Source organism: Lygodium microphyllum, chromosome 14 (genome assembly GCF_053477565.2).
Source record: "Lygodium microphyllum isolate KBCC chromosome 14, Lygodium_microphyllum_v1.1.10, whole genome shotgun sequence".
Lineage (NCBI taxonomy): Eukaryota > Viridiplantae > Streptophyta > Polypodiopsida > Schizaeales > Lygodiaceae > Lygodium > Lygodium microphyllum.
Genome location: NC_141148.1, coordinates 76,623,836 through 76,695,924, shown reverse-complemented (window position 1 = coordinate 76,695,924; position 72,089 = coordinate 76,623,836).

The following is a 72,089-nucleotide window of genomic DNA, read 5'->3' as shown; positions in this document are numbered from 1 at the left end:
GTACTAGATTATGAGCAAGCAATATGCCTTAGTCAAGCAAATAAAAAGACTGTATATGAAGTTGAGACAGCTTCTAAGGTATGACCATGAGGATAAACACCTTTTTCAAGAGAGGCTTTGATTTTTACTTAAAGTGGAAAGTTAGCTTAGAGAGTTACAAATTCCAATGAATAAGACTCAATGCACTATGGGGGATCTTCTAGTCCACTTGTGGAACAAAAGGTTGAAGGAGTGAAAAAAGGAAGAAAAAAGTATTGACAATGACAAAAGAAGAAATCTCAAGATCTCCCTAAATTCTTTACTAAATTCAAAAAGGAAGATTAGATAATGGTGCTTCTTAGGGCTAAATAAAATGGGCTAACCAATGACCCTATCGAAGGTCTAGCCAAACAAAAAGAAATTGATTTAGCACCATATTGAGTGCAATAAGCCTAGACCTATTTTAATTTGCTAATGACCTTGCTAAGGAAAAGAAGACTAATAATGTGAGTCTATTATGAGTGTTTAAGTATGTGTTTTCCTAGTTACCTCAAAAACTTAAGAGAATAGATCCCGACATCATCATCCATAATATCCACCTTGTGCTAGATGTGGTGCCACTTAAACAAGGTCCTTATTTAATGATTCATAAACACACTAACAAAGTCAAGGAGGAGATAGACAAGATCCTATATGTTGGACTTATCTATGAAATTCTGCAGATTGATTAGGTTTCTTCCATCGCTATTGTGTTGTAGAAAAATGGAAAGATTATAGTATGCATAAATTATAGAATGTTTTTTTTTTCAGTAGAATGTGGCTAATTATATTACTCAAAAACACTGATTACAACAGAGTGCTCATGCTCAATAGAATAAACTGGAGCTGATGCAAAGTCACCACTACATCATGTATACAAGCCTCTCAAGGTGGTCTAGGGGGGATGGGGGCAAGAAGCCATGGGGGAGGGGTATATTGCCAAACGGAACTGCCTGCCTGCATTATGAAGAATAGGCTCTAGCCATCCCAGGTACGCATGAAGTGACCACGGAGCTCCTGAGGAGCCCTGGACTCGCCCTCCACCTGACCCCATTGGCGGCGGAGGGAGTGAATGATGGAGGTCCATAGCTCTACTAAGGTCGCAAGTGCTGAGAGTCTCTCACCACCGAAGGCCACCTGGCAACGCGCCTTCCAGATGTGCCATCCAGTAAGACTCCCTATGATCTCCCATATCTCTGAGCGGTCTACTGTGGGCTCCGTTGGATAGGTAAGGCTTCCAGACCAACCACTGCGCATGACCCTTCCTCGATCATGAAGATTGTGTCCTGCATCCTGGCCTCATACAAAAGGTGACGGCCTTGGCTGACTGCCTACCAATAGAAAGCTCCCCATGAAATATACCCGAGGCTGGGGGCTATACGTCGAAGGATATAGCATGCACCTCGCCACACCAACTGTGCCTCCTCAAAGACCAAAGGCAATGTTTTGGGGTTTCTAGAAGCTGCTGTGTGCAACGCTTACAACCTCCCTCCTTCTGCATCTGGGCAAGCCAGCTTCCCACCGCCAATCCTCCATGTGGCACCAACCATAAAAAATATGACACCCTCCTCGGCCTCCAGCTATCCCATAGGCGACGCCAGAAGGTCCATGGGAAGGGCTCCGTGATGCTGTGCTCCGCCTAGTTCCTGCTCCGTCACGACACCTAGTCCATATCCTCCTACATCAGTACATGTCTGCCAATCCTGGTAGTGTATTCTAGGAACCTAGGTGGTTTTTTTGCAATAGCAGAGGCTGGCCATAGCCACTCTCCTAGATCCCACTCCAGCTCATCAAGTGGTCTACCCTCCCAGATCCAAAGGCGCCACTCCTTGGCTCCATCGAGAAAACATAGGGGTCTAGTCGCCAAGTCTTCCCTTGAAGACCCACCACCCAAATCCTCCTCCATGAAAGGGTGGCAGTCCCCTCATCATGTTGCCCTCTGTCAAGGGTCAGACGTCCCCCCTCTTGAACGACAAAGAAGGTCCCTTAGGGGGTGCCACCCACTCTACCTGCCACCTAAAGAGGGATGCCTGGTGGAGAGAACCTAGGTGCCCATACCTCCCCGGCCTCTATCAGTTCTGGTATCGGGGGGCAAGCCACTCCGAAGGTATTGCTGCATCTATCTCTCTTCTCGTCAACTCCAATCCTCTTGTGCACCCTGATACTCCCTATAGCACCTCCTTGTCTGCCATCCTGTACACCTTCTGCCATGTCCTGATGGAACGCGTTGGGCCGGCCTCCCACCCACTCCACTGGATGTGGGGGCACTCACCTATCTGTGCCCCTTCCCTATCTTTGACTTGGAGGTTCTAGATCACCGGCTGACAGTCTATTTCCTCCTGGCAAACCGGGGGGCTTTGGATTAGGGCCTTACAGAGGCCCTGCCACACGCAGAGTAGGCTCCGTAGGAAAGGTGATTTGGGCTGGGTAATCTGGAATGAAGTGAAGATCCACCTCAACGACAGCCTCCACTCCTCGCCAAGCCTCGGTTTGCAGTCCTGAAGGCCCTCTTGCAATAAGACCTTCTAGTTCTGCCCGCCTGGTGTGAGACCGCAGACAACTAGCTTGCCCAAGAGGGCCATACTCTAATATTCTGGGTCTATGATCTGAAGCCCTCCCTCTGATTGATATTGTATGATGGTTGCCCACGCCACCTTGGCCCTGGAGTCTCTAGTGCCATCAGACACCGACCAAACGAAATTCCGCACCAGGTGACGAAGCTGCCCTACGCACAATGAGGAGAAACACCATTACAAGTCCATGTACCAAGCCGTCGCTAGGAGGAACTGGTTAACCACCAGAGCTCGATCGGCTAGTGAGAGGCGAGCCATGCTCCAAAAGGTCAGTTTCCTCCTAATAGAGTCTAGAATAGGAAGAAACTGCTGGGCAGGAGTGATATCAAGTCCCACCTGGAGCCCTAGGTATCGGACGGTCTGCCCTCTGCACATCCATCTAAAACCCAAGTGGACTCCCCACTCCGTGCTGGAGTCTAGGTGTGTGAGGAAACCAACCAAGTTTTTCCACTTGATTTTTGCACCCACTGCAACAAAGAACACCTCAAGAGCTAGCCTCATTCTTTCTAGCATCACCTCATCGTCCTCTATGTAGAGTCATGTGTTGTTTCCGTACTCTGAGTCTAACAACTCAGTCTCCTCTCTCACTGGAAGTCCGAGGCCGCGTTGTCCACTCACACGTGACCTGAGGAAGTGCGACATCGCCTCTGCAAAGAGTAGGAACAGGTATGGGGCCACGGGGTAGCCTTGTCGGACCGATCTCTCCAGCCGGACCTCCTCCCTTCGCCTTCCGCCTATGAGAATCTTGTGGGTGGTTGATCTGTACAGGCCAGAGACCCCACGAATCCAAGCGTGGGGAGATCCTAACTTCACCATGGTACCCTCTAGGAAATCCCAGTCCACCCTGTCATATGCTTTCTCGAAGTCCAATAGTAGTACTGCCAGTCTTTGCCCACTCTACTGAGCCCACTCTGTCGCCTCAAAGAATGTAAATACATTGTCTAGGATGCTCCTATCCTGGACAAAGCTTGTCTGTGTGTCATGAATGATGTCTGGAAGCACATGGCGTAATCGTCTACCAATAATCTTTGCCAGAGCCTTATAGGCCATTGACAATAAGGTGATCGATCTCCATTGGGATAGCTCCAACTAGTCTCCCCCTTTGGGGAGAAGACTGATAACGCCTGCCGAGATCCTCCCTGGCATCTGTCCTAAGGTGAATATCTCCTGGAAATCCCTCAATAGGGGATCCTTCACCACCTCCTAGTAGGTAGTGAAGAAGGCCTTAGAGAGGCCATCCTCCCTCGGGCGTTTTTGCCCATCCTATGTATGGAAAGCCTCCTCTAGTTCCTTCACTATGAAGGGGACTAGGAGGACATGTTTTGTCTCCTCTGTGACGAGGGACGAGATGTGATCCCATACTTGCTATCTGCATCTCTATCCTCTAATTGATGCTGTCTCCTGTTGGAAGAGGCATGTGTAATAGTCGGTAGCAATCTCCATCATCTCATCAGGGCTAGAACGGGTCCTCCCATACTGTTCCTTAAGGCTACGTATCTGTTCTCCCGCGGTGCGGGGTTGGTGCACCTTCCGTGCCCAAAAGGCTTCTGAAGTGCGGAAAGAGAGCTCCGAGCGCCTGTCCTCTGGGCTAGCAATGGCTGCACGTGCACGCACCTCCTGTGCATGGAGGATGGGATCCCCTAGTGCCTCCTGCAACAATCTCTGTGTAGTTGCTAGGTCCCGCCGGAGTGCTCTCTCCTCCTCCCAACACTGCTTCCTGGCCTGTAGGGCTGCCTCTTGGCAAATTCTGCTTGACTCGACTAGGACCTCTGTAACCTCCTTTGCTAATGTGTCCCTCCTAATCCACTCTCTAGTCCAGATCTACTCTATCTGTCTGACACCTCCTCCCTCCTATAGATTGAGTCAGGGATCCGACAGGATCGTGTATCTAGGGCGGATGCTGGGGGATCAAGTGCTAGGAGAACTGGGTAGTGATCGGATAGTGTGGTGCCTACCAACTGCTCAATCTGGCCTCCGCGAGAACCTCCCCATTCTCCCACATAAAACATGTCCAACCGCTCCAACAAGGCTCCGCCTAGCCACTTGTAACCCCAAGAAAAGTCAAACGACCTCTCCCTCCTGTGGAAGGTAGGGTCTTTCCAGGCATCTCGTGCTCCGACTACAAGCAAAAAGACCTCCCATGCCTCCTGCTCCTCCTTAGCCATGTCCTAGTAATTTCTTCCTCTGCCTTGCTAGTCCTCCAAAGCCTCCAGATTGTTGAAATCTCCTCCAACAATCTAGGAATCCACCTCTCAGAGTCCATCTACAATCTCCACCCAGAACCTGCTACGTGTCCTAACCTCTCTAGGGGCATAGACATTGAGGATTCCAATACACGAGTCCCCAATATCCAGTATGATCCATAAAGCCCTTCCTGCCACTATCGTCTTGTCGTCTCGTACACAGGTAGTGAGACTCGGGCCAATAGAGGTGCATATGCCTCCGCTCCTGTCATGGGCACCTATGGCTTACTCCCAATAAGTATGCGAGCTTCCCGGCAGTACCTTCCCAACCTGCTAAGCCTAGGCGAGGGTGAGCTTGTGCTTCTACAGTAGAGCAAGATGTCTATCTATCTGGCGAGGGCAGGCAGTAGCTCCTGCCAGACAATCAGCATCCTCAAGCCATGTGCCCCACTGTAGTGGAGACTGTTCACATTCCAAGATGCAAGATGTAGGCTCATGGGAAAAACTATGACTGACCGAACAGGCATCTGTTCGGTGTGGAAGTTGCAGATGAGGAAGAAAGACTACGAAGCATGCACGTACATTTTGCAGCCGGTCTGGATGGTGAGCTCCAGTCCCCCACGGTGGCCCTCGACCGGACCATAGGGGTGATAGATGCTCCAGGTGGTACTATCAATGCATCTATCATCCACGCTGAAAACTGTGACTCTGTACACTGTTAGAAGCGGGCCGCCTATGTCGGGGGCTCGGGGGGTTCACTATATTATATATATTCTCTATATAACGTGCATTCATGGCCTATTTATAAATATCCTAATCTGTGAATTTTTCTTGAATAAAACACAACCCTTTTCTATTGAATCTGTAAGTAACCCATTTATATGACACCCTTCTGTATGTAATTTTTTTTATAAAATTGGTGTTTTAAAAACCCCTTATTTTGAACTCATGTTATATATACATATATTCATGAGTGACCCCCCCCCCCCTCGAGGAGGCCAGGGCCACTCGATCACGTCCCTCTGTGCTCCCCACTGTGGGGGGGCTCAAAAGATAATGCTCAAATGCGGGACGTCGACGCTAGCCCACTAGTTAATGTCCATCATGTAGCCTGGCCACTGTTGTGCAAATAGTGCTAGTCCTTCATCTCCCATCCATTGGGAGATGTGTTCTGCCACGTGACTCTTCAATTCCTGCTCAATCTGTATAGTCGTCCACTCTTCTGAGAAGGATGACTGAAAAAAGAAAGCGTAGTTTGGTCCATCCGGTGGTGCAAGTAAGTGGACCTTGCCCCTCCTTGACTTACCAACCATGAAGATCCCCACCTCTAGAGGTAGTGGGAACACTCCGCGCTCTATAACTCACAAGTAAGACCATGGGCCATTGCAAAAAAACTCTTGTGGCAGCAGTTGTGCCTGTCTGGGGAAGGTATGGCAGGTGGCAGGGGCAGATGAGCTGGTGGCTATGTGGATGGGGGGGACTGCTGGTGTGCAGAGGAGGTAGGTGTGTGTGGCTCATCACCTCCTATGGGAGGAGGGGGAATGGGTCGGGGGGGCTCACCTGACCTGGTTGCGGATCAGGGGGGGGTGCTCGGTAGGGGGGGTGATGGGGGTGGAGTGGATTGAGCTATGGTGGGATGGCTAGAGGTGCATGGTGGGTGTGGGGAGGGGGTGGTAGCCCTAGCAAGGGGGGGCTGTGGGCCAAGGTCAGTGGAGGGAGGGGGGATTTGATGTGGGGGGGGGGGTCAGTGAGGGGCCTGTGGGGGCTTCAGCAAGGCAGTCTGTGGCTCATGTGGAGAAAATGGGAGGATCGGTCTTGTCGGGTGGGGCAGACAGGGGGGGTTGTGGAGTGCTCTACCGAAAGGGGGGAGCTCATCCGCCATCACCTTGCTAACGAGGCTAGGCCTAAGGAGCTAGATGCGCCCCCCCTTGCCGTCTCCCTCTCTATCGCCTCTGGACCCTTGTGAAACCATCAGCATCTATCTTCGAACCTGTGGGTGGAGCCACCTTGGCTCCAAACCTTGTACAGACTGCTGCCTGATGCCCAAAGTCGTGGCAGTGTAAGCACTGCCCTGGTTGCCCAGTCACAATGACCTACTGCCTAAAGGAATGCCCGCCTGCCTCAATCTCTAGGAACTATGGGATATTCTTGACCTCCTTCACTGCTACCCGTACCTTTGGGACCCTTGTCGCTGTCACTACATCCGCGAAGGACGCAGGAAGGACAGTGCTGAAGAGCCTCCCAAAGTCTTCCACCAGCTAGCGGTACTCAATCGCTAGGTCGGGGAAGAGGAGGGTGATCAAATGTCGAAGAAACCTGTTGTGGAGTGCAAACGCCTCCACAGTTAAGCCATTGTACCAAGGGACCATGTATATGACCCCCTTCGTGGATGCATATGGTGAATTCGTGAGTAGCTCACGAGCTGCGTCTGCGGAATTGAGGCGGACCATGAAGATCCCTTGGCCCAATAGGACCGCCTCCATGATTCTGCACCATGTCGATGCTTAGAGTGGAGTGAAGCTAGTCCCGAAGCTAGGCCCTAGCTGGGGAATGTCCTACTACCTGGGCATAAATTGTTGTTTCCATTACCTCCAGCTCCTTAGCTCGGACAGCTAAGAGATCCTCCTTAGAGAGGGCTACGCGCAAGGTGTTCAACTAGGGGGCACTCGGTGAGTACGCCAGCGTCTAACCAAAGGTTTCCATTGCACGTCCCTTTTGGGAGAACCTACCTATTGCGCTGCTCTAATGCTCAAAGGGGAGTTGCTGCAGGGGGAGGGAGCAACTAAGGGGAGGGGGAAAAAGGGGGGGCACTTTGTTTTCAATGGCAGTGGTGTTGCAGTCTGATCGCGGGCCAGGCCTCCCGTCAAAGCGGCCCTCCGGGGGGGGGAGGGGGGTTTGGTGGGGGTTAGGGCGGATGCAGATGGCGTGCGCAAGTACTTGTCGACGGGCCCTGGCGGGGGGGGGGGGGGGGCGGGGGAGATGGGCACAGGTGGCTGACGATGGCAAAGGGTGGGGGGGGGGGGGGAGATAGCCAACCAGGGGGACAACCATGCAAGAGGGGAAACGGCAGACATGCGGCCGTTACACAACATTCGGGTGAGGGCGCGCGAACAGCATTGGGAGGCATGAAAGTGCTGGGATGGCCAACGGACGGACGGGCGAACAGTCGGATGGAAGCAATCGGACAGACGGGCAATTGGATAGATAGATGGATGGATGGACGGGCAGGGGGACAACAGCGATCGAACAAACGGGCGAGCAATTGGATAGGCGATCGGTCGGATGGCGCGTAATCGAGGCGGGGGACAGCAACGCGACATGACGGTTGAGTCTTATAGTATGTAAATTACAAAATGTTAATCTAATAACCAAAAAAGATAATTATCCATCGCCTTATATCAAGGACATGTTGGAAAGAGTTGCATAAAAGAAATCCTAAAACTTCCTTGTCAGAGTTTTAGATTACAACCAAGTGTAAGCTCATCGGAACCATAGGCATAAAATTACTTTTTCCACCAATGGAGCATATTTATATACATCATTATTCATTTTGGTCTAAGCAATGCTCTTGCTACTTTGCAATGGCTAACGTGCATAACTTTTTAGGTTACACTTTGCAAATGGTTGGAACTACTTGTGGATAACCTTTGCATACATACCAACTAGGAAGAACATATTGAGAAGGTCCGAGAGTAGTAGTCAAAGAAATATAGTCTCTATTTAAGCCCCTTAAAGTGCTAGTTTTGGATCAAACATGGTTGCATTCTAGGGTACATAGCATCACAAAATGGTATTGCAATATAGTTATTGAAAGCAAGGTTCATTGTTGAATTGCCACTATCGATGAACTATAAGGGAGCTCATTGTTTCCTCAATCACACTAGATATTATCAACAGATTATACTAAAATACATACTAATCAATTGATATTTATATGAGACTTTGATCATTTTCAAGTAGACTGAAGAATGCCAACATGTGAGACACTAAAAAGTTTCTAACCACCACACCAATTCTACATGCCATAGATTGGAACATAACCTTTCATGTGCATATTGATACCTGAATGTTTGCTATGGGAGCAGTGTTGTGCCAACTTGGTGAGCACAAATTGGACTATCTAGTGAGATTCGCTAGTGATGGCTCCTCAAAAAGACATTGAGATGAACTACTTTATCATTGAGAGGGAAATATTGGCAATGGCATTTGCAATAAAGAAGTCTCATCATTATTTACTAGCAACACCTTTTACTTTCTTTATAGACCAGCAGGATTTGTTTTATCTTGTTAATAAGTCATGTGCTACTAGTCACATCGCTTGATGGTTGCTATTTCTACTTGATTTCAACTTCTTGATAGTTATACGAAAAGGAAAGAAACATTACATCATGGATCATTTGTTTCAACTATACAATAGAGGGTCAATATAAAAGAAAATATCCTTACATTGGCACCTTTATTCAAAATATGTAATTAAAAATTTTTGCACCCTTATTTTAGAGGATTAGATTACTTTAGGTTGAAGTATAAAAGGCAAGAGGGTGCCAATGTAAGGATCTTTTTGCACATTTGTAAATTTCTTCATTTATTCAATCTTGAGGGTTTCGTACCTTCTCCACCAATATTGAGGGTGGATACTCAATTCCCACCATTGTAAGAGGTGGATTTCTTGTAGCAATATTTATCGTGATTCTCATTGTATTCCTGATTTAATACAACTATGGATACATTGTGCCATATGTTTATGCAAGGTTATGGCATGGCTATGGTTAATTGTCTCATATGTTGTTTCTTGATTTTCTTGGTATTCTAATTCAAGATAACTAAGTTCATTTTAATGGTAACAAAGCATGGTCTTTGTTCCATTGACAAGGTTGTTTTCAAGATTAGATCTAGTTACTTATAGCACCATATAGGGTAACTTGAGTACAAGAATTGGTTACAACACTTGGTATAATTTAAACTTTGACTAGTCAGGATTCTCAATAGTAAGTCTTGAGTATTTCCAGAGGTTCTTGGAGAAGATCTAGATAAGAAATGATAGTTTTTTGAAAATTTTAACAAGATGTAATAAACTTTTTCAAGCATTTTTAGTGATTCTTAGGACAAAAATAGCTTGAAGGCCTTGATAAAGACTAAAGGCCTGATTAGTTTTCAAATAGTAGCATTTCTTCTTTCCTCTTAGTCTTAATTTAAGCTTTGATGGTGGACTATGGTCTATCTTTTCTCTCCCATGGCTCTACACAGCTTAGGCATTTCTAGCCAATGATCATCTAGATCATAAGCAAGATATGGAGTAGCTATAAGCCTTAATTTGGCTTCATTTTATCATGAGGTATAAGAGGATGCTCTTAAGAGAATGTCATTGTGTTGTTAGTTCTAGTAGTACACTCCTACTTCCCACATAAGAAAATTGGCTTCTTTTACATTGCTTTCAAGGGAAAAATATTTGAATTCTCTATTTTCAATTGGATCTTCTTTTCCTTGTATTTTTCTGTACCAAAATGAATTTCACAAATTGGAATAGGTCAAGCTTCCTCCATGCTATGGACATGGCATCATCTCCAAAGAGCAAAACCAACATTCCTCTACAAATCTTACTGACTTGAGTAACCTCTTATAAATAGGTCATAGTAGTAGTGTGGTCAGATATCAAAATAGATCAATATGATGAGATGCTTATGAGTTAGACCAAAAAGTAGAGGAAAATTCCTTATGCATGGGTATTAGCTATGAGATTAGCCTTCTATATTGGCATACAAGAATGCAAGAAGCTAATAGATGCCATCAAATTTAACATGATACAATTGAAAAATTGCAACACTTATATCCCATAGAAGGACACATGATCATATCTTCACAAACCTTATTGTATAGTGTCTTCTCAATACATAAGCATGGCCATTGCTTTTGGAGGACCCCTCCAAATGCTCCTCCATGCTACAAGAATGTTTGCAACTTGATCATGCTGTTGAATATTTCACTCTTACAAATAGGAGTAAAATCACTTTGGGATGATTGTTTTAATTGGATGGCATATCTTATAAGGCTTCCATATAAAGTGCAACATAAGAAAGTGTGATTAGAACAAGCTACACATCTCGAGGAACACAAAGATCTGATTTCAATTATGTGATTACCATGTCAAAATAATATGTATAGAAGGGATGAAGCCAAGTAGAAAAAGTTTAAGTTGAACTAGCTTGATGAACAAAAAGCTCTAGCAAAGTGTAAGGAGAACATCAATGCCGACGAACCTATTGAAATCACTACAAGGAGTTGAGCTTATAGTGACGGCGGGTAGCGGCGTCGCTATTTGCATCAGTATTCACGTCGCTATTTGCATCTCTTTTGCAACGCAAATACCGACGCAAATAGCGGCGGTCCATAGGGAAAAAAAACGGGCCAAAACTAAGTGCGGCTTTATTTCGTGTTTTCGCGTTTTGTGTTTTGAGAGCGAGGGAGAGGGAGAGAGCGATCGTCGTGAGAGAGGGAGAGGAAGAAGACTTGCCGCTGCGGCCGCCGTTGTTTGCGAAGGACAGGAGGAGCCTTCATCGCAAAGAGGAGCCGCCCCACACTCGCCATATCTCATCGGTGAGTCTCCCTCTCTCCTTTTTTTGCTTGTTTAAGGTTTAAATCACTTTCTCTTTTGCTTGTTTAGGAGAGGAAATGAGAGAGAAAGAGAGGGAGAGGGAGAGAGAGGGAGAGAAAGAGAAAGAGAAAGAGAAAGAGAAAGAGAAAGAGAAAGAGAGGGAGAGGGAGAGGGAGGGCGAGGAAATGAGAGAGGGAGAGAAAGAGAAAGAGAGGGAGAGGGAGAGGGAGAGTGCATTCTCTCTCTCCCTCTCCCTTTTGCTTTTGGAGAGTGTTAGGATATATTGTGAGAGGGAGAGGAAATGAGAGAAAAAGAGAGGGAAAGGGAGAGGGAGGGAGAGAGAGAGAGAGGGAAAGGGAGAGGGAGGGAGAGAGAGAGAGAGGGGGAGAAAGAGAAATAAAGGGAGAGGGAGAGGGAGAGGGAGAGGGAGAGGGAGGGGGAGGAAATGAGAGAGGGAGAGAAAGAGAAAGAGAGAGAGAGGGAGAGGGAGAGAGAGTGCATTCTCTCTCTCCCTCTCCCTTTTGCTTTTGGAGTGTTAGGATATATTGTGAGAGGGAGAGGAAATGAGAGAGAAAGAGAGGGAGAGGGAGACAAAGAGAGAGAGATGTATACTCAAATGGATAGCTTTATGGAGATGTATGTCTACTCAAATGGATAGCTTTTGTCTACTCAAGATATAGTCCACCTGTGTGTGTATATATTGGAATGATAACATATCCATGATTATGGTAATGGTATGCACTTTGCTTTTTTTATGGGTACCGTTACATCGACTCCTTAAGAGGGCTAAAAATTGGTCATACACTTTATAAAGTCTAATTAGGAGATTTAAGATGCACGATAATAGACTTATCGATAATGGTATGCAATGTGCTTTTCCATGGGCCACGTACATTGGTGACTCTGTAAGATGGCTTAAAATTGGTCACATCCTTCATAATGTCCAAGTAGGGGATCTAATTGTGATATGCATAATTCCTTGTTTTTGTATTAACTTTATAGGCATAACAAATTAGTAATCATGCCAACTAGTCAACGGAAGGACTAAAAGAAAATGATACCCTAGCTAATGGTCATTATGGTACTTTATCAAAATGAACCCAAAAGTATTGTTATAGAAGAAGAATCCCTTAAATTGAGCATAAGATATTTTCTTCAAATGTTATGACTATGAGTAGAATTGATTGGAACAAATTTTATAACTATAGTTTATAAATTTCATAGATGGTATTAATTTTTATACATGGACCTATGACAAAAAAACCACATTACTAAGATGCTTTTTGTTGAGACTAATTTATTATTAGACTAAGAGATCCTCAATGATGCTCATAAATTTTGTTGACTAGGATTACTTATACTCGAGCCCTCTAGTGCAGTTGTATAAGTAATCCTAGTAGAGCCCCTCTAAGATACTCAAAGTACATAACCTAGAGACCATAGCTAGGTATATAAGGTATAATGGCCATACAAGAAGACACCTCAATAATTGACTGATCACCACTAAATCCCAAATAAGAATCGTGTTCCATCCCCTTCAACTCTATATTCACCTCGTGAAGAACTTCATTAATCATAGCATCCTTGTCACCAATCTTTTTGTTGCAATGATGAAGTAACATATTCATTACTTTTCCTTTTAGCATCTAAGGCATTATCCAATATTTTAGTCAAGTCCAAACATTTAGTCTTCAACTCATGAACCTTATGAACCAATGCTTTTTTTTTACAATAATGAATAATTATCTACCGAGACAAACAAATCCTTGAACATGGTATATGACTGAGATATAACATCAATAAATCTCTCAACTACTATGTCCCATGCATTCTTTACATCAATCAATAAAGCATTTCTTATATCTTGAAGTTTAGATTTCAACATCATAGATGCATCAATATCAACCTCAATGTTTTACAAAATTTGCTTCTCAATCTCTTGCAGAGGCTAAAACCTCTCAAGTAAGAGCTTATGGTCAACTTGCAACTTGACATACATGGATGAGCTATCCATTTGAGCCTCGTTTTCCCAAATTGTATTACAAGTCATTAAATTGTTTGCTGTAATGTAGATAAGATGGAAAACGAAGAAGGTCTTGTTGTTCAAGATCTTGAGGCGTATCTTAATCAGCGTGTCCCATGTCCTTTCTCTCAATGCAAGTTGGCAATTAGACGAAAATGTCGATTGTCTATAGAACACGTACGATGATTTGGCGAGTTTCAATCTCAGATCATTGATCAGGCGATTACAGATTTTTAGCAAACGGTAATTTGAAGTTAATATCAATTACGCATTGTACTTGCAAGCTAATTGAAAACCATATACAATAAGATTGGGTCTTGCTGGCAAATTTTCTATCCAGGGAGGTGATGTCTCGTCCCAAGGGGGAGTGCACCCTTTGTGGCCAATTAGAAGAGTTCGTGGGCGTGCGATGGATGGAGTGCAGGAGCCAATCCACCACTCACAAGGCCAATCTATACCGTCAATGCCAAAGGAGACAGACAACCTTCCAGACCTACCTATAATCTTGGAGCCTGAGATGGAGGCAATGATCGATGCATTGATTCCCATGGATGTCGAGACTTCTGATCCGCTTAGAAAGGAAGCATCCATACCATTATATGATGGGTACCGAGTATCTCGGTTGAAGACACTGCTTGCACTCTTAAGTGTGCAAGCAAAATACAGGTGGAGCGATACGAGTGTGACCGAGTTATTCAGGTACCTTGCACATAGGCTTCATTGATTTTTTTTTTGACACTATTATTACAAACATTTGTGCTTTTTCAAGGTGTTTTATGATTTGTTTCAGGTTATTGAAATATCATATATTACCACCTGCAAATACCATGCCTGAGTCTCGTGATGATGCACGACATGTTTTACGAAAGCTTGGCATGGACTACAATAACATCCATGCATGTATCAACGATTGCTGTCTGTTTCGAGGAGAATATGAGACTATGGAGACATGTCCAAAGTGTGGTGCTCACAGGTATCAATAGGACTTGCAAGGGCAAACCATCCCTCAAAAAGTTCTCAGACACTTTCCGCTCATCCCCCGTATAAACCACATGTTTCGTACGTCTGGCATGGCGAGCTTGACAATGTGGCATGTGCAGAATAGGTTCACGGATGGAGTTCAACGAATATCAGTGGATTCGCGTGCATAGAGCCACATTGACTCTACCTTCCTAGGCTTTGTGCGAGAGCCAAGAAATCTTCGGCTCGGTCTCGCAATGGATGGCGTAAACCCATTCGGTCTGCGCTTAACTTCTTACAGTGTGTGGCCTATAGTCCTTGTCAACTACAACATCCCTCTATGGCTTTCTACGAAGAAAGGACATCTCATTCTTAGCTTGCTTGTCCCAGGCCGCTACAAAGTAAAAAATATGGACGTGTAATGAGCTTAAGATTTTGTGGGAGGAGGGGGTCACTGTGCAAGATATGAGCAGGCGCGATGCTCGGTGGTCAACCAATATTCGAGCCATTCACATGTGGATGATGCATGACTTTCCGGGATTGGGAGAGTGCTCAGGTGAGCAGGCCTCCGTTCTCGCTGGTAATATCTATATTTTATCTGATTCAATCAAGTATTCACTAGGTCGTGGTGTTGGAACAGGTCTGGTTACCTCAGGTTATTATGCATGTCCATTGTGTGGGCTACAGTTAGACTCCCGAAGGTCACGAACCATGAAGAAGGTGGTATATCAAGGACACACTGCTTTCTTGTTGGAGGATCATGAACTCAGGGAAGGTTTCCTTGGATGACCTCCAATACGTATGAATGCCGCAAGCTTGTACGAGCTGAAAATGGTCCACATGGAATCACATCCAAATGGAATGCGACGGTTCTTAGTTTTCTACGAGTTGCCATATTGGACTCACTTACAGGTTAACCACTTGTTGGATCCCATGCATATTTTCAAGAATGTGGGCAGCTTGATATGGGACCACATCACAGGAAAGAGAGACACTATAGGGACACGAATGGATTTGAAGGAGGTAGGTAAGATGGAGGCGCTTTGGCTGCAGTCAAGTGCTGATGGTCACTGCAGCTTCTTCGCACTCCTTGGGTTTTGTCCACTAAAGAAGAGCACATTGTGAAGCAAGTAATCAAGTCTATCCGCACTCCGACGGGTATGATGCGTTCTCTCAGGTCCGCATTTTCTAAAGACGACCAATTGTCGGGGTTAAAATCCAATGATTTGCATAAGATATGTCAAGTTTGTGCTATGAATGGATTGTAATTAGCGTGGGCATTTTGCAATTTGGAAAGGGGCCATTATTCATAATGCTTTCTCATTTGTGGCAGTTTGTCCTACCGATTACGATCGCAGGATGCCTTACTCCAGAAATTTGCGGGGCCATTTACAAGTTGTCGACTTTGGTGCAATGGATCTCATAGAAAGATATTAAGATGTCCTCTATTGAATCCGCGAGGCAGGGAGAAATGGAGACGGTTTGTCTCTTTGAGAAATACCTGCCTACTAGCATGCTCACGATACAAATCCACCTTCTTGTGCATCTTGTGGACGAAGTGGAGATTGCAGGACTTGTCCATACACGATGGATGTTCTTCCTGGAGCGCTTCATGAAAACCTTGAAAGGCTTTGTGCGACAATGAGCTCGACTAGAAGGTGGCATGGCCGAAGGTTGGTTGGTTTCAGAGGCATTAGTGCATATTTCACAATGGCTACCAATGGTGGAACAGACAATGAAATGCTATGGACGTTGAAGGACGATGATAGACTGACTAGAGATGTGGTGGTTGGAAATGGGGTAGAAAAAAGAATGGATGCCTCAATGGAAGAGAAGGTGAATCGCTTTTGTATGTTGCACCATGCCTCCATGGAGACGTGGCTCGCCAAGTACCATATTGCAAGGCAAGATCGAGAGGAAGCGCGAGCTGAATTCCGATGTAGTACGCGTCATCGACCGATTCGATATCCCGAAGGCATGGAGGAGATGCCGCAGTTTATGTCAACGCGATGGTTGCAAGGAGCCTTGACCACAGCATCTCGCGAAGGGATAGAGGTCTCAATGGAGGAGTGGAAATTATCGAGGGGATGTAGTCCAAAGGTGATGAGGGGTTTAGAATCTGTCGTATCTAAATTTTATACGTGACATCTAATTTGAGTGTTTCAATGTACAGTACAAAATATATAGTGCAGCGTGGTCGCGCGGACGTCATTTTCGCATGGAGTGTATTGACAAAATGCGCTCCACAATGGACTATGGTGTCATGGCAAGGTTCGAGCAAGAGAACCGGCGACGAGTAATCGGTCCAAACACGGTTGTGGATGAGATGGAGTATTTTGGGAACTTGCAAAGTATTATTACGGTGGATTACCGTAGCTTCTCCATGATACTATTCGATGTGCAGTGGTTCAAAGTAGTACTTGGAGGAGCTGGAGCAACAGTTCGATGAGGTCCATCTGGGTTTCTCGAAATAGATTCCGAAAAAAAATGGACGGATTTGCGCGACACCTTTGTGTTGCCGGTCCATTGTGAATAGGTGCATGGAGTCATTTGCTTGGTAATTGTATTACGACATGGTTTATGTCACAATGGTTTGAACTCTCTTGTACGTGTTTGTGAATAGGTAATCTTCTATCCAAACCCCCGATAACCTTGATGGTAGTATGTTATACCTTCAACTCCCCGAAGTACAAGAGTATATGATCAAAGCAATGTTCTGAGCATAGATGAAGATAATATGCAAATAGAGGGGTCGATATTGCAAGGGGTGGAGGCCGTCGAAAGCTTGGAGCCAGCATCGGCTAACAATGATGGAAATATAGGAGTCTAAGAATTTTATGAGAACGAGGCGGACTTATTCTTTTGTGGTGACATGTCTATTGACCTTCCAGTGTATGAGGAGTTGTGTCAGGAGATTAACATGGAACCATAGGATACTTCATACTTGGAGCATCCACTTACTCAATTCGTTGACCAATCTCTTATAAAGGTACATAAGATATGCATTTTAAGAGAGATTTTTTTACAATGATTTATATTATTGTGCTTTGTATGATTTAAATTGAATATTCTAACATCATTTTTTATCTGTCTAGGTGACATTTTCAGGATGAGTCGAGGAATGAGCGATGAGGAGTTGCAAGACATCTTCGTACACATGTCTCCAGACCAGCTCATGAGATTCAGAGAGATACCAGACTAGGAGTTGTCTTGTTCTTCGTCAGGGCGTTGTGCTAGATCTGCTTCAGCGCGATCGGATGCTTCGGCTTCAAGCAGACGATCTCGATGCTCACGACTTGGGCCAGAGGAAGGGAGTGCATCGGGATCAGGGGGATACTGCTGTGGAGACATGGATGTGGTGTCTCCGTCTCGTCGTTCAACTCGAGCTGGATCACCTCCAGGATTTGTCACATCTGTGGGGATGTCTACTCCAATTACTCTGACTTTTGCGCAGCCATCAGCAGGTGGCACCCCTTTGGGTGCCACTTCAAGAGAGATTACTCCTGTCAGTACACCGGATGTAGAGGGGTCTCCTGGATATGCCTAGGAGCGTGGACACAGTTGGGAGAGGACCCATCTTAGGCAGACTCCTAGGGGTTATGGATATTTGGTCGATAGTAGGTCAGGAGCCATCATCATGAATGATGAGGGGAGGAGGGTGATGGCTCGCATGAGAGAGTTGTGCCAACAAGTTTTTCGGCACAACGTCCTAGATCATTGGAAGAACATACCGAAGGGGATCAAGGACTACATAGTAGCATCCTTGCACGAGGAGTTTTTGGTGCCAACTGCAATAGATAGATTCTCTACGGGCTAGATGATGGATTGCATGCGTGCATACATGTCACATAGACGATTCGATACACGCAAGGCAATCAAGAGTGGAGCTGCAAAGCCCAAGTGGTTAGATACAGACAACTGGCGCCGACTGAGGGAGGAGACTACAGATTCTCTAGGACGTTGGAGTCAGCAGCGCGAGGCGGCGAGGGCACGACTCGAGGCTGGAGTGGTCCATCATCTTGGGAGTGGTGGCCACAGGACATATTTGGAGGACTTTGTAAGTTTTTCTTTTGTTTTGCTTGTTTGTTTTTTTGAAATATTCTTTGTACTGACAATCATGTTTCTAACAGTTAGCATTTTGTTTTCTTTGCAGCACTCCATTACAAATCGCGATCCAATAGGCCTTGAGACTCAATATGCAGAGAGGCACGGTCTCAATGCATTGATCGACCGATTGTATAGAGACGGCGGCCCTGTAAGTCACTCATATTTCTTGTCGTAGTTACCATGAGATATTTTAATGCATTCTGCAGAGTCCGTTCGATGCTCCTTTGCGGCGGGACGAGCTTTCGGGGGACGAGGATTTGTAGCTCTCCCTTGGATCCTTGGAGCTCACACACCTTTATTTTTTAGTCGCCTGATCTATGTAGACATTTTCTATTTATTAGTGATATCGTGTCATGATTGTACCAATCGCTTTTTATGCGATCATGTATTTATTTGTAATGAACGGGGATCACGGGAATATGGCATGGGAACATACCAGCCACACTAATGGTATATAAGGTGTAAGAGGGTATTTTGAGGCAGACAGAAATTATCAAGAAACTCTCTTTTCACCTTCTCAAGCTTTCATGGCTTCCTCTTCTTCTTCCTCTCTCCCTCTTTCTCTCTCTTCTTCTTGCCTTTCTCTCTCCTCTCCCTCTTCTTCTGCAGTCCTTCTCTCTCTCTTTTCCCTTATTTAGGACAGTTAGGTCTTCTTCATTACAAGTGGTATCAGAGCTTTGTCCTTGATCCTTCTCTTTCCCCATAGATTTAGGGCTCTCACAGTTTCCCATAGTTAGAAAGTTCCAGTTACATCTCTTTCATAGGTACACAGGAGTACTCAGACAGGCTGTCAGCCCTCTTAAAGGTTGTGGCAGCCTTTCTTGGAGCTTTCCCAAGAACCATGGACAAATCTAGAGGCGGGCAGACAAATTTGACAAGTCTTCACTAATTTTCATGCAAGTTTTTTAGGGTTTTGGGCAAAAAGGAGGGCAGCACAGTTAGAGAAGGCCAAAAACTCAGTTACTTTTCAAGAAACCATGAAACCTTGGTATCAAGCTCAGAAATCCTGAAGATTTTGGTCTCTCCTTGGTCCCCGGGAGTCCCTCTTAAACATTGCTTAAGATTTCAGCCATCAAGAAGAATGGGAAGAAGATTACAAGCGAGATTTGAAGGCATGCACTTGTGGGCAGCCATGGCTATGGAGTAGGACCTCCATTTCAGCAAGAACTCTCATGGGGAGGTCCTGAACCATCCTGCCCCAAGCTTGATTTCACCCTTTCTTGAGGAAGCATATCCATTTTGGAGCCATGGAGCATTCGGGATCAAATGGAGCTCTCATGGAGGACTGAGGTGGCATTAGTGGCTGCCTTCTTCTCCAAAAGACTCAAGGTAACTGATTCTTGGCTCTCATTCTCTCCGTTTAAGCCTCTTGTTGAATCCTATCCATTTGTTTGAGAGAATGTATGAGTCCAAGTAGATAATAGGAGACCCAAACCTTGAATGCATGCTGATTAATTGTCCCAGTCATTTCTCTTTGATCTTATAGTGCTGAAATGGATTTTACTCATGCTGAAGCTTCATTGTGATGATATTTTGCTTACCCATAACCCATTTGGCTTCTTGTGAATTGGCTGAGCCAAGAAGTGATAAAAAAAATCCATTGTATAAGGGCGAGTAGGCAATGAGTCACTGCGAGTAAGCTCCCTATCCCTATTTCCCATTCCAATTCCATGCACTTCATGAAAAGCCCAAAATTTTGATTTCAGACATGCATCTTATGCTGGTTGCTTAATTAATAAATGTCTTCCATGTATATTCCAAGTGAGGAAAAGCCCGATGCCAGGCGAGGTGGCAAGACAAAAGAGGGGTGACCCCCCCTTGCCATCAAAGACCCTGAAGGGGTGCACAACCCAGCCCGGGGGGAACTTTGCCCACCTCCTGGTGATCCGGAGCCCAAAGAATTATTGCAGGTGCAGGTACATTTGATGGAATAGCCCGAACCCTGATCATTTGAGCCTACAAACCCCTACATGCAATGGTAATGTCATAAACCGCTTGGTAATGTATGGTGGATGCAATGCAAGAAGGGTAGAGAATACAGTATGGAACTGGTCTAAGAAATAAGCTATGGATGCAAAGAATGTATGGCTTTATGGGGCATTAAGGGCCACCATTGAGGCCCTAGATGTCTAGGATAAGACCCTCACCATTGGGATAAAGAATGCTTCTTGAGGGAGCCTTTGCAGGATATTGCAGACAGCCAGTCCTACATAGTCAGCCCACAAGAATTGATTACAGCAAAGCCTCTTTGTGTGACTGAGCGCAAGCTCTATAGCTTGACTCGAATAGGGAATTTTCCCCTTCGATCTGAGCTAAAAACCTCCCCATTCTGCCCTACGATTCGGGAGATACACTCAGTTTTGTGCCCAAAGGTACTGTGGGATAGGCAGCAGTCCTACACAGTCAGCCCACAAGAACTGATTACAACAAAGCCTTCTCGTGTGATTGAGTGTGAGATCTATAGCTTGATTCCAAGAGGGCATTTTCCCCTTCGATCTGAGCTAAAAACCTCCCCATTCCGCCCTACGGTTTGGGAGTTACATTCAGTTTTGTGCTCAGAGGTACTATGGGACAGGCAGCAGTCCTACACATTCAGCCCACAAAAAGTGATTACAACAAAGCCCTGATCATTTACTGTTGGAGATATTTTTACATAGCCTAGTAGAGGGGATCGAGAGCTTTCATTTGAATCAGAAATTTTGGCAATCAGAGTTTCCTAGCTCAAGTTATCATCATTTCTGTAACAGGGGGTCTGGTAGACTAAACTTGGGATGGCAGGCTACAAGGGTAAAGCAAAGGCTCATGAGGAATTTCAACGTGAAATAAGGGACTCCCATGCCTCAATGAACAATCCTAGTTCAGTCGAGGAGGATCGTGAAGACTTGTTTGAAGAAGGAGCCCTCGAGATAGATCGTTTGTCTCTGCTCAACCAAACCCTATGCCAACATGAGACCCGTCATGCTGATCGACATCGAGAGATGGAGCAATGCCACAGGGAGATGGAAACCCGCCAAGATCAGCGTCATTCCGAGATGATGGCTAAGATGGACTTACTCATAGAGGGCATGGGCGCCCTCATTCTCGCCATTGCTCCCTCCTCGGATCGACCCAAGGAGTATGTCCCTTTCCATGAGGCTAACCGCCCCCCCCTTTGGAGACCGGGCGCAGCCCACAAGGACTTGGTGGTACCCATGGCATCCCCCATAGCACTTATGAGACGGGTGAGCCCTCCACTTGGCATGATGAGCCCCTCCTTCCCTCCCCTGTCCCGAATCCTTCCAACCCATCATTGGCACCCCAACTCCCCCATAACGAAAGCTATTTGCACACTTCATGGGACCTAAAACGGGCCGGCACTGGCTCATGCACTAGCCGGACCTCTATCATGCGCTCAACAACCCCATGGCCTCGCGGCCAGGAGCGTGGATGACACATACATCATCTTTCTAAACATCTTGCATTTGTATCACGTCTCTTAGTCCAACTCTAACCCAATTAACACTCCTCAGAGGGAATCCCAGCACATTGCCAAATAGCACGAAGTACAAACATAGGAGGTCCTCCCACGGCTAACTGCCGCTACCTCACTGCGACTCTCCTACATCTTGGGGATTGGCCCCTCGATGCGTCGCTAAACATATAAAACACAATATCGCACATATTTCCACTCAAAGTACCAATTGATCGTATCCAGGAATGTACTATACCTCACTTTACTTTCCCCTTAGGATCCACGTCTATCTACATCTTGGACAACCTTACTCACTCAACGTGGGTCACGATTTAGAGAATACAGGTGCAATGCATCCAGGAGGTATTGTCTGATATCTTTTATCATTTTATGCTTCATGCAAATTGTGAATGCCCACATGATCAAACAATTAAGACAATCAGCATTTGTGCACATGTGGAAAACATCTCTTTCAAAGATTTTGACTATTGCTTGTATGCGGCGTTGCATGAACCTAGCACCGAGGAGCCCTCGTACTACTAGGTTCTTAATTTCTAATTATCGACCAACCTAAATGGTATGCATAAAAACTAGCAAGCTTTTCATCATTTCATTCAGCATTTAAACACCTTTTATACACTCTACCCCCTCACCCGTTTAGGTTGTGCATTATTGATCGGTTTAGGGTTCATTTTCCACATTTTTATTGTATAAAAAACCATAAAAACTCACTAGAACATAAAGGTAGGGCTGAACTGAGGATAAACCTCATACTTTAGACCCCCCATACATCCACAAACATGAATCTTATTTTTCCTTAATTTTCGGCACTCAAAATCTATTTTTCCCTCATTTTTAGTGGTTTTTTCCTATTTTTTCTTGTATTTTTTGCAATATTAAATGACTGAAAATTCAAAATGAGTTGTGGCTTGTGGCCCTTAGGTTCATTTGCAGCAAAAACACAAATTTAGTTGGTGTGTCTTATTATATTTTCCATTTATATATCAAAAACACCCAATTTTTCCATATTTTGCGTGCTTTACGGGTTTTACACCATTAATTTCACTCACAACACTTATCATTTTCTGATTTTCTGAGCATAAACTGATCAAACTCATAGCAAACAACACTATGATGCATAATCATCCCATGGGAACAAATATTCATGAAGCAAATTGCATCAAATATCAATTTTCTTTGTAAAAATGGGATTACTGTTCTTTGCAGGTTGCGGGTTTTTATTTACCATGTCTCGGGACTGATTTCCAGCCGTCATTAATGCTAATGACAGTCCACAATTAGTAACCTTCATTCCTCTTGAACCATGGAGCAATCCGGTCTTCATTGGACAAGCATCCGTCATCCATTCTTCGTCTTCTTCTTCACTACATGAATCTGCCCTTAAAAGAGAGAGAGAGAGGAGAGAGAAATACTGAAATCACAGATTTCCATTGAGGCCACCGTTTGACGGGTGAAGACAGGCGATAAGACCAGCCAAGAGAGGGAAGATCAACCCCATGATCGATTGTATAGGTTGCTTTCAGCCAGCATACTCCATCTCCATCATGAGAGGGCGCAAAAAACGGCCGCCATGTTGCTCCACGTTTTTTCTTCATCCCTCATTCTCTCTCCACGTTTTTTTGCTTCATAAGGTGCATAAAATTTTAGAGGGGGGATCCAAACTCAAAAGGCATGCCCAATTTTGACCTCCCAAGTGTCCACCTTTTCATATCTTGACCATTTTGTGGCCATTTCCCCATCCGGACTCCGAATTGAGCTCTGAAAAATCTGTGCGTCCGGCTCGGCATTCCGCATTGACCGGTAACTTTTGTCAACCCGCACGACAATCTGAAAAATTATGAAAAATCAACAAGTGTCGCTCGGGCGCCTTTAAAGCACTTTGCCGCTTAAAATCGTCCTAGATCAAGTTGCCGCCTTTGACGTTGAATATTTCTTAATTGCTATTCATAATTTTTAGCTATTTTTAAGCACTTCTCGGCATCAAAATTCTGCTCTCAACACTCAAGAGAATATGCAAACCTTGGGCAGCATGCATATGGCAATGGGTAGCATGTATATGGTAATGGGTAGCATGGACATTTTGGACAGCAAGGTCCTAATGGGCAATTTGGTCCTCATGTAATGCATGGGCAGCATGGCCCCCATGGAAATTTTGGACAGCAAGGCATGTATGGGCAGCATGTAGCACATGGCATTCATGGGAAACCAGGCCCAAATGAGCTGCGTGACAAGATTGTATTTACAAAATTCAATGGGCAATCCTCATCCCCAGCTGAACTAGAGGAATGGACCCCTAAATTGTAAGCCTATTTTCTCATCTACCCCCGTACCGATGAAGCAAAGATCATTTTTGCCTCCCTTCACTTAGAAGGTTTTTCCCACACATGATGGAGATTTGTTCAGCGAGAAAACTAGCAGTTTCGTGATTGGGAAGAGTTCAAGATGCATATGATCCAAGTTTTTGTCTCCCCGGTGGAAAAAGAACGCTTGGATAGGCAATGGTATCAGTTTGATCAATGAAATCTCACTGTGAGGGAGTACACCAACCAGTTTATGAACTTATCCATGTATGTTGAGGCAGTTAATGATAAGGCCAAATTGCATAAATACATTTATGGGATGGATGTGCATCTCTCAGCTGATGTAATGGCTCAAAAGCTAGCCACCCTGTTTGCAGCCATAGAATTGGCCGGACGCCATGGTCGAAAGTACAGCCGCAATGAGAGCACGTAGCCCATTGCCGGACAACAAAGATACCCCAGTAGGCAACCCCCATATGCTACTAATTATTGCAGCAATAATGCAGGGAATGGCAGCCCCAAAATTCCTACTTACCCCACTTTTAATGCTGAAAGGAAATATGGCAGTTTTGGAACAGCACCACCCTTCAAAAGTGACCCAAAGTATGCTAAAAATAAGGCCAGGAAGGGCTTCGGTCCCAACGGTCAAAAATTCATTCCTTCTGAAGTTGTCAATGATAGAAAAGCCAAAGGCTTGTGTTTCAAATGCAGGGATAAGTACACGACTGATCATGCATCCAAATGCCCCTTTAAGAACACCACTGTCAAGTTTAATGGCATGTATGTACTGGAAGATAGTGACAAGCTGGAAGAGGACATGCATGATAGCTCTCAAATAATGACACTTGCTGAAAATGCTGAATATGAGGAGGATATTGATCCCGATCAGTTTTATGACTCACCGGATGGGTTCCCTTTTGACCCCGGTGGCTGCCCCGTTGATGACATGCTTGGGAATGACCCTTGGCACCCCTCATTCGCCGCCATATCAGCGTGCTCAATCTCCATGGATGCATGGACCGGCTCTAGGAGTCGGAACACCTTACGGGTGCATGGTAACATTGATGGCAAGAGTGTATACATCCTCATAGATAGTGGCAGCACACACAGCTTTGTAAATAAATCAACTCTTAGCCGTTTGACATGTGTTCCCACTGAATTATAGCAACCCCTTCGGGTTCAAGTGGCCAATGGAAATGAGGAAGTGAGCTCCCATGTATGCACACAAGTGTCTCTCATGTTGGCTGAAAATTACACAGCAAAGGTGGACTTGATTACCCTTGATATGGGCCCCGTGGATGTTGTATTGGGATGTGATTGGCTTCAGCAGTTGGGAAAAATCTCTATGGACCTCTCTCAGCTGTACATGGAGTTTGTAATGCATGGGCAACTTGTACACTTGGAGGGAATCAAAGAAAATGCAGATTTTCAGCTTATAACAGCAAGACAACTCAAAAAGAAATTCAAGAAGCGCTCCCAAATCTTTGTCTTGCATTTGCATAAGGATAATGATGACCAACACACCTTGGGGAAGCAAAATGCAGCACTAAAAGCATTTTTGGCTGAGTATGAAGACCTATTTCAGCCTCCCACTACCCTTCCCCCTAAAAGATTGGTGGATCACCCGATCGACTTGGAGCCCCATGCCAAGCCCATCAATAAACCCCCATACAGACTCTCTAAATGTGAGAGAGAGGAAGTAGCAAAGCAAGTCAAGGAGCTCACTGAGATGGGATTCATAGAGCCTAACTCTTCCCCTTATGCCTCCCCGGTCCTATTGGTTAAGAAAAAGGATGGATCTTTCTGGTTGTGCATTGACTACCGTGATCTCAATAAGATCACCGTCAAAAATAGATACCCCATCCCTCGAATTGATGACTTGCTTGATGAACTCAAGGGTGCACGTTACTTCACTAAGATTGATTTGCGATCCGATTACCACCAAATCAGAATGCGGGCGGGTGATGAAGTCAAAACGGCCTTTCGGACTGAGCGTGGCTTGTATCATTTCCTTGTCATGCCATTTGGGCTCACAAATGCCCCCGCCACCTTTCAAAGCTTAATGAACAAGATATTGCAGCCATGGCTTTTCAAGTTTGTGTTGGTATTCTTTGATGATATACTCATTTATAGCAAGTTAATGCATGAGCACTTGAAGCATGTTAGACAGATTTTTGATGTACTGAGAGAGCACCGTCTCTTTGTCAAAGAAAGAAAGTGTGTCGTTATGCAAACGGAGGTTGAGTACTTAGGACACATCGTTAGTGAAAAAGGCATCCAAGCTGATCCTAAAAAAGTGCAATGTGTCCGGGAGTGGCCCACCCCCACTACCACTACCTCGTTGCACAGTTTTCTTGGTCTTTCCTCCTTTTATAGGAGATTTATTCACCATTATGCCACCATTGCAGCCCCATGAACAGACCAGTTGAAAAAAGAGGCTTTCCTATGGGATGAATTGGTGGCTTGCACTTTTCAGTAGACTTGCTCACTTCAGCCCCCATCCTCGTATGCCCCAATTTTTCAAAGGATTTTACCATCCAGTGCAATGCTAGTGGATGGGGTATTGGTGCAGTTTTGCTGCAGGAACATGGGGTGATAGCATTTGAGAGCCGAAAATTGGATGATAAAGAGAGAGAGTTGCATGTCTATGATTAGGAGATATTGGCAGTCATTCATGCTATTCAAAAAGTGGCATCACTACTTGTATGGCAGCAGATTTAAGGTAAAAAGTGACCACCGTGTGCTCAAATATTTCCTGACTCAGCCCAACCTCACTCCCAAACAACCTAGATGGGTGGTGACACTACAAAACTATGATTTTGAGATTACCCACACCCGTGGAAAGGACAATGTAGTGGCCGATGCACTCTCTCGCATGTGGGCATGCAAGGTCTCATCCATCACTGAACTCCACCATGATTGGATTGAAGATCTCCAAGAGGCATACTTGCTTGTTGATGCTGAATTCAGCCCTCTTTTCCAGAAATTATAGCAAGGTGTCTTGGATGAGAATTCCCAATATCAGCTCCATAATGGCCTCATTTGGATCCATGGCCGTATTGTGATTCCCCATGCCTCTCCCTTCACCCAAAGGATCCTTGAAGAGATGCATTCTTCCCCGATTGCTAGCCACTTAGGGGTCTTCAAAACATATGATCGAGTTTCAAAAAGCTTCCATTGGAAAGGCCTATGGCGGGATGTAAAAGACTTTGTGTCTAGATGTGTGTCTTGCCAACAAAATAAAGATAGCTCTCTTAAACCGGGTGGTTTGTTGCAGCCTTTACCTATTCCCGAAGGCAAATGGACCCACATTACCATGGATTTCATCACTGGTTTACCCACAACCAAGAAGGGTTGGGATAGCATTTACGTGGTATTTGACCGACTCACTAAAGCAGCCCATTTCATCCCTACAAAATCCCAGTTTACAGCATCCCAAGTTGCCACTCAGTTTATGGAGCATGTTTTTAAGTTGCATGGCTTGCCCCAAGTCATAGTACATGACCGGGACACCAAATTTATGAGTCAGTTTTGGCAGACCATTTTCAGCTCCATGGGACCAAATTGGCTCCGTCTACAGCCTATCATCCCCAAACGGATGGGCAGACCGAAAGAGTCAATAAGTGGCTTGAAACTTATTTGCGACATTTTTGTCATGATGTGCAGAATTCTTGGGATGTATGGTTGCACTTGGCTGAACTTTCTTACAACAACTCCACTCATTCAAGCATTGGAGTCTCTCCCTTCGAAGCATTGTATGGTTATCGGGTGCCCCTTCCTATCGTGATCTTCAATGAAAAGCTCAACCCCTTGGGAAAAAAAGAGCTGGACCGCATGCAAGCTCTACTTCAACAATGCAAGGTAAACCTCAAAGGGACTCAAGAGCACATGAAGCTCCATGCTGATGCAAAAAGAAGACCCTTTGACTTTCAAGAGGGTGAAATGGTACTCCTCAAGGTCCCCAAATCCCGTTATGCCACACTAAAGGACGGCTCTTGCAACAAGTTGGCACACCGTTACTATGGGCCCTACAAGATCATTAAGAAGGTCAGGGACTTGGCTTACTGCCTCCAACTCCCTTCCACCATTAAAATCCATGATGTCTTCCACGTGATCCAATTGAAACCTTTCATTGGCACTCCCAAGGATCATGTAGAGGAGCTCCCACCCATAGATGAGGAGGGCCTTATTCAGTACATTCTGGAAGCGGTCATTGGGCAACGTGAAAAGCAACTCCACACCCGTTCCATACATGAATACTTGATCAAATGGCAAGGCCTACCAATAGAGAAAGCCTCTTGGTGCCCAGCATCTATATTGGATGAATTCCCACACCTCAAGGAGGCCGTGTTGGCTGGCACCTCACCATGACCCCTATTTTGGGCTGCAATTCACATCTGGACAGCCACCTATTTTGTACCAGATTTCGCCCTGATCCACTCTCAGCCCCATCCTCCATACATGGCCAGAAAGTATACCTCGAGGGCTCTGTTCCGACACCTTACTTGCCCCGATCGGAGTTCCCTAGTGGAAGTTATGGCTGTTTTTCTCTAGTCATACCATCTAGGACTGCACACTAGAAATTCCTGGACAGCCCTTTATTTTGTACCAGTTTTGGTCCTGACCTGATTGCAGCTCCGCCCCAGCCACATGAGCTGAAAGTACATCTCATGGGCTCCGTAACAACACCTCAATTGTCCCATTCGGAGTTGCCGACACAAAGTTATGGCTGATTTCCTACAGCACACTCTTACAGTCCATGACTACTTCCCTTGTTTTTTAGGACAAAAACTTTATGAGACGGGATGGTTTATAATGAACGGGGATCACGGGAATATGGCTATTGGACGGAATACAACATTGCATTGGATGGTAAAATCCTTCTCAAGCTTTCATGGCTTCCTCTTCTTCTTCCTCTCTCCCTCTTTCTCTCTCTTCTTCTTGCCTTTTTCTCTCCTCTCCCTCTTCTTCTGCAGTCCTTCTCTTTCTCTTTCCCCTTAGTTAGGACAGTTAGGTCTTCTTCATTACATTATTTCATGTATCAGTTTTATGATTTCAGTATACATTCTTTTTGTTTGCAAGCGCTTTGTATACAGTAGTGCAGAAACTATTTTGTATGGCTCTCATACAGCACACAATGCTACAAATTTTTTTTAATCCCTGTTACCATCCCTATTAGCGTCGCAAATTTTACTGCTCGCGTCGCTATTGCCGTTGCTATGCACGTCGCAAAATGTTGCTACTAGCGTCTCTATTGGCATCGCTGATAGCGACGCCAATAGCGACGCTGATAGCGACGTTTCTATGGTGTCATTAATAACAACGCTTTTTGCGACGACGGAGGCAAATTTTGTTGTTTGTATTTTCGTCGCTTTAAACGTCGGTATAAGGCCTATATCTTGTAGTGAATGGAGCAACTTGTAGGAATTGTGTTGAGCATGTAAACTGAATTGCTTGAGCTAAAATAGGAAGGCCAATAGTAGAGGTCACCGTTATCTAATAGGGAGATTGTGACTCATCAAGTTGACTAATACTAACGCATGGGAATAGGTCAATAGACTGAACTTGTAGTTAAGGGCATAAGCACACTAGAACATCTATGTGAGGAGCTTAAAAAAGACAATGCATGAGTGGTCAAAGGAAGACAAAAACTAGAAGTCAAGCTAGATGAAGTAGAAGACATAACAATCTATCAAGGAACATCGAGACCTCTAAAATCACTTGGAAGATAAGAGGAGGAGTTAGAAAAAGTAAGAAAGCAAGTCCAAGGCATGGGAAAAATTCAAAAATTAGAGCGAGCAAGCCATGGAGGGTAGTGTTTAGGGCCGAAGTGGAGCTAGAGAAAGAAAAAACAATTGTTCCAACAAAGCTAGAGGAAACTTGTCAAGTCCATGTATAAATCTAGGTATCCTTTATGGGTTTCCAAGCTTCAATCAAAGCAAGTTTGATAGGATTAGTAAACCAAGATAGAAGAAGGAGGAAATCACGTACACACAAAGATTCTTCGAAGGATTTTTGTGGACCTTACCAATATCTTTTATTGAGAAAGCCAATTGAAGGAATAGGTAGTTGTGTGTAGACACATGATCTCCTTGCAATAAGAATTGTATATAAAAAATGACTACCCCTATGCCCAACACAAGTATAGAGTGGAGGTAAAAGCCTAACGAAGGAAATAATTGTTGAGTAATTTCTAGTCATGACATCCACAATAGAATACCTAGAGCCATTGAACTTTGATGCATCCATCAAGAGAGTAGAAGGAGAATCATAAGGCGTACAACAAACAATGGAAATGACTTGTAACATCGAAGAGAGCTATGATAAGATGCTTAAAGTTCTACAAGCTCAAATATAGTTGATGATTGATCTTCCACTAGAATTTCCAATTGAAGAAGATCCATGAGATCATAAAGCATGCAAAATCCAAGGAAATGGAAGGAATTATCTTGGATTGAAGCCTAGAAAGGCATGTTAAGGAAGTTAGAATGGAAATGCACTATCTTCGAAGCTTATGAGAATGCATGGTTCAGTTATCAACCACCTAGTGAATGGATTAATGTGCTTCATTTTCCATAACCTTTGAGACAGGGAAAAGGTTATGAAATCCAACTCTATGGAAGATATGACTTTTCAAAGTTCCCTAAGGTGCAAGGTAGAGAACCTTAAAAGAAGTGCCTACTCTAGCGTATAGATGTGAAGCTATCCTTCAAAGCTTTGTAAGTAAGTTTAGGATTTGCCAAGAGCTTGCATTTAGCCCAAAGATGGATTGCCACCTCTCTTCCTTGATATACACATTTGAATAGATTGTTGCACTAGCATGACCCCATTGCAGATCACTACTCCTTCCATCCTATTGAAATCCCATCCTAGAAAATATGGTCCACAATCGGTTTCTTTGTTGTATGTACCCATTCTTGCTATAATCTTCTATCAAGTTGAGGAAATTTATAAAAGAGTATCTTCTCAACAAATGATCTCTATAAAAAAGGCATGCACTCTCATTGCACCTAGGGCTTGCAACCCCGAGTCTCCACACACACAATCTCTCTCTCTCTCTCTCTCTCTCTCTCTCTCTCTCTCTCTCTCTCTAACTAAACTCATACTATCATATGTTTTCAAGGTCTAATAGAGAACTGCTTACTTGTGAGTTTTTCATGAATAAACAAACCCTTTCTCTACTAAAAATCTAAAAACCCCGCTAATTGATACCTTCTATGTAATACTATCTAAAAATGGATTCAGAAATCCTTTCTATTAAACCTATGTGATACACATATATTTGTAAGTGACCCTCTAAGTCACACACACACACACACACACACACACAGAGGCTCTTTCAATAAAGAAAGTAAGTAAACAAGAAAAATATTAGATTTTCTATCTGTTTTAGTACTCAAACAAAATAGACATGCACACATGCAAGTTTTTTCAATAAAAATACAAGAAAATAAGAATAAATTTTGATGTTTTCTCTTTCTCATTATGTTATTATCTCTCTCTCACATCGACAGACACAAGGTCTTCGAAAAAGTCTACAAGAAAACATCAATGTTTGTCTCTCTCACAGAGTAGTTTTCTTAGCACATTCTACATCACAATAGTATAGGTCATTTAATAGCTCAATTATCCAATCCTTTGTGTGTGTGTGTGTGTGTCCCTCCCTTTTCCCCTCCCTCCCTCCCTCCCTCCTTGCCACCCTCCCTCTCCCTCTCCCCTGCCCCCCTCTCTCTCTCTATCTCTCTCTACTATGTAGATTGCGGTCCATCCAAGCTAGTTGAGATGTGAATATATCTATTTGTAATATCTAGGGCAATAACTTAAAGTTGCTGAGAAACTAATCGAACTATTGGTGAGAATATGAAGAACCAAGTCAATTGATATAGCCTTCAAGCAAGATAAAATAGCAATTTGTCTTATGTGATGAATTCATAGTCCTAGGAGAGTTAATGTACGGAATCGTTGGAGGATAACTTCTAGTTTCATCCTCCATTGCTAAAGGAGAATTCACACAAGTGATGTACTCTGGTAAGGAAGCTCGGATACCATGTGATCTTAGCGCAAGGATTAGAATGATAAACATCATAACTTAGATATTACAATAGCTAGAATTAACATGATAAACATCGGAGTTTAGCTTTAGCCTCTCAAGAGGCATCACATAATACATTGGGCAAATGCGTAGTCGTTTTATGCTGGATGCTCCGCACGTGCAAAGACACGAAATCTGGAAAAGAGGAGCACAACCCTGTGATTGGCAAATCCCCACTAATTTAATATTAGAAATTGTGGGCTGATCATCGGGCGGCGTGCATACGAAGTTTGTCATCGGATGGCTACTACATTCTAGATTCTACATGGCGCTATATAACAAGATGGGTCCAGATTGATGGAACGTCGATTTCACGATGGGAGCGTTTGACATTAACAGCATCACGTCGACTGTCATGAATGTCATTGCTTGTGTGATCGGTACATTTTGCGTTGTGCGTTATCTGTCATTCTATTTACTGCGCAAATTAGCCAGGAATACGTCATTAAACGCAGATGAGATGCAAAGAAGTGACAGCATTAACCGTATTAAGGACGACCCTCAAAGACGACAAGCTGCAGGGGAAGGCGACCATGGTACAATAGCAGCTGGAGATGATGATGAAAAGAACCCAGCTGATCATCAATGGAAGCTGCTGGAGAAGAAGACCGTCAAGGAAGACCTCCCAGAATGGACCCGCACAAAGAAAGAATGTCCGGGACAAATTAGAGCTGAACACTCGTCATATCGGAGGTCAGAAAGAAGATGTCTGAGATCAGAAGCAGAAGAAGAAGAAACGATCAGGTACTATTGCCGATGCGATAAGAAATACCCCGACCTCATTGTTGACAACCCAGGGAACGCCATCCTAGTGACCCCTCAAGCCATCGCCCAGGAACAGGCGAACCATTGCAGAGGCTACAAGACCATCATCGATGGTTTCTGTGGTTTCGGGGGCAACACTATCTAGTTTGCCAAGCTGTAAGTACATCCCGTCGCGATGCTTTTCCAGCTTCCTTAATAACAGCTAGTCTTGCTTGTGAAATAGTCCTTCTTATGAACGGTCTGGTAAGTATTACACAAGATTTCGTTATAGATTCAGTCAAACCATTATAGGTCTTTAAGGCCCTCTGCGGACTCTCATCAACCCTCTATGGATCAAATGATGATTAACCTTGGATGTGTGTCCATTCTATGTGCCCAGAGGTTGCAAGGTGATTGCAATAGAGAAAAAGAAGAATAGATTGAATCTTGCGCGAAGTAATGTCAGGAACTTTGGAGTGGATGGAAGTATAGAATTCAGGGAGGGGGACTTCTATGACCTAGCAGCAAACCCAACACTTCAGGTACTACAATCTTATATATGTAGATGTTGCATGGTTAATCAACTCTTGTATCAATGGAGTAAGTTTTAAGCATTGAATGGTGAGATAAAATCTTTGTAGAGAGAGAAGATGGTGAGATAACATTGTAGAGAGAAAAGGTGGATGTTTTATTTAGCTTTGGTCCTTATACACATGCTCCAAGTACCCTAATCTTTTTGGAACTTCTACAAGTTGTCTATCTTTATTTATAGGTGGATGTTCTTTTTCTTTCTCCACCTTGGGAAGGATATAGTATAGATGATTCCAGATCATATGACATCGAGACCATGACGGGCACAAAAAGCTGGTAGACTCTAATCCTTGCTTAGCTACATATCATCGAGCTTTCTTTTCATTCCGGCTTGAATATGCAATTATGGCTACACTATAATTGCAGGTTCGATTTGTTCAAGGTAGGGATTCGAATCGCCCCCCGAATCATTCTATACGCTCCACCAACTACTGATGAAGGACAATTGGCTGGTCTCGCAAGGCTTTCAACTCCCGCCCTTAAGTACAAGGTGCATATACATGTACTAATTATCAGCGCAATAATTTCAAAACCCTCCCATGCATTTATTTATGTCCTCAACCATATTGCTTTTGTCATCGACAGCTCATGTTCTTTACTTAATTGGTAAGACAATCTAGTCCAGTTAGTATATCAAGATTGGCATCAATGTCATCTAATATATTATTGCAGGTCAAGAAGCACGTGATCGACGGTCGAGTAAAAGCCTTGACTGTCTACTACGGAGATTTTCCACATATGTCAAGCGACTCCTCCGATGACGATGCCTAGCTGGAGTCAGATTCTCCCACGTCCCGTGCAGTTGCAGTGATTTGATCGGAGAGTCATGTATCTTTTTGCCAAAATTTTGCATCATGCCAAAATTTTGCATTATGCGGCCTGAACTTTTTAGATGCTGGTGAAGCATTGATTTCAGTAATTCCTATTGGTCACGGCTTCCTGGACACGCTACCCTGATTAAGCCAGTTTCTCGTTGTTTCCTGATTAATAACCACACAAATCGAACTGTCATTGTAATAAGAAATAGTCTATGGCTGTACTATAAGTCTACGTGTGACGTGAAAAAAATAGAGACATGCAGATGCAGCAGGTTCAGAGGAAGATATTATGTGGCACGTGAAACAACCATCGATTTGTACCTGCAGGGATAGCAGCTACAGCGAGCGTCGATCATGAATAATTCGTTGTGATAACGGAAGTTTGATTGTGCTTGTGTGTTTCACCGAGAGAGAGAAAGAGAGGGGGCGGGGGGGGAGTCTGAGAGTCGCGCGACGAGGATATACGAGGATCTCTCAAACGAGAAGAGGCGTGTCAATCAACCGGTCGACGTTTCCACTCATTATTTTTTCATCCCTAATTTACTCGAATATTCCTACAACACTGCCATCGTGGAAATGTGAATAAGGAAACAATTTGTTCACGCTAGGTGGGGATGTGGACAATAATATAGGTATCTGATCTGCGTTGGCATTAGAACACTAATATGGATGATGTTTCGGACGAGATTATTAATGTTTCTCTATCATTTTAGAAGCAATGGCTTTCAATTCGGATTTCTTTCTCACAATGGCACCCATTCTCTTGCCTCGCTTTAATGTATAGAGGAATGTGAGCATGTGCAAACTCATCTAATCTTCTGAGTTTCTCTTTTCTCCCAAAGTAGCCTTTGCAAGTGGCATCACTTTGCATTGATAGATCTAGTTGAATAACACTTTATCTATTGTTAAGGTAAGCTTTGATTGGCTCAACTACCTTATCCACTAACAACTTGTGGTGGTCACCTATGACAACTGATGACTCATACCTATCACCCATTGATTGTGGATCTCACCTATGTCCCTCTTCTACTAAGAGTAATGTGGGCCTTTTCAAACTCATGTCATCCTCTAGTTTCCCTTTTGTCCTAAAGTAACCTTCACAAGGGAGCATCACTTTGCAATAATAGTTTATATTGTTCAATGATACCTTATCTATAACTAAGACATATAAGCTTTGATTGGCTCAACTACCTTCTCTAGTAAAAACTCATGGTGGTCACCTATGGCACCCAACAACTCATACCTATCACCATTGATTCTGGATCTCACCTAACTCTCTCTTATACTAAGAACAATGTAGGGCTCTGCAAGCTCATGTCTTCTCATGGTTTTTCTTTTCTCCTAAAGTAGCCTTTGGAAAATGCTTTACTCTAAGTTGGTAGTTTCGATTTTTCAATGACAGTTTATGTATAACTAAGACAAGCTTTGATTGGCTTATCAATCTTAACCACTAACAATTCATGGTGGTCACCTATGACACTTAACTCTACCCATTGATTGTGGATCTCACCTTCCTCTCTATTACACCACGAGTAATGTTGGCCTATCGATGTTTATGCCATCTTTAAGTTTCTCTTTTCTCCCAATGTAGCCTTTACAATGGGCATCACTTTGCATTGATACTTTTAGTTGTTCAATGAAATTTTATCTATAACATAGGAATGCTTTGATTGGTTCAGCTAACTTATCCACTAACAACTTGTGGTGGTCACTGGTGATATCTAATGACGCGTACCTATAACCTCGGGGGGTTCACTATATATATATCCTCTATATAATGTGCGTTCATGGCCTATTTATAAATATCCTAATCAGTGAATTTTTCTTGAATAAAACACAACCCTTTTCTATTCAATTTGTGAGTAACCCCTTTATATGACACCCTTCTATATGTAAAAAATGGTGTTTTAAAAATCCCTTATTTTGAACTCACGTTATGTATACATATATTTATGAGTGAAACACCCCCCCCCCTTCCCCCTAGGCCACCCATTGATTGTGGATCTCGCCTATATTTCTTGTGTACTAAGAGCAATGTTAGCTTGTGGAAACTCATATCTTCCTTTAGTTTTTGATTTATCTCAAAGTAGCCATGCAAGGGGATATCACTTTGGTTCAATGATAATTTGTCTACAAATAAGATAAGTTATGATTGGCTTAACTATCTTATCCGCTAACAACTTCTGCTGGTCACCTATGAACCCTAATGACACGTGCAAAAATAGTGTGTGCACAATAAAGGTGCTCTCTCAAGTGTGTGTGCAACTAAGTTTTACTACATATACCTACGGTGGGCCTCATGCCATGCTAATGCTCAATGATGGTGCAAAACGTGCATCAATCCAACCCATGGCATGGTAGAATTTGATAAGATCAAGAGACAACTCTCGAGTGCAGTGCATTAGACAAGTGCAATGTGAAGTGCTCATGATATGCAAGAATCTCAATAAGAAAACATATCTATTTCAAGGTGTTCGACAACTATTAGCGAACTCTAGCTCTAACCTGTCAAAAAAAAACCAACCTCAACCAAGGCTATCAAGTTTCCATTCTCAAAAATCAAACAAATTAAAAAAAATCAATCCTAAGCTAGACAAGCACAAAAAATCCAACTATGACACGAGAAAACAAACAATCACATAAATAACTAAGCTTTCAAAAAACCTTCCTAACTAAAGTTTTTCTAGGGTTTTTTTGCTTTTACAAAAACACTTGACAACATCATTGAACACATGGCTAGGAACATGACGATAGAACAAGTAAAGTTATTAAACAAAAACTTGCATAATTTGAAGTTAGAATAAATTATATTACATCACATTGACTAAATTATCCTAAGTTGTTATAAACAAACAACTGCATCAAGAATGAACTCCTTAGCACTTACAAATTGTGTAAATATTTAGAAAATGATGGTTTCATTAAGAATAATTATTGTTGCATTTATAAATCATGGAAAAATAAAAGTTACATTAAAACTAATATCTTTTGGCATTTATAAATTATATAAACATTGAAAAGGTGGAAGTTAATGTATTAGGAATAATTTTATTTTGCATTTATAAAGTATATAAACATTGATAAGATAGAATTTCTATTAATAATAATTTCCTTTTGTATTTATAAATGATCTAAGATTAGGATTAGTGAAGTTATATTAAGAATAATTCTTTTAGTTTTTACAAATTATGTGAATGTAAGGGATAGTGAAAATTATATTAAGGATATTTCTCTTCATGCTTATAAAAATTTTAAAGATCAAGAAATACTTCTTAAGGGAGAAGTATCCCACTCTAAATTCCAAAATTTGATAAAGTTCCACAATTTAGGATTATCTCTAGATTCTTAGTAAGGTCAACGACCAATTCTTGACAAAGATTACGAACGAGGACCACAACAATAGATTCTTAGTAAGGTCAACGACCAATTCTTGACAAAGATTACGAACGAGGATCACAACAAAGACTAATGACAACTAAGAAAATGATCTTAGGGAGTAAGGTTAATCCAAGTTTAAAAAGAAACAAACTAGAAAAATCAAATTGGAATGGAAATTAGAAAAAATCCAAGATTTAGAAGAGAACCAAGAAGGGGTTGCCTCTCGATTAAGAACTACCTCAATTGCCTCTTTATTTAAGGATCAAAGAAGAAGGCATTCCAAAAATTGCATTCAATACAAGATATGGGCATTACAAAATCATTGTAATATCTTTTTGGTTAACCAATGTATCCACAACCTTTCATAAGTTAATGCAAGATATTTTTCGACCTTATCTCTCTTGACGAATTTGTTATTGTCTTCTTCCATGACATCCTCACCTAATCAAAGAAGGATAAAGATCATGAGTCACCACTTTGATTTGTCCTTGAAACAATGAGAATACACAAGCTTTATTCCAAGAAGAAGAAATGTGCCTTCTATAAGAGGCAGATAGATTACATTGGGTTTATAGTCTGACAAAGGGATTGCTATAGATCCTATTAAGATTAAAGATGTACAAGAATGAAAACCCCTAATGATAGCTAAGGAATTCCGAGGGCTTGATTGGATGATACATGATTTTTATCAAGGATTATGTCTCAATTGCCGCACCCTTGATTGACTTACTCAAGAAGCAAATTGACATTTTATGGACTCCCATTGAACAGTCTAGCTTTGAGAAGCTTAAGCAGAGTTTGACCATAGCTCCTTTCCTAAAACTACTTGAACCAAGAATTTGAAGTTTTCATTTATGCAAGTTCTCTTTTATTAGGTTGTGTTCTCATTCAAGAATGTCATTTGATAGCCTAGTCTTCTAAGAAGCTAAAGATTCATGAGAATAACTATGTTAACCATGATCTAGAGCTACTTGTTATAGTTCATGCTCTCAAACTGCGAAGACATTTTTTACTTAGTAGCAAGTGTATCTTAGTCACCAACCATAAAATTCTCAAATGGATCTTTACTCAACTTGATATAAACATGAGGCAAGGACGACGGATTAAAGTCTCGTAGGAGTATGCCTTCTAGATTAAGTACAAGCCAGGTAATGAGAATACCATTGTGGATATCCTAAGCCGCAAATCATTTCTCAATTCCCTTATCTTAGAAGAGAACTCCAAGGCGAGCTTTGTAAGAGTAATAATGTCAATGCCCAGTTACCCAATCACATAATTGGCTAGGAAAGAAGTAGGTAAGGATCCAAGATACCAACAAATAATAAAAGAAGTTATATCCAAAGAGAAAGACCATAAGTTCAAGTTTAAGTATTTGAAACTCTCTACAGAAGGAGGACTTATCTACTTCAAAATGAGACTATGCATTCCAAAAATTCAAGTCCTCAAGAAAAAGATACTTTAGGAAGCCCATGATTCTTCTTTCTCTGGACATACCAACTATATAAAAACTCTTAACATGGTAAGGATAAGCTTTCATTGGGAAAATCTCAAAGGAAATATGCTTAAATATATCAATGAATGCTTGAGTTGCCAATGGGTCAAGGCTGAGCATGTCAAAAGGCCATGGAAGCTCTAACCACTTGGCATCCCACAAATGAAGTGAAAATTTATCAGCATGGATTTTATAGTTGGGTTACCTTATGTCCAAGGAGGATATAATTCAATCCTAGTTATTATGGCTATGCTAACTAAGGTTACTTACCTTATGCTAGCAAAAACCAACTACAAGGCTTCAAGTATTGCAATGATCTTTGTGAAGGAAATCTTTAGGCTATATGGACTACCTAAAAGAATCATTAGCAATCATGATTATCTCTTCACTTCTTACTTTTTGAAAAGTTTGTTTGAAGCCATTAGTACCCAAAAAAAAATTTTTAGCACTACCTATCACCCTCAAAATAATAGGTAAAATAAACGAGTCAACCAAGTCACTGAATATATACTTAGAGCTTACTACTGCATGGAGCCTGAGTAATGGATACAATACCTATTTGGTGGAGTTTTCTTCCAATGCATCCTATCATCAAAGCATTGAGATGACCCAAATTGAAGCTTTGTATGGACAAGAGTGCCTAAACCCCCCAAACTTTTCAGACCCTATATTAAATGTAGAAGCTTCTAAGAAGATGTTGAAAGAAATGAATGAGAAGTTAAGGCTATCAAACAAGATATCTAGGCTGCCAAGGATCAAAAGAAATCATATGACAATCTAGAAAGATAAGAACAGATCTTTAAGGAAGGGGATATGGTTTTTATTCATGTTCATCTTAAGAATAGCTATTTCTAATTAGGGAAATACAAGAAGCTAAGCCCAATATATTGTGGATCTTATAAAATTCTCAAGTGTCTATGACTCAATCCTGAACACCTGAAAGTTCACAACGTATTTCATGATATCCTTCCAAAACGTTATATTACTAATCGTGATTGTATTCTTGATGATCAAAAAGTTGTAATCCCAAGGCAAGGATTCCTTGATCTTCAACGTGATAGTATACTTGATATAAGAGAATGCATCCCTAGGAGTAGAACCACTAGAGAATATCTTGTCCAATGGAAAGTCTATCCTAAGGAGAATGCCACTTGGATAGACAATGATACTGTATGTCAACGACATCCCTAATTTCATTCATAATAAAGGACTAACACTCTAGATTAGCTCTAGAGGGAGGCTTACAGAACCTTGCCTATTAGAGCTTCTATCTCTAATAGGCAAAGTCGACACTCTAGACTAGGCTCACACACATCTCGCTCGACTAACAAAGGGGGTGGTTCTGGGGGGTAGTGTAGAGACATAAATGTAGTGACCCCATAGTTGATTGCTACTCCTCACTCTCGTACTAGTTCAAGAGAGGGTGGCTCAATTGAATATTATCGAGGCATCACCTCCACTGTTTGTCACATCTAAAGGGATATCTACTCTTGTGACTCTAGGCTTTGCTCCATCATTTGTAAGTGGCACCCCTATGGGTGCTACTCCAAGAGATACCACTCCCACAAGTATGCCAGATGGATAGGGATATCTTGCTTATGCTCATAAATGTGGTCGTAGGTGAGAGAGGGTGCACCTTAGATGTAACCCAACAAGATACAAATACCTCATGGATTAGAAAATAGGTGCCATAATCATGAATGATGAGAGGAGGAGGAGGATAACTCACATGAGAGAGTTGTGCCAACAAGTATTTAGGCACAATGTTTTAGACCATTTAAAAAATATACAACTTAGGAGAGCAAAGACTATGTGGTAGTGTCCTTTCATGAGGAGTTCTTGGTACTTATGGCAATAGAAAGGTTTTCCATCGGATGGATAATGGTCACCTATGATGGCACCTAACAACTCATACCTATCACCATTAATTATGGATCTCACCATTCTCTCTCTTATATTGAAAAAAATATGGGTTTACACATGTTCATCTCATCTTCTAGCTTCTTTTTTCTACTAAAATAGCCTTTGTAAGAGGAATCACTTTGCATTTATAGTTTCAATTGTTCAATGATAGTTTATCTACAACCAAGGTAAGCTTTGATTGGATCAACTACCTTATATGTTAACAATTTGTGGATGTTACATATGACACCTAATGACTCACATCTATCACTCATTGATTTTGGATCTCACCTATCTCTCTTGTACACAGAGTAATGTGAGCTTGTGCAAACTCATGTCATGTTCTACTTTCTCTTTTATCCTAAAATAGCCTCTTTAAGAAGGCATTTCTTTCCATTGACAGTTTGAATTGTTTAGTGACCTACAAGAAATTAACTTTGATTGGTTCAACTACCTAATAATAACCGTTATCTTTTTATAATCAGTCACAATACTAATCGAGCTAACCACATGGCCCAATAGCAATCCATCGGGCACTCCAAAAATGTACTTTCTGGGATTAAGAGCAATGCACAATTGCCTACAATGCCAAAAAAAATTTCCTAAAAGAACCAGTTGTCTCTCCCTTATGGTGGCTGCCCCTAGATCATTAATAAATATTTTCAACTCCTCTAGGAAAATATCACTAAATGTCTTATCATTTGTACATTGTGAAGAACCTCGCGCATTGGATGATCCAAATGCCATAACATGATATACAAAGGTACCAAATATAGTAATAAATTTCATTTTCAACTTTTCTTCCTTTGTAATAGCCATCTGGTTATATCTAGCAAAGCAGTCCATGAATAAATGGATATCTCTATCTGCCACAATTGATGCAAAATTTGGTTAATAAATGGCAGCGAATAGTAATCTTTGACCGTCTATTTATTGAGATCCCTAAAATCTATGTAAACCCAGATTCGATTATTATTCTTTTTTCGTGATAACTATCAATGTCAAACACTACTCTCTATGTTGTACAGGAAATATCAGGCAGACTTATACAAAATTTTCAATTTCTCAAATAGTCAGTCCCTTAGCTTAAAAGGCATACACCTCACTTTTTGTTGCACAAGCTGGCTACCTTCCTTCAAGAGAATGGTATACACAACTAGATTGGGAGGAATACCCCTCAGCTCATCATAGCTCGAAGCAAAGATTTCATGGAATTCTTGGATTAAGGACATGTAGTCCTTTCTTTCTTCCAGATTGAGCATAGATCCTAATTTATTAGTCATGGATCTTCCAACATATCAATGTCTAGCTCAATCACATCCATGTCTCTTATTCTATCTTGAGCTTTTATCAACTCATTTAGAGTCACCTAGTAGACATCCTTTGTAGTGGACTCCTGTTTTGATTTGTCACTTCCCACTATCAAAATATGGATCATCTAATGCATCTAATTGTGGTGAAGATAAAGGTACTCTCTTACTTTGAGAAGATTTAGGATATGCATCCTTTATTACATGTTGGGCACCTCTACTAAAAATTAGACAACTAGTGGTTATATTAACTTGACAATTGAATTACAAGATCCTTGGCCTTCCTAACAATATTCGATAGCTTAGTTGTCCTACAAACCCGATAACCCTGAATTCCACATTAGCAACAGTCATGTGGATTTTGGTAATGCAACCTTCAGATTGCCTTAAACTATCATCAAGCATTCGGAGAATTGTGTATGCATCCTTTGGGATTTCTAGTCCTAATCTTTCCATCAATTCTGAACTCATAATATTGATAGAGGATCCCATGTCCGCAATGGCCTGTTCCACTAATATAGCATCGATGTATGTTGCTACCCTTGGGCAATGCTTTTCAGCATGTTGAAACCAATCATCTCCCATCTGAGCTATTCCCAAGCACTCAACAATATACCCAGTGTGAAGAATCTTCTTGTAAAGAATGGGATAATTAGAGGGTCTTACACGGGGTTAACACGAGGTTAGCACATGCAAATACTCCATTACACTGATGGGGTATTTAAGGTGTACAAGGACCTGATTAGGGTACCATTTGATAAATACAAATCTGTCTCCTCACCTTCACCTTCCAGCTTTCATGGCTTCCCTCCTCTTTCTCTCTCTTTTCGTGTCTTTCGCTCTCTTCTCCTAGTATTTCTCTCTCCTCCGCTCTCTCTTCTATAGTCCTCTTCCTTCTCTCCTTCTCTCTCTCTCTTTTAGATAGATTGGTTAGGCATCCTTCATTACAGTTGGTATCAGAGCTTAGTTCTTGATCCTTCATTTGTCTATGTATAACATATAGGACAGATTATCATTTGAGTTAAGGAGACTAGTGGCATGAAGAAATTCGGTGCTAGTCTTTATTAATGCCACATGTACCATTAGCTGAAAATTCATTGAAGAGTTTTTTTTGCACTTCACCTAGCTGGTTTCTCATTATAAATGCTTGAGCACAATGGTCATCCACATTTGCATTGAGCATAACATGGTATCAAACCTAGACGCATTGCAATTGTTTTCCAAACATTGACCTACGTAGAGTTGAGAGGAAACCCAAGTTATAGGATAGCTGCTTGAATCTTTGAAACTTGTCAAGTGAGGACATTTATATCTTGGAGCATTTGAAATATATAAGAGTGGAGTGTGTTTATATGTGCTTTACGTTAGAGCAACAGTTTTTGGGGCCAATCCCCAAGGTGTAAGAGAGCTGCAATGGGGCCGTGGCATTCAACTGAGGGGTTGCCTCCTTTATGTTTGTATTACGTTGGTATACTACACCAAGATGTGTGGAATCTCCCTTTGAGGAGTAAAGAAAGGGCAATCGTTCGACTACGTTTCACTACAAATGCAATATCTATAGCAATGATTAGGGCAGTGTGTCCCATGGATGCTCCTGTCCATGAGGCCATGTGGGGTTGTCTTTGTGAGTGTTAGAGAGGCTTGGTTAGTGCCTATAGCCAGTGTCGGGCCTATTTTAGGTCTCGAAAAAACTACTTTTTGAGAGAGACAAACATTGATGTTTTCTTATATACTTTTTTGGAAGACCTTGTGTCTGTTGATGTGAGAGAGAGATAACAACATAATGAGATAGAGAAAAACATCAAAATTTCTTCTTATTTTCTTATTTTTTATTGAAAAAACTTGTATATGTGTGTGACACTAGGAGAGAGAGTGTGTGTGCATGTGTGTGCATGTGTGTGTGCATGTCTATTTTTTTTTAGTACTAAAACAAAGAACAATCTAATATTCTTCTTGTTTACTTACTTTTTTTATTGAAAGAGCTTGTGTGTTTATGTGTGTGTGTGTGTGTGTGTGTGTGTGTGTGTGACTTAGAGGGTTACTTATAAATATGTGTATCACACAGGTTTAACCAAAAAGGATTTCTAAATCTATTTTAAGATAGTGTCACACAAAAGGGTATCAATTAGTAGGGGTATTCAGATTTTTAGTAGAGCAAGGGTTTGTTTATTGATGAAAAACTAAGAAGTAAGCAAATCTCTTTTAGACATTGAAGACATATGATAATATAAGTTTAGCTAGAGAGAGAGAGAGAGAGAGAGAGGTTATGTGTGTGGAGACTAGGGGTTACAAGGCCTAGGTGCAATGAGAGTGCATGCCCTTTTGATATTTTATATCTTAGGAAAGAGCTATAGCCTTCTAGATAGAGATCATTTGTTGAGAAAATACTCTTTTACAAATTTCCTCAACATGATAGAAGAAAATATCAAGAATGGGTACATACAACAGAGAAACCAATTGTCGACCATCTCTTGTAGGACGGGATTCCAATAGGATGGCAGGAGTAGGGATCTGATATGGGATCACACCAATGCAACAATATTTTCCAATGTGTATAATTAAGGAAGAGAGGTGGCAATCCACCCTCATACCATACAAATGGTGGCTATTTTAAAAGTCAATAGTAAGATATAACTACATGTTGGGCTAAATGCAAGGTCTAGGCAATTCCTCAACTTACTTACAAAGCTTTGAAGGACAACTTCACATCTATAGGCTAGAGTAGGCACTTCTTTTAAGGTTCTATACCTTGCACCTTAGGGAACCTTGGAAAATCATATCTTCCATTAAGCTGGGTTTCATAACCTTTTCCCTATCTCAAGGGTATGGAAAATGAAGCACATTAATCCACTGACTATATGGTTAGTAGTTGAACCATGCATTCTCATAAGCTTCAAGGATAGTACATTTCCATTCTAACTTCCTTGCCATGCCTTTCTAGGTTTCAATCCAAGATGCTTCCTTCCATTTCCTTAGATTTTGGTTGCTTTATGGAAGGATTCCACATTCTATTGGTTGAGCCAATTTTTGTGATGATCTCCCCTAGTTTAATCTATATTGTGATCAAGGCCCAAGGGTAAGTTATACCTAGATCTAGGCTCTTCATAGACTTGGAAACCAAATATTGTTGTGATGTTGGTCCTTTGCTTTTCTTGGTAGTAGTGAAATATTTATTTTGTATTATCTCATAGATCTTGTTGAATTGGAAATTCTAGTGGAAGCTCAATCATTAACTATATTTGAGCTTGTAGAACTTGAATCATCTTATCATAGCTCTCTTGGGTGTTACAAGCCATTTCCATTGTTTGTTGTGAGCCTTATGGTTCTCCTTCTACTCCCTTTTGATGGGTGCATGAAATTTCAATGGCTCTAGGTATTCTATTGTGGATATCATGACTATAAATGACTCAACAATTATTTATTCTATTAGGATTTTAGCTCCACTCTATACTTGTCATGGGCATAGCAGTAGTCATATTTTATATACAATTCTTGTGAAGATCATGTGTCTACACACAACTACCTTTTCCTTCAATTGACTTTCTCAATAAAGGAAATTGTGAAAATCTGCAAAATCCTTTGAAGAATATTTGTGTGGACATGACTTTCTACTTCTTCTATCTTTGTTTACTAATCCTATCAAACTTGATTTGTTTGAAGCTTGGAATCCTATAAAGGATACCTAGATTTGTACATGGACCTTGGCGAGTTTCCTCTAACTGTCTTGTTGGAGCAATTGCATTTTCTTTCCCTAGCTCCACTTAAGCCCTAAACACTACTCTCCATTTCTTTCTCACTCTAATTTTTGAATTTTCTCCATGCCTTGGACTTGCTTTGTTACTTCTTCTAACTGCTTCTTTTATCTTCCAATTTGTTTTAAAGGTCTTGATGTTCCTTGATAGATTTCTTTGTCTTCTACTTCATCTAGCTTGACATCTAGTTTTTGTCTTCCTTTGACCACTCTTGTATTGTCTTTTTAAAGCTCCTCACATATATGTTCTAGTGTGCTTAATATGCCCTTAGGTACAACTATTAATCTATTGACCTATTCCCATGCATTAGTAGTAGTCAACTTGATGGGTCATTATCAATCTCCCTATTAGATAATGGTGTCCTCTACTATTAGCTTTCCTATTTTAGCTCAAGCAATTCAGTCTACATGCTCAACACAATTCCCACAAGTTGCTCCATTTCAATAGGTTCCGCATTGATGTTCTCCTTACCCTCTGCTAGAGCCTTTTGTCCATCAGGCTGTTTCAACTTCAACTTTTTCTACTCGATTTCATCCCTTCTATACCTATTTTTTTGACATGGTAATCACATAATTAGAATAAGATCTTTGTGTTCCTCAAGATGTTCAGCTTCTTCTAACCACACTTTCTTATGTTGCAGTTTATATGCAAGCCTTCTAATATAGGAGTAGCTATGCCATCTCATTAAAACATTAATCCCAAAGTGATTTAACTCCTATCTATAAGAGTGAAATATTTAGCAGCAAGATCAAGTTGCACAAATTCTTGTAGCATGGAGGAGAATTTGGAGGGGTCCTCTAAAAGCAATGGCCATGTTCACGTATTGAGAAGAGACTATACAATAAGTTTTGTGAAGATTTAATCATGTGCCCTTATATGGAATATAAGCATTGCACTTTTGCAATTATATCATGTTAAGTTTGATGACATTCATTAGCTTCTGGCATTCTTGGATGCCAATATAGAAGACTAATCTCATAGCTAATACCCATGCATAAGTAATTTTCCTCTAGTTTCTAGTCTAACTCATAAGCATCTCATCATTTTGATCTATTTTGATATCTAACCTCACTGCTACTATGACCTATCTACAAGAGGTTACTCAAATCAACAAGCTTTTTAGGGGAATGTTGGTTTTTCTATTTGGAGATGACTTCATTGCCACAGGAAGGAGGAAGCTCAACCTATTCCAATTTGTGCAATGCATTAGTACAGAATAAGAGAAGAAAAAGAAGATCCAGCTTGAAATAGCATTCAAATATTCTAGCCTTAAAGAAATGTAAAAGAAGCCTTCTTTCTTTTGTGGGAAGTAGGAGTGTACTGTTGGGGCTAACAACACAATGACATTCTCTTAACAACATCGTCTTATACCTCATGATTATAAAATGAAGCCAAAATATGGCTTATAGCTACTCTATATCTTGCTTATGATCTAAACAATCATAGGCTAGAAACCTTTGAGCTAATCGTAACCACAGGAGAGAGAAGATAGATCACCATCCACCATGAAAGCCTAAATAAAGATTGAGAAGACAGAAGACATCCTACTATTTCAAAACATAACCAAGCCTTTTGTCTTTACCAAGGCCTTCAAGTAGTTTTTGTGTAGGAATCACCAAAAATGCTTGAAAAATCTCATTATTATAACCTCTTTTAAAACATCCAAGAAACTACCATTTCTTCTTCAAATTAGCTCCAAGAACCTCTAGAGATACTCAAGACTTACTATAGAGAACCCCCACTAGTCATAGTTTTAACTATACCAAGTGTTGTAACCAATTCTTGTACTCGCGTTATCCTATATGGTGTTAGTAACTGGATCTAATCTTGAAAATGATCTTGCCAATGGAACAAAAATCATTCTTTGATACCATTAAAATGAACTTAGTTATCTTGAATTAAAATACCAAGAAAATCAAGAAACAACATATGAGTCAATTAATCATAACCATGACATAACCTTGCATTAATATATAGCACAATGTATCCATAATTGTCTTGAATTAGGAATACAATGAGAATCATGATGAAGGTTGCTACACGAAATCCACCTCTTGCAATGGTGGGAATTGAGTATCCAACCTCAATATTGGTGGAGAGGGTATGAAACCCTCAAGATCCAAGAAAGGGAGAAATTTACAAATGTGCAAAAAGATCCTTACATTGGCACCCTCTTATCTTTTATACTTCAGCCTAAAGTAAGCTAATCCTCTAAACTAAGGGTGTACAATTTTTTTAATTACATATATTGAAAAAAATGTGCATTAGGTAGGCTGTCTATGATTCTCTTTTTGATTGACCCTCTAGTGGATATTTGAGACAAATGATCCATGATGTAATGTTTCTTCCCTTTTTGTATGACTACCAAGAAGTCGAGACTCAAGTAGAAATAGCAACCATAAAGTGATGTGACAAGTAGCACATGATTTATTAATAAGATAAAATAGAGATTTCTCATCTAGAAAGAAAGTAAAAGGTGTTGCTTGTAAATAATGATGAGACTTGTTTATCACAAATACTATTGCCAATCCTTTCCTCTTAGTGATAGAGTAGTTCATCTTGGTGTCCTTGAGGAGTTAGTGCTAGAAAATCTCACTAGGTAGTCCAATTTGTACTCACCAAGTTGGCAAAACATTGCCCCCATGGCAAACATCAAGGTATCAATATGCACATGAAAGGTTACGTTCCAATCTATGGCATGTGGAATTGGACGTGTTGTGGTTAGAACCATTTTTTGTGTCTCATACGCATGTTGGCATTCTTCTATCCACTTGAAAATGATCAAAGTCCTGTATAAAGATTGATTGATTAGTATGGATTTTAGTATAAACTATTGATAATATCTATTGTGATTGAGGAAACATTGATCTCCCTTATAGTTCGTCGATGGTGGCAATTCAACAATGAATGTCACTCTCAAGAATTATATTGCAATACCATTTTTTGATACTATGTACTCTAGAATGCAACCTTTCTTGATCCAAAACTAGCATTGTAAGGGGCTTAAAGAGAGACTATATTGCTTTTGACCACTACTCTCCAACCTTCTCAATATGTTCTTCCCAGTTGGTATGTACACCAAGGTCATCCACAAGTAGTTCCGACCATTTGCGAAGTGTATCTTTAAAATTATGCACATTAGCCATTGAAAAGTGGTAAGAGAATTAGTTAGACCAAAATGAATTATGATGTATAGAAATACTCTCCATTTGGTGGAAGATTTTATTTTGCGCCTATTGTCTCAATGAACTTACACTTGGTTGTAATCTAGAAATTTGACAAGGAATTTTTAGGATTTCTTTCATGCAACTCTTTTCAACATGTGCTAAATATAAGGCGATGGATAATTATCTCCTTTTGTTACTATATTAACATTTTTGTAATTTATGCATACTCTAATCTTTCCATTTTTTTACAACACAATAATGATGGGAGAAGCCTAGTCAATCCTCTAAATTTCATAGATAAGTCCAACATTTCGGATCTTTTCTATCTCCTCCTTGACTTTGTTAGTGTGTTTAGGATTCATTAAATAAGGACCTTCTTTAAGTGGCACCACATCTAGCACCATGGGGATATTATGGGTGATGATGTTGGGGTTTATTCTCTTAAGTTTTTTAGGTAACTAGGAAAACACATCCTTAAACTCTCATAATAGATTCATAAGATTAGTCTTCTTGTCCTTAGTAAGGTCATTAGCAAATTAAAATAAGTCTAGGATTGTTGCACTCACTGGGGTGCTAAATCACTTTCTTTTAGTTTGGGTAGACCTTTGATAGGGTCATTGGTCAATCCTTTTTATTTGACCCCAAGAAGTACCATTATCTCATCTTCTTTTTTGAATTAAGTAAAGCATTTATGGAGATCTTGAGATTTGTTCTTTTTCTCAACATCGATACTTTTTGCTATATTTTTTCACTCCTTCAAACTTTTGTGCCACAAAACGATACAAACAGTTATAAATATGAAAAATTGAGACTTACATGCAGTGAAGGAATTTGTAAGTAACTCTCTAAGATAGCTTCTAACTCTAAGTTAGAATGAGAGCCTTTCTTGGACAAAGGTGTTTCTCCTCATGGTTATACCTTAGAAGCCATCTCAACTTCATATAAAATCATTTTATTTACTTAATTGAAGCATACTACTTGCTCATAATCTAGCACTTCCAAGTACTTGGAGACAAGCTCTATCATGATTTATCTTGGCTGTTGTATCAAGAAGTAACACATGTTTCTTTAGGCCTAGAATTGACATTGATTTGTTCAAGGGTGTTCCTGTTAGTATCATAGTCAATTATTTCAAGCCCTATGGTCAAGTGTTGCTACCGTATCTATGTAGAATACATAATAGGACAGAAGGCTTCATGAGGCAAATACCTAATCTCACACCCAAAAATCACAGAAACTCAGAACTAATCATATGAAAGCATAGACATACTATATTCAGCACTACATATCAGAAAATCAGAAGCACAACATATGAAATAGGCTGCAAATGACACAAATACACCATAGATGATGGCCCCAACTGCCAAATCCTCAATATATTCATGTAAATCCATCATACATCAGGCGTATACATCATAATTGATTAGATAGACAAGAAGAATACATAGAATGCCTCATCAGGTCACGTTTTTGCAACTCCCCCAAAACTGCACTTCATGAGGCAGTGAACTTCATAAGACATATAAAGGCTGCTTCACATAAGAAATAACAAAGACTAAGGTAATACACCATTCTAAGGGTAAATGTAGTGTCAAGCCAATGGCTAAAACTTGGCATAGCCCGGTGGATGGCTGGCACAGCCATGACTCAAACCCTTTAATGATCCATGAAGTCAAAATGCCTTGTATCCAAAATTTAGTGAGAAATACTATGCCTTACCTATAGCCTTTCACTATGAAGTAAGCCACAGAGAGTAACCTAAGTAGAGCCTCTCTAGTAGGATACTTATAGCCCTCTACTGTAGTTGCATAAGTGCCTCAAAATATAGCCAAAACAAAACATAAAGTCATAATCCTAGAGGCATACATATCAAATATGAAATAAGCATGATGGAAATAAAAAATTAGATGTGACAGTGGAAACATCAAAGTAAGTCATGAACTATGAGGCTCATGAGCATCATGGCAATATGTAATAGACTGCTCCTGGACATGATGCTCTTATGATCCAAGAGGTTAAACATCCATGTCATGAATCTTATCCACTGTAAACTCCGTGATCTGCACCTGGTTATGAATATCATGCAATACATCATTAATATAAGGTTTGATAACATCAACATCAAAAGACCAATTTTTAGCATGATCAACCTGCTTAACACTTTGCAAAGTAGTAACCATTGCCACAAGTCTAGGATACTCAATCAGCATTTCATCAATTTTCTCCTTAGGAGCATTTTTTTCATGAATAAATGCTTCCATATATTCAGACACAAAGGACTTCTCTAAAGCTGCATATGGTCTAGATATAAACTGTGACATCCTATTAGCAATACCCACCCATTGATCATGCATCAAATTATTCAATGTAGCTTTCATCGAAACCAAATCTTGTTGCATTAAAAAAAACCATCTAGATTAACCTTCATATCACTCAAGAGTTTCTTTTGTTTCAAATGGTCATCCAATAGTACTCTATCAACGTCCTTTAACTTAGCATTCTCCTTAGCCAACAAATCAAGTTCACATTGAATTTATCCTGCATATTAGTTCATTCTTTGAAGGCAATAGAAGACAATTTACCTTTACCTAGCATATCTGCATACTCATCAATCTGCCTTCTCAAAGCACCAACCTCATTGTCATGCAATTCCCTCTTCTTTTCCATTTCAATATGCATTGTGTCCACTTTAGTCTTCATAGATGCCAATTGCTCTTGCAAAGCTTGCACTACATCCAACTTCATTACACCATTAGCATGCATTTCAGTCATAAACTGATGCAACCTTGCAGCAAAAGAGCATGCATCCTCAAGATTTTGAGGAACATATGTATCTAAAACAACTGTCCTTTCATAAATAAAAGAAACACTAACCTTGTCCACCTTTGGAGACTCTCAAAGAGATAGATGCAATGTTGGACACACAACCTGCAAGTGAGCATATAACCCAACCAACATAGATCCCCAACATAGGTCCAACCAACCCAGCTCTTCTGTTGTTGCTACTTCCAAATGGTTGGGACATGAACTACGTGCATCAATTTATCATATAGAGTTCCTAGCCAATTTGGAACCCCAACATTCTCAGCATACCATAACATTCCAAAGGTATCCTTTGTGATTACATATGCCTTGATGAACAAAATAAATCTTTTTATGAACCATTTTATAAAGAACCTCCTCCTGGGATCACCATGTCTCAATACATACTAATTGCGGACACTAGTAGCAGCTCAAAATTCCTATCACATGGCTTCATTGGTACATCACTAATGTTTTGGTGTATCATTGAATTCAAGGGAAAACACTTCAGCTAAAAGAGAAGGATTAAGATCAAGTTTGCCACCAATCTTTCCACTTTCTCTAATCATTAACAACTATTGTTGAGCATGCACATTGTTTCCCCAAGTATCCCATGGCAACTTAACAAAACTAAGCAAACCAATATGCTTTAATCACCCCTGGTATTGGGCTTATTGGTATCCATAAGAATGGAGCAATCAATAATTGGAGTAGCCAAGTCACCTTCATCCTCACTAGACATAGTAGAAGATACTTTTGGTGTGGAATCCTTGACCTTTAATGGAGTTGTATCAGGTGAACTGTCACTCCAGCCCTCATCATGCTCATGAAGAGCTCTCAACTATTGTCACCCTCTTTCCACAGGAAGCCTTGAAATCTTTCTTTGCCTTATCTTCACCACGGTAACATCACCTACGACCTATTGTGAATTAGAGGTAAAAAGAGATGAAGAAAACGATGGAGTATGATGGCATGAATTCACAGAAAGGTGCTCTTGTATGGGCGTAGGCGTCAACACTCAAGCATTCTTGGCCATACTTTGCCCTTTTTTCTCTTGCCTTACTTGAGAATGAGTTAAACTCCTTCAAAAGAGAGATAAGATAACATGCCGACGACCACTTGTACTCACAATGAGTTTGACATATGAATCTTGTCCCTTCAAATACACCTCATGCAACTGGAACTTTGTAGCTTCATATAGTTGAAGTACCAAAGGAACTGAAGTTAAAGTCAGTTGCTCTTCTAGACCATCACACCCAAATCCAAGGTTAAAAAGTAAATTTCTTTTCAATGCACAATCTCCCATAACCATGATATCACTTTGCCAAGTCATAATATCATGAGAGAAAGCTTTAGAAATATAGTCCCCACAAGGAAATTTCCAATGACCAACTTTTAATATCATATCATGCCAGTACTTCATGAAGCTCCTTTGCACTTCTAACATGACATAAAATAACTCCAAAATGTCATGCACTTCATAGAGCACTATTGAAGTTTGCATAGCTTAAGATAACATCATCTGCCAATATCTGACAACATGCAAGTATCAAAAACTGCTCTATGGGGTAAAATCCCATTACTTGCTCCCCATGAGGTAAAACTACTGAAATTTGAATCAAATGCACTGCAATGGTGGGTTTCTCTTGAATGTCAGGAGGTGATTCATCATAGTCCGATTGCACTAACCTTCTTAATCTAAACCCACTCATTGTGGGCTTGATTATTTCACCCTGCAAAGTAGCCAACACAAAAGTATCTTGCCCAATATCTTTTATAACTTCATAAGGACCAGTAAGCCTCAGCTTTAGCTTTCTTGAATGCTTTCCAAGCCTTGAATTATACACCATAACCAAATATCCTTCTTTAATTATTTTCTTTTTAATGTGTCTATTAACCCATGCATGTCTTCTTGACTGCACCTCTCCTTGAAGGTAATGGGCAATAATTCGATCTTCCTCTAACTACATCAACTTCTGTAGCAGCCTATCATGAATTGATTCCTCAAGACACAACCTGTAAGTACTTGCTATTCTCAAACTAGGTACTAAGAACTCCATGGGGACAACCACCTCAAGACAATAAACCAACTTGAAAGGAGTTAAATCTATTGAAACCTTATACATTGTACGAAAGGACCATAATACTCAATCCAACTTTCTATCCCAATCCTTATAGTTAACAGCAACAATTTTCTTAAGAATTTGAAGTAAAATATGATTGGAACTTTTAGCTTGCCCATTTTCCTGAGGGTGATAGGGTGTGGACTTCTTATGAAGAATCATATCCTTAGAAGTCAGCTCCTTAATAACTTCATTCAAAAAATGTTTACCCTGATCACTTACCAACTCTATGGGGCATCCAAAGTGACTCATTATATTAGAGTATGAAAATTGCGCCACACTTGTCACTTTGTTATCCCACAAGGCTTTGACTTCAACCCACTTAGTATAATAATCAATACAAACCAAAATATATCGATTCTTACTCTAACGAGAAGCTATCTTGATGGGGCCCACAAAGTGAATACCCCACTTTTGAAAAGGTTCCAAAGGTAAAATTGGATGATCTTGCATTCGATCCCTAGATAGAGGTTAACCTTCCTTAATACAGGTAATGCATTCTTCGACATACGTATCTGCATCCTTAATCACAGTTGGCCACCACAACCCTGCTTGAAGAATATTCCTTGATGTAATCTCACCAGAGAAATGCCCTCTAGTGAGTCATGCATGTGTCTCATGCAGAACAACAGGCTACTCTTGACCAATTACACATCTTCTTAACACATTATCAATACCCCTCCTATAGAGGACTCCCAAAATAACCTGATAATTCCTGCTCTGCAATGCCAACTTTCTACGGTGGTCTCTAGACACATCAATAGGCATCACTACATGAAGCAAAAAATGTAACATGTGATCATAGAAGGAATTGAATTGACTTAAACATTGAATAGTTCTCCATCAGATCCACATGAAAAATGACTTGATTTTCCAATAAGTAATCTTTTTTTCCTTCCACTCACTTTTATTTTTATTCAATCATATTTATTTATTTTTTCGGCTAGACATCATCCCTAGAAAGACAAGGAATCCACCTAGGTCTCACTCATCCCTAATAACCTACCAGGCCTTCACAAGGCAATGATCATCCACTCTTTGATTTTTCTTTCATTGCTTTTCCTTTTCTTTTGTTCGGGGGTTAGAACCTCTTTTTACACACCTCGTATTTTATATTTTCAGATATACTCATAATTTTTTTCTCTTTCTTGATTCAACTGGCTTCTCTAATTGCCTCACAACTAATAGAAACTCCTAGAAACAACAACCTAATAGGCTAGCAAAACACGATCACTAGGACTACATTCTAAAATAGTTCTTAGAGTGCTCGACAATGCCTTTATAGGAGGCAAACCATTGCTTGGACCTTCCTAGGCGTACATAACCTATTCTTGAGACTTCATCCCTCTAAGCTTTGTCAAATCTATTTGGTACAACACTAAAATAGACAATCATTGACTATACCCACACCAAACAAATACATGGCTCTCTTGGCCAAGTGGAATATATCATTCAACGGAAATGGAGCTCTTGGCCTAAAGTAATGTCCAATACAACTTATACACATGCCTTCTTAAAGTACTAATAACATACAACAAGAATTTCCATTCCAAGGAGAAAAGAGGACTCCTAGCCCTAAACTAGATGCATCAAATTATGACCCATACCTCCTACATATAGAGCAAGAGGTGTATGCATAAAATGTCATCTGACCACCCTATGGATCAAGATGAAAATGGAAAATGGATCTCAACTACTCTTGGCATTACCCACACTAGCCATTGCCTACCATATAAAGCATATTTTGATAAAAGTCCCCATAAACCACCAAGTCGTGTCTCATCATCAATGGAGAGATCTAAACAAGCACCATAGTTGAAAAAGAGGTCTTGTTCATAAGCATAATTTGCTAAGGAATTAGGAAACTGATTCCAATATTGTGGAGCCAACTGAATATCAAACTTGTCAATCATGTTCATAGCAACAAAATAATACATCCTCTTTTACTAGTAAGTGGCAAATACAACCTTTCTTAGCAATATTCAATCCCATAATTAGGGCTGTATATTCTACCATATTATTAGTAAATCCTACCCCAAGGTACATAGCTAATTTTATCCTAATTCTACAATGGGGATCTCTAATGACTATCCCAATACTCCCTTTCTTATTAGGACCCCTAAATGCTTCATCAAAATATAATGTATATGTCCATGAAGGGTTCATGCATCTAGCCATTGTCGACTCCTTTATTCCTAACTATGATAGTCAAAATTTAGCATATTCATAGGATGAACCAAAGGCTCTATCCCACCTTCTTCATTAAATCCAACAGGATGCTCATCAAAAGCCTTAAGCAATGATGGTAGTAGACTTATAATCTGTTAGAATATCAAGCTCCCATTACTCTCCTATCAGTATGTATGACCAACATTAGCTGTGTGCAACTGTATCAGCAAGTGTGGGACATTAAATAAGTCAGTGGTCTTAGACCCAGTGTGAATGGTCCTACGGACCTTAGTACTATTGTATACACTTATGTTATGTTAGTAGTCTATGAAATAATGGAAGATGATGAATGACCTAAAGGTTAGGTTGCTGCTCCATTACATTGTCTCCCACCCTCTCTCTTTCAATATGGTATCAGAGCCATCATGGATGGGCTCTTGAAGGCATGAAGCTGTGAGAAAGACCTACAATCTGAAGACTCAGGGCAGTGGTTGAAGAGAAGCAGGCTGACAGTGTGCAGGCTGTCATTGTATCTGTGAAGGTATGCATTTTGTCATTTTGGGTTGTCATTAGACAAGAGGGTTGTCCTGGCCTGTTTGAAGCATTGTAGAGGCTTCATTGAGCACTCAAGAGCAAGCATCAACTATCCTTGTGGAGTATACCTGGTGCTGAAACCCCCAGGGCTTTTGGCATGTTTGCGTGTGATCTTGAATGGTCATTTTCTGATGGCTAATGAAGATATCAATCACTACCTAGTTGATCTCTAGCTTGAAAATGCTTCTTGGAGGGTCCTTTTTAATGCCTTGATAAGCCATTACTTGGTCTAGAGCTGATGTATGATCTAGAACAATGAGCTTCAAATCTGAAATACAGTCCAGATCTGTTACAAACAGGGAATACACAGCATGTATGTATCTCCGACATGAGATTTGAGCATAGATATGCTTATGCAGACATATGTATTGGTTGGTATGCTTATGAGCTGAAGTCTTGGTGGCAAAAATATTCAAATCTGGAATTTTTTAATGGCTAGAAACAGTCATTGAACAAGGAAGCATACACTAGAGTCCTCCTGAAGATTTGAAGCCATTTGATGAGCATTTTGAGCTCTACTGAAGTGAGGGTTCATTCAGGAAACAAATGTATTGAGTTTGATGCATTTGGGTTGCATTTTACTGATAAAATAATCAGATCTAAAATTTTATGACACGCTGAAAACTGTCATAAAACTGTCATCATCATATACTCATTGCCTTGAAGAAGTACATGCCTTTTGTTACCTACAAGGAGTTGTATGGTACGGGATATGATTGTTGAATGCTATGAGCATTGAGATGAGCATTGAAGGATCTTAAAAACCGAAATCTGAATTTGGAAACAAATGTATTCATGCGATTGGCTGGTCATAAACAGTGAATGCATTATATGACATTGCCTCTTACAGATAGTGTCTGCGGATGCTTGTTTGGTCATGTATTGACATGTACACACAGTGGCATATGTATGAAGTGGCTTGATGATCTCTTGGGCTGAAATACATCTTGGTTTGACAGTTTATTGGCTGTATACAATCTGTGAGTAGATTTATGTCACTTGTACTTGCTGGATATGCACTATTTTGTGCCCGTATGACTATGTATGCTGCATATACTAGCAAATCTTCAGGAGGACTCTAGTGTATGCTGCCTTCAGGAGGACTCTGTTTCTAGCCTTCAGAAAGTTTCTAGCTAGCATACAAAACAGTGCAAAAACTGTCATTGAACACGGCAGCATACACTAGACATAGTCATATGGACTACATATACTAGCAAATGTCAGGGAAAGTTTAGAGCATGTATGACATGATTTAAAGTGGTTTTTTGACAGTAAAATAACTGTTGGTTACTAAAAATTGCAGGTTTTAGATTGCATATTCTCTTCACTACAGTAAGCTTGCATGACACAGAGTTACAGTACCTGAAAAGTCTATGTATTGAGTGATGTACCTATGGGTTATACCACATGTTTGTGGATGTTTTTGAGGTTGTAAAGGGCTGAAATTCCCTGGTTTTTTGTAGAGAATACCTGCAAAAAACTATCATAAATAGTCAAGGACTGAAGTTGGTTAGAGTGACTTGTTGGCTTGCAAGAAGTCAAGCAGTGTTGACATCATGGAAAATGTAGAAAGAATCGACAACATAACCCAGATTGTGGGGGAAAAGCTTGATAGTAACAATTATGCCATATGGAAGTTCTGCATGGAGAACTTCTTAATAGGAAAAGGCTATTGGGAGTTGGTGACTGGAGAAGAAGCTGAACCTGAGCTCCCACAGCTACCTACGGCTGATCAAAGACAACTACATCGAGCTTGGATAGAAAGAGCTCATAGGGTGTTGCACTGGATGTCTCTATGTATATCAGATGCCATGGTAATGCAGATAATGAACTGCAGCTCTCCTAAGAATGCATGGGACATTTTGGTCAAGTACTATGGCACAACCACAAGTGCTAGAAAGATACAGTTGAAGCAGAAATTCAACAAGATAGAGAGAAAGAGCAGATCCATACAGGATTATGTCATGGAGATCAAGACTATTGTAGATCAACTGGCATCTGTTGGTTCACATGTTGAAGATGAAGACATCGTTGATGTGACTTTGAATGGCTTGGGGCTTGAGTATAAGTCTTTTGACACTTCTGTGTCTGTTAGGGCTGAAATGCCTAATTTTAATGAGTTGGTTGCATTGCTTATACATGAGAAGGTTAAACTTGGCTTGGCTACAGGGTCAAGTAGTTCTAAAAATAAGGATGTAGTTTTTTATTCGAATTAGTGTGATTGTGGAAATCGTGGTAGAGGCTATGGATCTGGCAGAGGAGGCCAGCCAAATGCATCCTATGGCAATAACAACTAGCGGGTATCGAATGCAAGAGGTGGTTGAAACTTTAGAGGCAGGGGGAGATCTAGCCCTAGAGGCAGAGGCTCTTGGCAACATCACCGTCCATCTGTCAATTTGAATAAGGATAAGGATTGTCATTACTGCAGGAAGAATGGTCATATTTCCAAGGACTGTTGGAAGAAGTAGGGCAATCAAAAAGGCAAACAACATGGACACTTTGCTATGTCTAGTCAGGCAGATGATACTTCAGGAGATAGATTGTTTGCCATGTAGTATGTAAAAGACAGAGCTGCTGAAAAATCCACTGATGATGCAGTTTGGTATATTGATTCAGGGGCATCGAACCACATGATACCTCACGGTGATTGATTCACTGATATGGTGGTTGAAAAACATGGCTATGTCTATAGAGGTGATGACACACAGCATAGCATTGAACATAAAGGCAAAGTGCCTCTTGTGGTTCATGATGGCAGAAAGAAAAATTTGCATGATGTACTACATGTTCCATCGATTATGAAGAACTTACTATCTTTCGATCAGATGAAGGAGCAGAACTTGCAGGTTAGATTCAATAAGCATGGTTGCTTTATTGAAGAGTTTGGAAATGGATGCAAGTTGATAGCTCGTGATCACAGGAATGGCAGAATGTTTACTCTTGATGCTACCTTGCCAGAGCTGAATTCAGCTATGTTTGCCAATGGTTATGGTACTATTAGAGATTTGAAAATATGGCACAAGAGAGTGGGGCATGTCAATTTGCAAAGGCTATAAATTATACATAAAAAATAGCTTGTTACAGGTTTACCCAAGTTCCAATATTTAGATATTGGTCATGTATGTGATGCTTGCCAATTTGGTAAGCAATCCAGGTTGCCATTTGTCAAGCATGTAAGGCAGAGTACACGTCCATTGCAGTTAGTGCACTCTGATGTTTGGGGGCCAGCCCACAATGCATCTATGGGAGGCTCAAAGTATTATGTGACATTAATTGATGATTACAGTTGCTATACTTGGGTGTATATCCTGAAGACAAAGGATGAAGTGTTTGCTGTTTTTCAGCAGGCTGAAAAGGAATTTGATTGCTATATCTCTTGCTTGAGATCAGATAGCAGTGGGGAGTATGTGTCAAATGAGTTTGACAATTTTCTGGCTGAAAATGGCATATGCATGCAGCTTACCTATAGCTACACTCCTCAGCGGAATGGGGTAATTCAAAGAAAGAACAGGGTCTTGATGGAAGTTGCTCGTGCCATGTGAATGAGAAGAAGATGCCACTCTATTATTGGGATGAGGCTGTTATGACAGTCATGTATATCTTGAATCGGACTCCCACTGCAGGTATTCATGAGATGACACCGTTTGAAAAGCTGTATGGCTATAATCCGGATATAACTCAGATGAAAGTCTTTGGTTGTCTTGCTTATGTGCACATTCCAGATGAGAAAAGGAAGAAGCTGGATCCAAAAGTGCATAAATGTGTTTTCATTGGATATTTGCAGGAGAAGAAGGCATACGAATGCTATGATCCCTCTACCAGGGAGACTTTGGTGAGCAGGGATGTTATCTTTGATGAGCTGGGCTCTTGGTATGTATCACCAGCTGTAGTGCCATCGGATATGCCTTCTTCTCATGTATCTACAGTTGATTCGTAGCATAGCACTGCTATGACATGTCCTAGTGGTTAGACAGTATCCCCATGGATAGGGAGATTGAGGAGCTCACCGTCCACTGACATTAGTATGTGAGTGAGGGGAAGATATGATGTCTAGGACAGCAAAGGAAAAGAGAAAGCTACTGAGGATGCATTTGGTATGATGACACTTGGTAGAATTACTTCTGGATATGAGTCTGCTAACACTTTAGACAATGAACTTGGTATTCCGATTATCTATATGCCTGGCACAAGGAAGAGCAGGTACATTTCGCCTCATGAGAGAGGGGAATCAAGTAGTGCACCATAGCCTAGACGCTCACAGAGGGTCAAATACCCTGTTGATAGGTTGACATACAGTCGCTACTCTGCAAAGCATTATGCTTACATGAAAAAGGTGATGGAGATCAAAGAACCAAGTACATATGCTGAAGCAGTAAAATATGAGAACTAGTGTGCAGCTATGGACGAAGAAATGAATGCCTTGGCTAAAAATAAGACATGGGATCTTGTGCCACTGCTTGAAGGGAAAAAGAACACTGGCTACAAATGGGTCTACAAAATCAAATGCAAGTCAGATGGCAGTGTGGAGAGATACAAAGCTAGGCTGGTTGCTAAGGGTTATGCCCAATAGTATGGACTTGATTATGAGGAAGCATTTAGCCATGTTGCCAAGATGGCAACCATACGCACTGTGATTGCTTTGGCTGCTGCTAAAGGCTCGAAATTGCAGCAGATGGACGTTAAGAATGTATTTCTTAATGGTGACTTAGTAGAGGATGTTTATATGGTTCCGGCTTGAAGGGTATGTTCAGCTAGATTTTCAACATTATGTATGTAAGTTGAAAAAAAAATTGTATGGGCCAAAGCAAGCTCTGAGAGCATGGCATGCAAGGATCAGTAATTCACACTCACTGATAGATACAGAGGGCAGCCCATACTCACGTCCCCATCCTGTTAGGATGAAAGCTTGCATCACTCAAGGGGTTGGTGATGAAGATCAGGTCGGCTGTTATTGTCATCAAGATCTTGAAGATGAGGCATACCCAAGGAGGCAGCCTACAAATCTCATACTTCAATGATTCGTAAAAAAGGTCATCTATTAAGAAGGACAAACGAAGTGATATTGCAGAAATAGCCCACCAAGGGAGGTGGCTTCAAATTACTTGTTGGAAAGGTTCTGATCGTAAGTCAGCTATCCTGAACTGCGATGTGTTACCACCTTTTTCACAGTCAGCTTCCGGCCCCAGGGTGTTTCCACCTTTTCTTGGAACGAGGCCTGTTATGGCAAGGAATTTCTTCATTTTCTTCCATATCAGTTTTGTTTTTTGTTTTTTCTATTTTCCTTCTGTTTTTTTTTTGTTAAGAAAGAGAATGGTAGAAATACCATGTGTCAGGACCAACCTCGCCACCATTGTTGGATTAGACGAGAGGAGAACAAAGTCACCTGGAGATGTATCTGCGAGGGGTTAGTAGAACGAGACTGTCTCATGAGGAAGATCATAAGGGCTATCAGAAGCACGATAAGAAGGACAGTGCGATGCCCAAAAGGGAGAGGGTAGGTCAACTGTGATTGTCAATATCCCCAAGGAGGGAAGTACTTCTTCAGACGATAGCCATTGATCAGGAAGGGATCATGAGAGGCATCAACGATCTACACTTGAATAGAGCCATTAGGATTGACAGCAAGTACCTTATATGGGCCCATCCACTGTTGTTGAAGCTTGCCAGGAAACTTGCCAAATCTTGAATCATAGGCTAAGACAAGATTACCTTCTTTGAATTCCTTGTACTTGATGAAACTGTCATGATAGGCCTTGCATCGCACTTGAGTGGTTTCCATGCACTGTAGGGCCATCTACCGTATTTCATCTAGACATTCCAAGTGCAGGAGGCGACGTTGTAGTGACTCATCATCTCCCAAGCGTTCTTTAACCGCCACTCGCAAAGAGGGCAATTCCACCTCAACAAGGAAGATGACTTTTGTACCATACACTAGCTAGAAAGGAGTCTGTCATGTAGCTACCTTATGGGAGGTTTTGTATGCCCAAAGGGCCTCTGTAAGTCGATCCTCCATGTACGGCAATTGTTCTTGTCAGAATCGAGCAAAATATGCGATTGGTGACTTCAACTTGGCCATTAGCTCTGGGGTAATAGGGAGTGGACTTGCAATGGAGGATCTTATACAGCTCTGTCAGCTCCTCCATGATTTTGTTAAGGAAATGGGTACCTTTGTCACTTATCAGCTTGAGGGGATTGCCAAAACGGGTGATAATATTCTCGTACATGAACATGGCTACACTGTTACTATCGTCCAGCTTCAGGGATTTAGCTTCACATCACTTTGTGACATAATCCTTACATACTAAAATGTATCTATTCTGCTTCCATCTGGTGGATGGATCAATGGGACCCACAAAATCAATCCCCCACTTCTCGAATGGCTTTAGGGAAAAAATGGGTTGCAGTAGCATGGCACTTGTTTTGGTGGGTCTCCCCATTCCTCGCTGACAAACATCACATCTCTTGCAGTAGTCATATGCATTCTTGTGGAGGGTTGACCACTAATATTATGTCAACAAAGCCTTCCTGGTTATCGCTTCTTCTGCGAAGTGTCCACCACATGGTTCGTCATGGCATGCTTTCAATACTATGCCGATTTCATCCCATGCAACACATCTTCGCAGCACTTCATCTTTGCCTCTCTTGTATAGTGTATCGCTTAGTAAGGTGTAGGGGGCTGATTCTAACAGAAGCCTCTTCTTCTTAGGGCTTGAGATGCCATGAGGATAATGTTGAGTTGCCAAGAGATTGGCTATGTCTACATACCAGGGAGTAACTGTTTCAACTAGAAACAAAGAAGCATTAGGAAGGTCTGGATCATCATATTCCTCTTCTTCTGTTTGAGGGATCTGTGATAAATGATCGGCGAGGACATGGGAATAGCCAGGCTTAGTGACCACTTCAAAATTGAACTCTTGGAATAGGAGCAACCATGTCATCAGTCGTCCTTTAACATCTGCTTTGTTCATCAGGAAGGACAAGGCTTCATGATCCACGTAGAACTTAAAATGTGTTGATTATAGATAGTGTCAAAACTTCTCCAGTGCAAACACCATTGCCAAGCATTCAAGCTCTTTCACTATGTAGTTTCGTTCCCTATCGGTAATCTTCTGAATTGTATAATATATTGGCTGATCTAATTTAGAGGGGCCCTTTTGACATAGGACAGCACTTAGCTCTTCAACTAATGCATCTGTGTGCACATGGAACTCCTTCATCGAATCAGGAGGCTGCAAGATAGGTGCTTGGATAAGGCACTATTTCAGGGTGTTAAAGGATTCTTCACAGTCATCAGTCCAAAGGAAATCAACATCTTTCCTTAGGATCTTATGCAGAGGGGCTGCCTTGGTTGCGAAATGTGCAATAAATCTTCTATAATAGCCCACATGGCCAACAAATCCTCTCAATTGCTTGAGGTTTGTTGGTGTTGTCAAGGCGGTAATTTTCTCAATCTTTGTCGGGTCTGTTACAATCCCTTGTGCATAGACAATATGACCCAGAAGAACTCTTGATGAGATGCCAAAGACACACTTTTCGGGGTTGAGAGAAATCCCATACTCTCGGCATTTGTCAAAACATTGCTCTAGGTGTTCCTAGTACTCACGAATTAAGCTATAAACACAAAAGTCATCAAGATACACTCAATAAAATCATGAAGATGATTCTGGAAGGCAGCCATCATTACTCGTTGGAATGTGGTAGGAGCATTACAGAACCCAAATAGCATCACTCTATAGACATAGGTCCCCCATTGTGTGGTGAAGGTTGTTTTGGATTGGTCCTCTTCTACAAGTTGGACTTGGTTATATCTGCTAAATCCATCCAAGAGAAAATACAGCTCATGGCTTGCCATTGTGTCCAACAGTTGGTCTATAAAAGGGATAGGGAAATGATATTTCTTTGTCTTCAAATTGAGCTCTTGAAAGTCCACACATATTCGAAGTTTCCCATTCTTCTTGGGTACAACCACAATGGGTGAAATCCATTTAGTGTTAGCCACGTGATAAATAAACTCGGCTTCAAGAAGTTTCAATAATTCAGCCTTCACCAGTGTAGAATAATTAGGTTTCATACGCCTTTGTCTTTGCTTTACTGGTTTGGCATCAAGCTCTAGGTCAATGTGATGTTGGCATACTGTGGGATCAATCCCCTTTAGATCTTTATATGACCAAGAAAACATGTCTAAGTTCTCTTTGAGTAGGTCTCACAGGACCACTAGTTCTTCTTCTCAAAGATTGAGGCCCACTTTTAGGTGACGTTCAGTACTGTCAGTATCCAAGAACATCACTTGTCTTTCACCTTCCACTTTGCGGATAAATATCCCACCAATTGCTTTTGGATAGAGGTCTGACTCTTTCGAGGGAGTATTGTCCTTGTCTGTTGTTCCACTAGAACCAGCATCCTCCTTTTGAATAGAGGATTTGTTTGTCTGTTGAGGTTGCTGGAAGGGTATCAGAGTTTTGTTTTCTTGTGTGTGAGTGGTGATTTCTTTTGGACTTAGATATTCATCTTTAGAGGATGCGTCCAAGAATGTCACATAGCATGGACCTTCTAGAAGCCGAGGCTTTGATAGCTCTGGCTTTTGTTGGCAGGGGGCATCATCGTCATCTTTTCTCTAGACTGAACGGTTTGGGCGACAGGAGCTACTGGTGAACTTAATTTTTATGCTTTTAATCCATTGCTTATATAGATTCTACATACTTTGTGGTCCATTGGTCAACCCAAATGGAACCATGGTCATTCCATCCAACACCTTGAGATCTTCGGTCTCTGAGGTCTCTGTAGGGACATCAACAAGATCATCCACTATCAGAGAAAATTCTTCATCTAGACTTTCATAACCTACTTCGTTTTCCTCCTCATCATTTTCATAATCTTCCTCTAGAGGCTCTGTCTTTGCTTCTGTAGAGGCTTTGTAGGAGACGAACAGATCTTCTGCCTCTGCATCTACTTCTGCTTCTATTACAATCATTGTCTCTGTGATTGTCTCTGGTTCTGTCTCTGCTCTGTATCTACTCTGTCTCTGTTCTGTCTCTGTTATTGTCTCTATGACTACCATGTAACAGGGAGAATAGTACATCCATGCTTCTATTTCACTGTCAGAGGTGATTTCAGAAGTTAATTCAAGTTGAGGTAGGAGGTATTCTTCCATGGACAAGGACTTTCCTTCCCTTGGTAGTTGACTTATAGTGCCCACTGTTAGGGACTGTGCCTCTGCTTTCTTGGGAAAGATTTGTTTAACAGCCTCTTCATCTCCTAATGTACCATCTGTTATCTCATTGGAGGAGTCAGTTATGACTTTGATGGATGTGGATCCATTTCCTTTTTGCAATCCATACAATTTCAATACCACATTGTTGGGTCCTTTTCCTAGAGTTAGGGCTCCTTTGAACCAGTCCGTCCTGGCTCTCACTTCAAAAAGCCAAGGTCTTCCCAATAGCAGAGGGTTTGAGTTCCCATAAGAATTTGGTTTAACCACCAAATATGTCAACCAATAATCTCTTCCTACAAGGGTTGTTTTTACATATGGGAGGATGCCCAATGGTTTGATTCTGCTTTGGTCTGCCAATCTGATAAGCCACTGTGTAGGTTGAATTCCTTGCAACCCTAAGTCCTTCATTGTCACATCCGTCATTATGTTTACTGATGAGCCTCCATCAGTCAATGCATCTAAAATAAAGTACCCTTCAATCCATACACTAATCTCTGGGGTTCCACGATCTAGGAAGGCATTAGCCACATCTACTTCCTTTACAAGCTCTAGAACCTTATTGGTATTGGTCGTTGTTGAAGGAGCGATCCTTAGTCTAGGTCTTCTTATCAAGATTCTTTTGAATTTATTTTGGCAGCTGGAAGATAGCATTAGAAACTATTGGAATGTTAAGTTTGGTTTAAAAGTGTCTAGGTCTTTTATCAAATCATAATCTTTGGTAGGATCCAGTGGCTTCTCTAGCCTGTTGTTGGGGAATGGGGCTACACCCATTTTAATCTTTTCTTTTTCCTCTAACAATGGTAGCATCAGCATTCCTCTGTTTCTGGAAGTGCTTCTGTATCATCTATCTCTTGGACCTCTGGTCCTGGTTCTAAGACTATCTTTGTAACTCTCAGTGGCACTACAGTGCTCTGTACTGCATTGTTCTATCTTGTACTGCTCTATCCCTCTATTGATAGGTTGAACTTCACAGTCTTGGCAAGAGAATTATTTTCATTCTAAACAATTGGTTTGTTCTTCTTGGTGCACGTGATAGCGGCAACTTCCAACTCTACCAAATTGGAGGCAGGCTCTTGTACCTTCTGTTGGCTATCAGTGCCATTGGCCCTTACAGGGGCTGGACTTGGATAGTCCTTTGCAGTGTGGCATTCACCTTTGCATTGGTTGCATAAGGTCTTGTAATCCACAGATCGTCTAGGGTTTGGACAATTCGAGGAGATATGACCATTTTCTCCACACCTATAACATTCCACCTTTGATCTCTGACCACTACCAGGCTGTCGTCCTCTGTAACTTTGAGAGGGAAAACTCCTTGGACCAAAATTAGGACCAAATTTCCTATTCTTTGGTCCAATATCTTGTGTTGTCATTTTGGACTCTAACAAGTTAAATCTTGCATTTTCATCCTTCTGTCTTCGTTCATGCATCTCTTTCAGAGAGCAAATATCCTTTGTATAGTTCTTCTACAAACAATATGAACAGAAGGCTCCATGAATGGTTGGTTTTCGGGTACATTCAGTGGCTAAATGTCTTGCTTGATGACACTTTCCACACCATGTATTAGAGCGCATTACATCTCTTCCAGCTTCCGTAGGGTTGGTGGTATTCACCTTCAGCGTCTGTAGCTACTCTGTAATCACATCCATAACTCTTTCTTGATACTTGTAATTGAGTTGGATAAGTAGTCCTTCAGATTTTACCTATTGAAGTGCTTATAGTAGGGTTTTTGGGAAGCTTCTGTAATTACTGCATACACTAGTTGGTGGGTCGATCCAGAAGGTCCTTTGTTATGGTTCTAATTCAGAGCTCATGCTAAGACTTGGGGTTGTTGATTCCAGTTAGTAGGGTTCCACTGTTGTTGAGTCGCCATTGGAGGAACTGTTTGAGGCCACTGTTGTTGTGGTTGAATCATCATTTGAGGCAATGTCATCTGCATCGACCATAGTGGATTAGGTGCATTATATTGCGGCACTATTTGCATATGAGGATAGGGATAGTGAACTATCCCTAGGACTGCATTTGGTGGGTATACCATTCCTGGCATGGGAGGAGGTAAGACTCCTCTTCTTGGAGTCACTGATAGCCTTGCTTCAACTTCATCATACAATCTTGCACCTTCCATTAAAGCTTGCAGATTGACTGGTCTTCTCAATTCCACGAACTTGCAACTTCTAGTTGTAGGCCTCTGAGAAACACTCCTTTTTGAATGCCTTCATCCAAATGATGGTTAGTCCATCTCTTCAGGATGGATTCCATTCACGAGACATAAGCTTCTACTTTTTCTCTAGATTAGGTCTGACTTAGGTTCATGAACTCCTCTCACATCCACTCTTCAAAACCTTCACACCTTAATTTAGTGAGGAAGCCAACTTCAGATCATCCCAAGTGCCAAAAGTTCTTGCTGCTTGTCTCTCATACCACTGAAATGCTACGCCCTTGAAAGTGGCGGGGAATATTGCTAACCAATGCTAAGGGGTTTTGGCATTGTTAGCCACACATGCTACTAGGAATTCTGCTACATGAAGATCAGGGTCTTCATTGTACTCTCCCTTAAAAAATGGCAATGGGACTACATTTTCTAGTCTATTATCAACATTTCTAGGACAAATCTGACTAGGAAGGGGACCTTAAGTCGCCATGGAGACTTCTATAAAGAGTTCTTTTAGGGCGTCAAAGGAGGCTTCTACTGCAAGCTCGTTCTCAGCTTTGATTTTTGCCTTCTGTCTTCTCACGTACCTCTGGACTCGTTCTAACGCTTGCCACTTGATTGCGTCATTCATCAGAGGGTTGGCTCCAACCAGTTGGTTTGTACTCAATAGGATAGTATCAGAGAGGGCTTCAATATTTGGGGGATTCTTTGGCCAACATCTCCTCTACTTCCTTCTTTTCAACATCTCTAAATTCGGCTTTCAAACCACTACAGAGGGAGAGATATTTCATTCTGAAAGAATCAAAACTCATTCTTCTTAGGATCATTGTTGTGCCATCATAATAATGCCAGCTTCTGAGGGTTTCAACAGTATGTTGTGAAAAATACTCTGTCTACCAACTTCCAGTGGGTTGCTAGTTGGACAAATAGAAGATTGTCAGTGCACCAAGCATCCCACGTATCTTGCCGTTGAGCATCCACGAACAAATTCTAACTCTTTTCCTTCTTGTTTTCGTGAATCTTCATAGACCACGACTCCTAAAGCTTCTTCACAATCTCCCACTCGATGATGTCTGGAAACTTCTCAATGAATACCAAATCTTCCATGGATGTGTCATTCTCTCTGTTTCTACTCTTCAATTTGTTTCCAAACAAATTTTCACCAAGATGCAAGTTTCTACTACTTCAACAGGAAGAGGAAACAGTCCACCACATAGAGCATGTATCATGATGGTGATATGTTTCCGCCATCATGGGATGAACTTCTTGTGGAAATTGGCTTTGATGATGAGAATATCCAACTCATCAGTGGAAGAAAGAACTTTGCAAACATCCATTGAATTCTCCTCTTCTTGGCAATGCCATTTCCTTCATTTTCAGCCTCTTCTAATGCTTGTTAAAGGAAAGTTTCCCCGGCTGCGCACCAAAAATATGGAGCCCCAAGAGGAATACCAAGGAAAATACGATTCTACTAAAAAAAAATCTATCTTGTAACATCAACAAGCTTTTATTTTATTCTTTTGATGACCAGAAAAAAAAATCACATAGCATCATAGTAGATATCTCCCATGGATTTGATAGAATCAACCATAGTCTTCAACATCTTCATAGAATACATCAATATAACAAAGAATATAAATGAATACACCATTTTTGAATGAAAATCAATCACATAGTATTCATATTCAATGCCTTCATAGTTTTCTCTCTCAATCTCTCATATACAGTTACACTGTTTTGATAGAATTGACTATCTCTAGCCCTCTCTCTCTCTCTCTCTCTCTCTCTCTCTCAATAATACATCATCTTCTCACTACAATACTAAATAATGGCTCTCAATAATTCTTTTTAGGTTTTGGATGCACCTCCCAAGAGGTATGTTTGATGTGAAGAGGCACCAGAGCCACTACAGTGTCTCTTCACAACTCACTACTGTCACTGTCACTCGAGTCTTCTCTTCAGTCTTAAGCAGTTGCTTCTTCCATTTGTTTTAGCTCTTTTGAACTTATATTCATCCTTTCCAAAAGGTAGAAAACTTTTCCAAAGTCACATATACACTCTACAAAACACTTACAGAAGATCTATAGAACAATACAGAATAGGAACGGAGCAGATACAGAACAAATACAGAGCAGAGACAGAGGCTTTACAGAAGGTTTACAGAGGGTTATAGAAGGTCATCATAGAACATCAAATCCTCATAATTCATACTAAAACCATTCCAAAATATAAAAAACTATTCAATAAGCTCTCAAAATATTTCAACCTTCATCAATCATCAATCCATGCTTCATACAAAAGAAAATCAAAACAAAACAGAAGCTATATAGAAGGTATCAGAACCAATTAGAACCTCAAGAGAACCTATTAGAACATAACAAAGCTTCATATTTCCACTAAAAATCATCATAAGATTCCAAAATATAATCAATATCATCCAAAACACTCTCAAACACTTTCTTTAACAACCATACATCACTCTAAATCCATTAAAAATCAATCATTCAGACCTGAAAAACAACAAAAGTCAATCAAAAATTCAGTCTTTTTCCACTCTCAACACTTAGTTGGAGTAGATACTCTTTCACTAACAACCAAAACTATGAATGTAAAGTGATGCCCCTTTGCAAACACTACTTTATGAGAAGAGATAAGATAGAAGATGACATGAGTTAACACACACCCACATTGCTCTTAATATAGGAGAGAGGTAGGTGAGGTCCACAATCAATGGGTGACACTAGTTGTTGTAGCTGACCACCACTACTTCTAAGGGGATAAGATAGTCGACCCAATCAAAGCTTATCTTAGTTGTAGATAAAATACCATTGAATAGTTGGAACTATCAATGCAAAGTGATGTCTCCTTGCAAATGCCACTTTAGGAGAAAAGAAAAGCTAGAACAGGACATGAGTTTCCACATGCCCACATTGCCCTTAGTATAAGAGGGAGATAGGGGTGATGCACAATCAACGATTAATAGATATGAGTCGATAGGTCTCTTGGGTCTGTCCTAGGTGGCCACCAAAGTTCTTACTAGGTAAGGTACTTAATCCAATCACCACCCTTCTTACTTGTAGATAAACTTTTATTGAATAATTGCAATATCAATGCAAAGTGATGCCCCCTTGCAAAGGTAGCTTAGCTTTGCAATCAATAGGCAATAGGTATGAGCTGCTAGGTGTCTTATAGATAACTACCATGGGTTGTTAGTGCATAGGCTAGTTGAGCCAATCAAAGCTCAACTTAGCTATAATGGATATGCTTTCATTGAGCAACCAAAACCATGAATGAAAATTGATGCCCTCTTGCAAAGGCTACCTTATGAGAAAAGAGAAACTTGAAGATGACATGATTTAGCACACACCCATGTGGCTCTGAGTTAAAAGAGCCATAGGATAGATACACAATAAATTGGTGATAGGTATGAGTCGTTAGGTGACGTAAGTGATAGCCAAAAGTTTTTAGTGGATGATCCAATTGAGTCAACCAAAGCTTATATTAGTTGGAGATAAATTATGATTGAGCAATTTGAACTATCAATGCAAAGTGATGCACCCTTGCAAA